Source organism: Pleurodeles waltl, chromosome 3_1, assembly GCF_031143425.1.
Source record: "Pleurodeles waltl isolate 20211129_DDA chromosome 3_1, aPleWal1.hap1.20221129, whole genome shotgun sequence".
NCBI lineage: Eukaryota > Metazoa > Chordata > Amphibia > Caudata > Salamandridae > Pleurodeles > Pleurodeles waltl.
The window spans coordinates 1,385,093,826-1,385,165,914 of record NC_090440.1 but is presented as its reverse complement, the minus strand read 5'-3'; positions in this window follow the sequence as shown (position 1 = coordinate 1,385,165,914).

Below are 72,089 nucleotides of genomic sequence, written 5' to 3'. Positions count from 1 at the left end.
TTCATAGTCAGTGATGCACCCTTCATAACCCTAACGTACATATTTGAGCCTTAAAATGGCAGCTGCCTGACCTACTCTACTGGACATCAGGCAGTGACCTAACTCTGCTGGCGGATGTCATCATGGTGGTAGGCAGACACAACGGTGGTGGACATTGCTATTGGTACACATTGCTGTCTTTGGGGGACCTGTGCCAATGACGATGTCTGCCAGTGGTGACGGTCTCTTATGTGGCGGATGTGACCACCATATCATACTTCATCCCTCACTTGACTTCTGACACTGCTGCCAGCAAGACCTCCATGACCTGAGCTGCTGTGTACTGCCTCTGGCGCAGCAATCATGCCACATCCTACAGGCGATAGGGCCCCTGCCTTCTCAGCTGACAAGCAGGATAAGCTTGTTGAAGAGTTCCTACCCCTGTATGAACAGCTCCATGGTGCACCAGAAAAGCAGGTAAGTGCAATACAAATGTTTGAAATTTTGAGTGTATGATGATGTTCAGGAAATTTGTTTGGATGATGGATTTTGATCATATGTATGGTTAGATGGACATGCACAGAGGAGTTAGATAGATTTTGAGCCCTGATACATAGTACAAAGTAGGGAGTGTGTGATGCATGTTCCATGATGCATGTACCATGACCCACCTACAAACTGTATAACTTGAAAATTGTAGGTGGTGTAAAAAATACTTGAACACATATAACATGTTTTAAGACATGCTTGTGGTCTGGTCATAGGTTTCTAGCTGGAACCTGGTGCTGGATAAGAATGTAGTGTGCCTGACACAAACTTCAAACATGGCCTGACTGCAGATTGCCATTCCACATAGAAGGGGATTTTGGAGGAAGTGTGTGTGTATGGCTACCTGCACTAACTTTTGTTTCACTCTTTTTGTTTTGGTATTGTGCATGTGGACATGACTTTCTCCTCTTGTCTGTGTCATCCATGCAGGTCAATGTCCATCAGAAGAAGGGGATTTGGCAGGCCATCACCAAGAAAGTGCAGACTCTGAGGGTCTACAGCCAGCGAAGCACCCACTGTAGGAAACGGTGGGAGCACCTGAGACGCTGGGCCCAGAAGACTAGAAGCTCAGCTGGGGAAGTCCTCCCAAGGAGGAAGGGGTGCACGTCGGACCTTGACCACCCTAATGGCCCACATATTGACAGTGTTCTACCCTGAGTTGGATGGGCGTTTGAGGGCAGCACAGCAGCCCCAAGGGGGGTAAGTATTGACTTAACACATTTTCATCCCACTGCCAGGTCAGTGTATGAAGTGATAGAACCTAAACTGGGACAATGTGGTAAGTGCAAAGGGTCAAAGGTCTCCAAGGAACACATGGATGTACAGTCCTCAACATTGGTACACAGGTGAGCACATTCCATTGTGTATAGGGACATATCACTCTCCTATGTTATTCCCTCTGTACAGAAGAATATGATGATGCGTGTGACTGTGTCATATGTGTACCGCTATTCAGCTTTTCATACCCTTAAAGATATGTACAGTGTGATGTTAATGTATTAAAGTGAATGTGATGACCCTACCCCTCTTTCTGTTTTTCAGCATCAGCATCGGCAGGTGAAGGAGATGGAGCACAGCCAAGTGGGAAAGCTGCTGGCAACGGGACCTCAAGTCATCATACCACCGACACAGAGGGACCCAGTGGCCTGGACGGTGAGGGGAGTGCCACGAGGGAGACATGATCAACCTCATCATTCTCGGAACCCTCCTCCAGTGGACACTTCCTGGAGGTGGTGGGCCATTCTGGGACCACCCAAGAACCATCTCTGTATGCCACCCCCCTTTCAATCACCGCCCTCCCTGTAGCTCCCCACCCAGTTGGCCGTGCCCGCTCACCCAAGAGGGTGGGTACCTCCTTTGCCACAGACAACTCTGCCTCAGATCCTGTTAGCCCTGCTGTCCTCAGTGAGGAGGCTATTGACCTCCTGAGGTCGAACTCTGTGAGTCAGTCAACCATTGTGAATGAAATCCAGGGACTGGCAACTGACATACAACAGAGTAATGTATTCCTGGAGGGCATTCATGGTGCACTGGCTGGCCTACAGAGATCTTTTCAGGCTGTGGCCTCCACATTGACGGCAGCCAGTCACCCTTTGTCTCCCGTCCCCCCCTACCTTCCTGTTCCCAATCCCAATTCCCCCTTCCCCGACCCAGCCAAAGCACACAAACAGACAGGCATGCATCCACCTCAACATCCAAGGGTAGCGCAGAGAAACCAAAGCACCTCAGGACACACCACCGGCATACACACAAGCAACATTCAGATGCACACACAGTAATAGTCACATCCTGCCCTGTCACCTCCACCACCCCTAACCTCACAGACAGCACACCAGACACACTGCAGACACCACACCAACATTCACAGATTCAGCCACTACATCTATTCTACCCACAGACAGCACCCCATGAGACCCTCAGAAATCCACCCCAATCACCACACCAGGAGACACCACAACCACTGACACTCCTACATGCAGCACATCCACCTTACCTGTAGCCACCACACCAACAGAAAGCCACGCACCCACCAGAGCATCCCCCACTACCTCCACCCCCCTCAGCCCAAAACACAATAACGCCCCCACTCACCCACCCAACAGACACCCACCACACACAAGCATACCTCACAAAAACCCACACCCAAGACATCCACACCAACATCTCATACAAACCGCTCCCTCTCCCTCCACACCTAAACCCTTTTGCTATGACCATCCCAGTGTGTGTAAAAAAGCTTTCCTTTCTGAGTTTACCCTTTTCCCCTGCTCCTCTCCCCTGTGAAACCCCTAAATGTGCTGTTTTCCTCCCGAAGGCCATGCCTCCCACCTCCAAGGTCTCCCCTACCCCCCTGCAAGTACCCATGGCCCTTGCCCCGCCAAGAAGTCTACCCCTCCTAAGAAGGCCCAAGCATAAATCTAAATGCCCCCCTCCCAAGCCAAATCCAAAAGTACCCCCTCCCACACCTAAACTCAAGCTCCCCCCTCTGCTACCATCCCCCCAAATCATCCCTGAGGTACCCGCCTGCCCCCTTGGTTCCCCTATCTGTGAAGGTTACATGACAGTCAGGAGTTACATTAGGGGCACCAAAATGTGCCTTTGGTACACAATCCATGGAGTATGGACTGGCCTATGGCCTTTGACTTTAATATAATTTCATGAAAAATACACTAAGACCAACCAGTTGTTGGTTTCCTGGTTACATCTTTGTCCTGCATTTCCTTTCCTAGGTTAGAGTTGTCCCTGGCTGACATTGGTTGTGTGCGAGTATTTGTGTGTGTGGTGCTTGTGCTTCCTGCATTGTGTGGGCAGTATGTGATGGTGTGTGTAGTGCTTTTGTCCCCCAGGGATAGGTTGTGTGTTGTGTGATGGGCAAGTGTATGTAGCAGACATTTTGTTGTCATGGTATTGTGTGGTGTTTGTGTTAACATGTGTTAATTGTTGTGGTGTGTGGCTTTGTGTGCTTTGACTGTGTGAGTGTGCTTGTATTGTGCATGTTATGATAGGTACGATGTGTTGTGTGATTTGTGATCAGTGTGTCAGTTGGTAAGTTGTATCATTGTGTAGTTGTGTTTGTCCATTCCCTGTTGGTTCTTCGTTGTATGGTATTTGTGATGTGTCCTTGGGTAGTGTCGATTGTGAGTGCTTACCAATGTGTTTATGATTCTGCTGTTGTGGTGTGGTGTGACGTTTAGTTGTGTTGTATGGTATTGTGTGAAACTGGGCCTGTGATGTGTTTCTGTGCTTAAGTGTGTGTTTTTGACGTGTCGTGTGTGTAAGGTGGCTGCAATGTGTGTGTTGTGTATGTGCGGTGTCTGTGTGGCTGTATCTGAGTGTGCATATCAGTGTACAGTTACGTGTGAGTGTAGCCCTCCCACCCCCATCCTTATGGTATGTTATATAAGTGTACAACATTTAGCAATATATAACTGTAACAGGTGAGTGTGTGTACTTACGGTTCCAGTCGTCGGCGAAGATTCTGTAGTCTTTCGGTGAGCAGGAGCAGCAGGATGATGTATAGTTGTGATTCCATGGCAGCTCCGTGCCAGTATGGCTTCCTGGAGATGAGTGTCTCCTTTTATATAGTTCGTTTCTGCCTGGGTTTCCGCGGTGGTGCGATTGCGGCAGAAATCTTCGCAGTGTGCAGCCTCATAATATGTTTGGCGAAAACATGGTCTCTGCCGGCCTGTTGGTGTCTTCAGTAGTCCGTGCCAGTCTGCCCGCAGTTGCAGTGCTGATGGTGCTTTGGCTGTATTCAGTAAGGAATACAGCCAAAGTCAGAATTTGGGGATCTTCTCTGCCAGCCTGTTGCTGGTTTAACCACCAACATGGCCATCATAGGATAGCCAAACTCGTAATGACCCCAAAATAATTTAAAAACAACAAAGAGATGACCATTTGGATATCAATGGCCTTACCATTTACTAAGCATTTTAAAGGAAAGAGAGAGCAACATGTAACACTAAAAACAGGCTTTCTGTTAAGTGCACACTAGAGGGCCTCAGCACACCACAAATGCTTACATAGGCCAGTTGGAATGGTGGAAAGTCAGTTACCTTGGTGGGTATATTTATTCTTGAGTGGTGTTGAGGATTTTCAAGCTTGTGTGAGTATATTTCAGCCAAAGCATGCCCCTGTAATTTTCAAAAAGCACCATGGCCCTTGGCTTATCTGGTTCTACAATTCCCAAGCAAAGTTAGCCTATTAAAGAAGACAGACTGTGCCTGCAGGTTTGCTGACACACATGAGAGGTCTAGAGGGGGCTGAAGCTCAAGGTGTCCAAGGTCTTAGTGGCAGATGTGTCTACAGCTGGTGGTTTAAGGCCTCTTCAACACATTCCTGAGTAAATGACGAATGCACAAGCTTGGCACATCAGTAGGATAGTTTATTTCAAATAAGTCTTTTTTCGTAGGGCTGAAGAAAACGGCCTAAAGTTCAAAAAAGTTTCTTCGCCAATCTCTGAGCTCTCAATTCTCTAATCGAACAAGACACACAGGTCCCTCACCACTTGATCACCCGCAGAAGGCACATCTGACAAGGCAGCTGGCAGAGTACCCCACTGCTAGGAAGATGGCTGTCATTTAGCATACTAAGTTGTAGAGGAACTAACGAGACCCTCATGGTAGGACTGACTCTGAGCTTGCTCTCTGCAAATTAATTTGGTTAATACATTCCGGGATGTGACAAGAGGCAAGAGCATCATTTATACCCATAAGGTTGTGAGAATCAATACTTCACAGGGTGTAAAATATGCATTTTGTTTCTATGTGTGATTTAATGAAGAAGTATAAGGGTGCTACAGAATTGCTCCTTAAACCACTTAGCGTGATGTGCTGTACGAAAATGTAATCAAATTTGCTCTCAAACTCATTTGTGATGTGCCTTGTGATGCTGTAATTAGCATAGAGCAAATAAATGATAATCTCCACTTCTAGTCACCTGAGGGCTTTCAGAACTTAGGGCCTCATTATGAGTTTGGTGGTCAGACCGATGGACCGCCATGGTGGTGGTCTTCGAATGGCACCAGGCTGATGGTCCCAAGACCACTGGATTACGATTTCCCCAGGGAGCTGGCGTGACTGGAGGGTTGAGGCAGAGAGCAGAGTATAATGTCGGCAAGAAGGGTGGACTGTGCCCATGCACCATGTCGTGTACAGGACTCTGTGCGCCCGAACCCCATATTGTTTGAGGAGCCCACAATGGCCCCTGCCTCACCATCCATGGGCCATGCTCCCTGTTAGCCCCTATTTTGGTCCCCTTACGTGCCTGACCACCACCCTTTCCATGAAGGTGGGATCGCCATTGAAATCTTGGCAGTCCTGCGGATCGTAATGAGCATGGTGGTCCCAGTGCTGGGATCACCAACATTGGCCGCTGCATTCAGGACCGCTGCAGTCTCTGCAGCACTGACTATGGCAGTGCAGGTGGTCTGCTGGCGGTCTTCTGGTGGTCTGACTGCCCAATTCGTAATCCAGTGGTCCAATCACCGAAGTTGTGCTACCACGGACCGCCAAACTGGTAATGAGTCCCTCAGACTTTCCTTTTGCACTTGTTTTGCATTGCAGGTACTTTCTACTTAAAATGTTTAATCTAGGTGGCCAATATATTCATCCTGGCATTGTTTAACTCTTCAGAGTACTTCTACTTGGAAGTATCTGCTACATGTCATGAATAAGCATCATTTGAGTTTATCTGACTGTAGCTTTCCCTCTTTCCACCCCCACTTTTAGCCACATTTTAAAGCATAACTAAGAAGCAAATAATAAAATATGCACACAATTTCTTTGAACATGTGTGTGAATGTAGGGGTCTGCTATGATAATTAATACACTGCATATATGTTACACAAACTATTTTACTCTCCAAAGCGTAAAGGAAACTTTTGAAAAATTACGGCCCTGTTCTTTCAGAAAAAATGAAATCATTATTTGTGTGTCTCCACATTTCGCTCAAGCTCAAGCTTCCTCATGTCTGCAGAGACATTTTAAGGTGTAGGCAAAGTGGGTTCTGGCCCAAAGCCCAGCCTTTCAGAGGGGCCCCTGCTAGAGCCAGCTCTGTTCTGCAGAGTCCTGCTGTGATGACCTTGTATAATTCTTAAACAGAGTGTTTTAAATACTGTTTTCCTTTAATTTATTTTTAATGTGAGTGATGTGTGAGCCTACTGCAGACATTTTGCAGAAAAATATGCTTATGTTTCATGGTAACGCCATGAAAATGTCTCTTTCAGATCCAAACAGGACCTTACATATGAGAACTGGGAGGGTGTCACAGAGACTATTTGAAATAATATTAGTGAACTGCTGCTGTGGTGCTATATGGAAAATACACACCATTAAGCAATAATATATTAGATGTAAACACATTTAGATTTTGAATGATTGTGTCTGTGCACTGTCAGTGACATGGCCAAAGAGGGCATGCAAGAGCTGAAATTGGATCATGAATTCAAAGCTGTTCTGAACCTGGGCCCCCAAAATACGTTTGGCCCAAGCCCCCAAAATCCTTAAGGTGCTTCTGCATGTCTGCCAGCCAAACAGTAAACAGTACCAAAAGAGAGCTTAAACAAGTCTTGATAAGGCCATGCTAAGGGTGACTTGTTAAATGTTTAGTTGGCAAGTGCATAATAATAAAATAAGACAAATGCACATAGCACTTGAAATTGTAGGTTTAGTTGCCAAATGTTTGCATTTACAAACATAACCACTTTCATTGCTGGCTTTCTTGTTGATACAGTAAAAATCAAAGAGCTACTCTGAAGGTTTTCACCATTTTATTGATTAAAATCTAATAACTTTCTCTTATTTTTCTTCTCCTGGCTTGTCACTCCTCTCTTTATATGTGTGAACTTCCCTGGCTAGAGAATTACCTGAGACCCGGATGAGTAAGAGGAATGGGAGAGGTGATACAGGAGGTGAACAGGCATAAAGAAAACCATGTAGCAAAAAGCAGGGGGTCATGTGTGCAAAATATTTTTGAGATCACAAATGTCTCCATTCGTATAATTGGGATGTTTGCAACTGCAAAAAAACTTTGCTTTATGTACAAACAACAAGTTGTGATTCTACAGGATCACAACTTAGGTTCACAATTCAGTTTTTAGATACCGTGTGTTTAGAACATCTCTTCCAAACACTGAATCTTAGTGGTATGTATTAAACACAGCCTCAAAAAGTGGGTTCCTGCAGATGCCACATGTATGCTGGCATTAGCTAGTAGGTGGGAATGATTCCTAGGCACACCAATCATTGGCCCCATGGTAGTGCTGGGAGTAATTTTAAATACACCAGAGTAATCAGAGTCATTTCCATAATTCCCTTTTACTCGTGTGACGTCAAATTACAGAAAATTTATGATTATGATCACTTGCATAATTAAGAATAATTTGGCAGGTAAATGGCCCGCAGGAGCACAAGAAAAACTAACCCTGCAAACATGAGCAGCTGCTGCTGTTCCTATTCTGTTGCATTTAGTTCTATTTTCTTAGCATAAAATTAATTATGTGATCCATTTATTTATTTCTAATCTCGCTTAATTTAACTGTAATTCCATGTTATTTCACTAAAACAAATTCACCTCTAGGCAACAGTCAAAATAGCTTTTGGATGCTATTCACTGTAAGGACATGTTAACATCAAAGTTCTAAATGTTTGACCTTTAAATGCCATGCACAGTGCCTTTTGGGCTATATGACACCGATGGGGTGACTTAATAATACTTAAGAGGGAGGTTTTCACCTTGCAAGAATAGTTTATTTTAAGAGGTCACAATGCATGCTTTTCACTGGTACAGTCAGACTACTGTAGTAGGCCTGAAGCCTTGTTTACACTGCAACTATAGTGGATGGCACAATAGGTGCTGCAGTGTACTAGTGATGTTTAACTTTCAGGATAAGGGTACATTATGTACCATATATAAAGGATTTATAGGCAGGTTAAATATACCAATTAGGAGAATGCAAATTTGTCCATGTTGGAAGGGAGAGCTCATGAACTTAGCAACTGGTTAATAGGAGTAAAGTGCACAGAGTTCTAAAGTCAGCCCAAAAAAGGTGAAATATCTGTACTGGCCATGCAAAAAAGCCAGATTTCCAACACCCAGGTTACCTGTTTGGTATGAAAGACAATAGTATAGTGATAGAGTTCCTGACTCAAAACCCTGGTTACCTGTTCACTGCATAAGAGTACAGTGTTTGTAACAAAGCTCCGCATTGGTTACCTGCTCAGTATTGTGCCGAATAATTTAATAATACATTTTTTCAGATAACACATGAGCCCAAAAGGCCATTGTTACCAGATCACTACAGAAGAGTACAGTGTTTGGGCCAGCACTTCTCATTGTGTACTGGAACACCTGATTACCTACTTGGTATAGAGGAGAATAGTCTTTTGATAAAGTTCTTCACTCTGTACACAACCTCCAAGCCTCTTGTTACCTGCTGTTAGACCTTGCATCCTTAGGGTGGTCTGACCCAGACTTTTACCTCCTGTTTTTGCTGTATCTTTTTGTTTGCCTTAGAACTCTGAGCACTTTACCACTGCTAACCATTGCTCAAGTGCACATGCTTCTACCCTAGACATGGTAACATTGGTGTATTCCCAAGTGGCATATTTAATTTACTTTATAAGTCCCTGGTAAAGTGGTATATCATATAGCCAGGGCATGTATATCTAATGCTGCTAGTGGACCTGCAGCACTGATTGTGCCACACACTTAAGTGGCCCTGAAAACATGTCTCTGGTCTGCCAATGCAGGGCCTGTGTATGCAGTTTCACTGCCACGTCAATTTGGCATTTAAAACCTCTTGTCAAGCCTTAAACTCCCCTTTTATTACATATGTCACCCTTAATGTAGGCCCTAGGTAGCCCATAGGGCATGGTGCCATGTATGTAAACGGCAGGACATGTCCTGGTAGTGAAAAACTCCCAAAGCCGTTTCTCACTACTGTGAGGCCTATTCCTCTCATCGGGAAGCATTGGGAATTCCTTAATATACTTTTAAGTTGTAATTCCTGATCAGAAAGGAGTGGATGCATCATGTTTCATATCATTGGAATGGTAATGATAAATCCTCTTTACTGGTGAAGTCGGATTTAATATTACTATTTTAGAAATACCACTTTAAGAAAGTTGGCATTTCTCTGCTCTCACTACTCTGTGAGTCTAACAGCCTGTCTCCAATACATGTCTGGACTGGGCTGGATGACAGCTACATTTGTGCATTCCCTATATATAGTTACAACACAGGACACTCAACTACATCTTCATTCTTCTGCATACTGATGGGTTTTCCTGGGCAGGAAGGATGGGAGTGGTTCACACTTAGGCTTCAAAATGGTAGTGAACAGTCCCCACACAAAGGGCTGATTATACCCAACTCACAGTCTGGACCCAGGGCTGAGATGAAAGGAGGGACTGTGCACTTCCTAAGCCCCAGAAGTGGGCTTTGCAGCTGATGCCTGCAAAAACTGATGCACCTCATTCATTTCAATGGAACCTAATGGTGATGCAGTGACCAGACAACTTGGAAAAGATCGGAGCATTGTGCCCTCAACGTCAAAGCTTTGCTCCATCAAAGGTACTTTTTCAATGGACCATGTGTAGGTTTTGTAGCTGGCCTGCCCTCCATCGTGGTCAGCCTGAACTTTGGATTTTCACCGTTCCCTGGGGACCTCAAGTAACCTTTTGATCTCTAGTGACTTCAAAGTACTATTTTACATTTAATATTTAAAAATTCATATCTCGACTTCCACTGATTTCATTTTTGTTGTTTTGGCTTTGTTTTACTTTATTCCTCTAACCCTGTATGGAGTCTTTTTTGTGATGTTTTCATTGTGCCAAGCTAACATAGTGTGAGCACTGGTTAATTGAACATGTGTACCTGACTTACCCTGACTGGGGGCCTGATTACAAGTTTGGCGGTCAGACTGCCAGACTGCCAAATTGGCAGCCCTAAAAAGACCGCAGCACCGGTGGTCCCCAGACTGCCGTATTACGAGTTCGACGGGCAGGACCCCCATCCACCAAGAAAAAAAAGCAGACCACCAGCGGTGCTGCGGCTTGGATATAGGCAATTTGATTTTCAGTGCCACAGCCAACCATTGAGCATATTACAAGCACACAGTCACTGTGGCATTCCCCTCACAGCAGTAGGCCAATGAAGGTCGACCGCCACGTTTCGCATTTAGAATAGTAACAGACAAGTGCACATTGGATTAATTAAAAAAAAAACACAGCTGACGCACATTAGTCAATTGGATACACCCGCAAAGGACCCCCTTCACACACATCATCTATTTTTTCCCCCATGTTCACTTGTCTTGTTTAGTTAGTTACTGTCACCCGCTTTAATTTCCAGTCATGTCATGAGCCAAACACCCGTGTTTTTCAAAGGATGAGTTGAAAGTCATCATGGATGAAATCATTAGAGTAGGGCCACAATTGTTTGGAGCTCAAGTACAGCACACTGCTCTGAGTAGGAAAATGGAAATGTGCGACAGGCTAGTCGACTGAGTGAATGCTGTAGGACATTAGGAAGCAGTGGAATGACCTCAGGGGCTAGGTTTGTTCCCTGGTCTCCAGGCACCAGTTGCAGGCCAAGAAGACTGGTGATGGCTGTCCCAGTGCCTCATTACAACTCTTTCCCTGGGAGGAGAAGGTATTGGCCATCCTGCATCCTGATGCCTTGACAGGATACGTGGGGGAGTGGAGTCTGGTAAGTTACAACACAAAAACAGTCACAAAAATTCAATGTAATGCATCCCCACAGCTCAGCTTTTGCCACTATCTTGTTAATGTACCTCACCAACATTCAATACCCAGATTATCTGAGATTTAACACTGTCAATCTGTATAATTGGATCCAACATCACAGCTGCCAAGGACCATCACATGCCATATGTCCAAAGGGTACCTGCAAATCTCACAATAACAAACACATATTCCAGAATTCATGGTGTGTCATAAAATCTTATCCTACGCTCAAACCTAATGCAGCCTGAATACAGATATGTAATACCAAAAATTTGTCAAGTGTTTGGGAGTAGAGGGAGTGACCTGACTGCAACTCCCAGGAGGCCCTGTGTCTGTAACTCTAACCACTAGCCAAATGGTCACATGTCCAAATCCTCCTGTTTGTGAACTCCCAAACGAAGTGTATTCACCTGGGAGGATACCATGGCCCATATTTATACTTTTTTAGCGCCGCATTTGCGCAGCTTTTTAACGCAAAAATGGCACAAACTTACAAAATACAATTGTATTTTGTAAGTTTGAGTGGTTTTTGCGTCAAAAAGTGGTGCAAATACGGCGCAAAAAAAGTATAAATATGGACCCATGTGTATAGTGTGTGTAGTAAAGAGAGTGGTCTGAATGCAAAGCACAATAGGCACTCTTCCAGTAACTTCAACCACCAGCCCAGGGGTCACTTGTCCAAATACCCTTGTTTGTGAACTCTCAAATGAAGTGTACTCACCGGGGGTATGCAGTTTGTCAAGTGTTGGGAAGTAGAGAGAGTGACCTGACTGTAACTCCAAGCAGGCCCTGTTTCAGAAAGTCCAACCACCAGCACAGTGCTCACTTGTCCAAATACCCTTTTTTGTGAACTCTCAATGGAAGTATACTCATCTGGGGGGATACCATTTGCATAGTGTGTGTTGCAGAGAGTGACCTGACTGTAACTCCCAGGAGGCCCTGTTTCTGTAACTTCAAGTACCAGCCCAGTGGTCACTTGCTGAAATCCCCCTATTTGTGAACTCCCAAATGAAGTGTACTCAACTGGAGGATAGTGTGTGTAGTAGAGAGAGTGCTCTGAATGCAAAGCACAATAGGCCCTGTTCCCGTAACTCCAACCACCAGCACAGTGGTCACTTGTCCAAATACCCTTGTTTGTGAGCTCTCAATTGAAGTGTACGCACCTGGAGGGATACCATTTGTCAAGTGTTGGGGAGTGGAGAGAGTGACCTGACTGCAACTCCCAGCAGGCCGTGTTTCAGTAACTCCAAAAAACAGCAGAGTGGTCACTTGTCCAAATACCCTTGTTTGTGAACTCTCAATTGAGGTGTACTCACATGGGGGGACACCATTTCCATAGTGTGTGTGGTACAGCGAGTGACCTGACTGCAACTCTCAGCAGACCTTGTTTCAGGAACTCCAACCACCAGCCCAGTAGTTACTTGTCCAAATACCCCATTTGTGAACTCTCAAATGAAGTGTACTCACCTGGAGAGATACCATTTGTTAAGTGTTAGGGAGTAGAGAGAGTGACCTGACCGCAACTCCCAACAGGCAGTGTTTCAGTAACTCCAACAACCAGCACTGCAGTCACTTGTTTAAATACCCTTGTTTGTGAACTCTCAATTGAAGTGTACTCACCTGGGAAGATACCATTTGTATAGTGTGTACAGTAGAGAGAGTGACCTGACTCAGCTCCCAGCAGGCCCTGTTTCGGTACCTCCAAGCATCAGCCCAGTGGTCACTTGTCCAAATGCCCCTGTTTGTGATCTCCCAAATGAAGTGTTCTCAACTGGAAGGATACCATTTGTATAGTGTATGTAGTAGAGATAGTGATCTGAATGCAAAGCACAATAGACTCTGTTCCAGTAACTCCAACCACCAGCCCAGTGTTCACTTGTCCAAATACCCCTGTTTGCAAACTCTCAATTGAAGTGTACTCCCCTGGGAGTGATCAAGATTCAGATCATGCTCAAATCAGAGATGTGTGTCTGTCTACCTAGCTCCATCTTGACTTGCTAAGCCAAGACAAAACTATTAAGAATAGGACTGACATCTAAGGCCACATGTCCGTACGTTTTGCGACTCGCAAATCGGTCACAGTGCTACTTGCGACCGTGCAAAATGTGAAATGGTATGTACAAATACCATTTTGGAGTCCCAAATAGCGATGCGACCAATTACCGAATCGCAAACATTTGCGACTGGATTTTGCGACTCACAAATAAGAAATTGCAGTTTGCGACTCGCAAACCAAATGTACAAGTCAGTCGCAAATTGCGATAAGTCGCAAATAGGCCATTTTGCACACCCAGATTTGCACTGATTCCAAACAGGTGGCAAGCAAAACCAAAGTATAAAAGCAGACCCGGAAGGCATCTGGGATTTTCAAAATGGCTGCACTCTACGTGATTGCATGGAGGAGGTGAGTCCAGGCTGCCCAGCAGAGGAACAGGAAGCGGAGACAGGAGAGGATATACAGAACCAGGCAGACAATATTTCAACAGACTGAGGAGGACATATATGAGAAATATAGACTGAGCAGCACAGTCATCTTAGAGAACTGCTGAAACCTCAGCTAGAAAGCCAAACCCTGCGCAGCTGCTCCATCCCCACACATGTGCAAGTGCTGTACTCACTGCTCCTCTTGGCCTCGGGTCGCTACCAGGGGATGATTGCTGTTGCTAGTACGGTGTCCCAAAGTGCCCTGTCATGATTCTTTTGACGGTTCTTAGATGCCATACTCGCACACATGTCCAGATACATTTACCTTCCCAGGAATACGGAGGAAATACACAACACCAAATTGGACTTATACAGAATTGCAAACTTTCCCAATGTAATAGGGTATGTGGACAGGACACATATACCCATATGTCCTGCAAATCTGGAATATGTGTTCCGCAATAGGAAATGTACTCACTCACTCAACATCCAGGTGGTATGTGATGCCCATAATGTCATAACCGATATAGTGGCAACATTTCCAGGGAGCACACATGATGTGTACATTTTCAGGCACAGTTGGATACACCAAAGCCTAGAACGTGGGGAGTTTGATGATGGATATTTGTTAGGTACTGTGTAGTACCCACCAATGTCATAAATACGCCTCTCTGCATAACCATGTGAAGTCATGTTCATATCTGCTGTTTTGTTACACAGATGACAGTGCATATGCTCTGAGGCCATGGATACTCACCCCATACCTAACACTTGCTAATCAGAATGAGAAGCGCTACAACATTGGACATTGGCGCACCAGAACCGTCATTGAAAGGACCTTGGGCATGTTGAAGTCACATTTTAAATGCCTGCACAAAAGTGGAGGTGCACTCCAGTATACCCCAGAGACTGCATGCAAGATTGTGGCGACATGTGCCATCCTACACAACATAGCTATAAGACGTGGGCTACATCTCATGCCAGATGACACAGGTTCTGAGGATGAGGAGCAGGAGCCTCCACTACAACTGCCTGGGGATGGTAGCATCGCAATGGAGGGAAAACGGAGACAGGATCACATAGCAACTCATTACTTTGGCAAGTAAGTGCCAACCGTAACAGCACTCACAAATGTAAGACACACATAGTCAGGTTGTGCAAAATAAAAATATCCTTTAATGTCAGGAGTGCATTATGTAAATGGTGGCGTATACCAAGCAGTAAGCAGGTATTTTGTAACAAAACCTAACACACTCCACTCATGTGCCTTAGGATAAACCTAGTGACAAAACATCTCACCCTCCTACAGGTACGACCTCCAAGGCCTGTGCCTGGTTGGTCCACAGATGTCTGGCAGGCACTGCTACTACGTAGAAAGCGGGCATCTGAGGCAGAAATGCTGCTCACACTTGATAAGTCCTCACTGTACTGAGGGGTGTCACCAGTGCCTCTTGCTGCCTGGGAGGTATGAATAAGGTCCACAGCGGCAGTAATGCGGCCTAGTCCCCTTGCCACAACTCCAGCAAAATGTCCTAGTTCAACCTGAAGCGTGACAGTGCTTCTTGACAGGCATGTGGTTGTGGCAGCTAGGCGGCCAATGAACTGACTGAGCCGGTCCAACAGTGCAGCTGTGCTGGGCACATTGCGCCTTACATGGGGTATATCTGCCACCATTTCCCTACATAGGTCAGTGATGGCAGTGGTGAGATTGACCATGTTGGTGTACATAGTGGATAATTGTGTTTCAACATTCCCAAATCCCTGTGTGAGAGTCTGTTGTATTTGTTGTAGATTCTGGATCATCAACCGCATGTGTTTGTTTTGCAGGCGGTGACTGCTGAGTAGGGATGCCTCCAGTCCCAGGAATAGTTGCATACTGGCATCCTCCTCACCTGCATCATATGTCAGACTATGCCTTCTACGCCCACACCCTGCTGATTTCAGTGGCTGGCTCTCACCCATCTGTGGCCCGGGAGTCAGGTTTACTGCCTCATTGTCCACATCTGTGTTCTCTGTTGTTTCACATGCATAGGGAACAATTGGTGTTGTGTTGCACTCCCCTGTGGAAATGCTGACTGGCTCGTCTGCTGCCATGGTGGCATCGTCACCGCCCTCCACACTAGGGTCATCAGTGGATACCTGAGAGAGACTCGTGGGACACAGGGGATACACTGTCAGTGCCTCTCAGATGTGTGGCTTATCAAAATAAGAAATCCTCAAAATTTGGACTACTGTACTACTTTACCCATAATGCACTGAACTTGAGGTGGGCATATAGGCATGGAACTATTTGGATGATGCATGCCTTGCGAACTGTGGTTGTGTGCATGGTGCCTTGAAAACTGTGAATAAGTGAGATGTGCTACTTACATTTGGAGGTTTCAGGTGTTGAACTGCCCAGGTCCCCAATTCCAACAACAGCCTCTGGCTCCAGTGTGCTCTCAATTGCTGTGGGTGGTGGTACTGTGGATGGTCCCCCACCTGTTCCATGTGCCTCCTTCATCCGCTCTGCAACCCTTTCCTTGGTTCTTGACCTGAGGTCATACCATCTTTTGCTCACTTCCTCGATGGAGAGGTGACTGACTCAAATGACATTGATCTTACTTTGTATGTTCAGACAGATTTTCTTTTTTTGTGAATCAGGGGCATTCATTGCTGCCTTCCCAAGCAGGACCTCAGGGTGTAGGAAGCACTCCTCAGTGAGGACCTCCAACTTTTTGTCTACAATTTGAGCTTTCTCTTCCCCCCTGCAGTGTTTGCCTCCTTTGTTTGGCTTGCCATGGCTGCAGTTGCTCCTCTCAGCTGGGTGACCCTCTGCTGTATGTCCTGGCTAGACTCCTCCCCCTTCCATGGGAGGCACTTCCTGGTTCAGAGGTCATCATCCAGCACCAGGAAGTGTAATTTCACTGTTCCTTTGCACCTGTTCGCTAATTGCGACTCAGTCGCAATTTGCAATTACGGGTCGCAAATTCCGATTTGGTCACATCGCAATTTTTTTGTTGTTGTACATGTGGCCCCTAGTGTGTACAAGTATTCCTAAGGCCTAAAGCTGCATCACGAGATTGGTATCAGCAGCAGACACATTGACACAGCACTGTGTACATGATGACTCCAATAACACATACAACAAAGTCCTGGATTTGCCTACATCCGACTCAACTAGGCCTCCAAGTGGTCCAAGCCATACCTTGCCACTCCTCCATGTTTGCTGCGCTGGTGGTAAGATGTCATTTTCAGGCTATCTTCCAAAGTGCAACTGATCTGCACATTTCATCAGCTGCTTGAGTCAAATTGGGTTAGCATGCTTCTCACATGTCATGCCAAATCACTCAATACTATGGTTACTTGACACAATTGGAATACCTTCAAGTTAACTTTGTTCAAGATCTCTGCTTACTGTAACAGAAAACCTTTGGAGGTAGATATCACAATTCAACCAGTAACAATGTACACTTTTAATCAACAGGGGGATCTGCTGCTGGGCACATAGATGTAATGGAACAAACTACCACTACTCCCCTGGATGAAGCCATCAGTGACAGCAACCCTCCTGGACTTCTGGATGTGGAGGACGGTTTTGGCTCATCTGGGCAACCAGGTCAGACGGAAACAGTGAGTCTCACTGAGGACACAACTTTTCCTCCCAGTCCTGTTTCATCAACATTACAGGAAGCCATTTGCCCCCCACCTTCCATCCAAACACTGTGCAAGCTGTCTTGGCAAAAGTCTCATACACCCAAACAATGTGACCTACATTACCTGGAACAATCCATGTCAACTTTGTATGTCAGAACAACATCACATACCTGTTAATGTCACAAATCTGAAATGCCCACATGAAGATGTCATGTTGAAGGTACCTGTACAAAGAACAAAACAAGATGTATATGCTTGAAACCATACATATGACACAACTCACATAGCAAGCATCTGGAAAACAAAGTACATTGCAATAATTCTGATACAAACAAAGCAACATCATCAAGATGGGGATGTGTCAAAAGCTATCTTATCAATCAGCCTTTGGCTGATTTTTTTCAGAGTATCAGTTCCCTAGCTGTTTTGAAAACACTAAACTCCACACATTCTCACAACTACACTTTATTGTACAGTCACAGTCATTGCATGACATATACTCATAAGAAGTAGATTTGGATAAGATCTTCTTGCAAGTCAGCTCCTCCCTCTTCGCCACTGTCATCTTCAGCTGCCATTTCAGGATTCTGACCCGGTGGCACTGCAGGCTCCCCATCCTCTGGGATGTACAAGATATTCCTCCGCAGGGCAATATTGTGGAGCATGCAGCAAGCCACAGTGATCTGTCACACTTTCCTGGGTGAGCATAGAAGGGCTCCAACAGTCCTGTCCAGACACTGGAATCTGGCCTTCAGGAGCCCAAAGGTCTGCTACACTGCCCTCCGTGTTCTTACATGGGCCTTATTGAAGCAGACTTCTCCTGGCATAGTTGGATTCCTCAGCGGCGTCAATAACCAAGGATGGGTTGGATATACTGAGTCTTCTGTTAAGGTATTGGACATAAGTGCAACAATGAGTCGCTTACTTCATAATTGTAGCAACTGATATTACTCACACACAATAAGGACAGACATCACTTACTATCCAGCCCGGCTCTCCCTGGTTGCAGTTGTGACATCAGCTGGGGTATGGTGCTGTTCCACATTATAAAGGAATCATGGGCTGATCCAGGAAAATGGGCACACACATTTGAGATGTAGAGATCAGCCAAACAGACAACTTGCACGTTGATGGAATGGAAGTTTTTTCTGTTGCAATAGACTTGTTCAGTGGCCTGTGGTGGCACCAAGCCAACATGTGTGCCATCACTTGCCCCACCACATGTGGGAGGTAGGCAAAACCATAATAGTCAGCCTTCACATTGGCCAAATCCTCACGTCGTGGGAACCTGACATAGCTGTCAATGTGTTTCAACATTGCTAATAAGACATTTTTCAACATAAGACTGAACATAGATTAAGAATATCACCAGATAAGATCACTGTATGTTGGAAGAACCTTGTGGCCAGGAAGTGCAATACTGACATAACTTGTACAATGGGTGGTATGTAGTATGGATTACTGTTATCTGGCATCAGATCTGGCTCCAACTGATGGCATAAATCAACTATTGTTTGTGTATTCAGATGGTAGAGCTGGATGCAGTGGCGTACCTCCATGGTCTGAAGGTATGGCAATGGTCAGTAGACGGGAGGTTGTCGAATCCTCCCTCTCCCAGGGTACCTATGTGTGAAAAGACATGATTTGGAGCATTAGTCACTGTGTCCACAGCAACATACATGATGTATGCCAAAAATATCATGTTATAAAGCATTTCTGACTAGATAGACAAGACACCCAGTACGCATCACAGCTGACAACTGCACAAGGGCCAAATGTGACTCCCATGGTTGTGAACACGTGTCCACAACATGGATTCGGGCGACACCCAACTATCCGCTACACAATTGCCCCTCAAAATGTAACTGTATTTTACGACCACCAAAAATGCAGTCTGCGGTGGTGGCAAGTGCACAGCTGTCATACGCCATCTGTGCCCTGCACCACACTAAACTGATGGTTGTGTAGTCGGTCCTACACAGCAAGACAGATTTAGGATGTTTGTGATGATATTCAACTTATATTGTTTTTGTGGTGCATATAGCAGGGCCACATAATCTTTCAAGCCGCCAAAATGGTGGATGCCTGACCCACTCCACTGGACATCAGGTACCGCCAGCGGCCGGCGGTGAAAGTCGTCCACGCGGTAGGCTGTTCTAACTGCGGCAGACACAGCCATAGGTTAACTTTGTTGCCTGTGGCGGTCACAGCCCAATGGCTGTGTCCATCGCGGTGATGACTCCGTATGTGCCAAACGTGTACGCTGTGCTGTGCAACATCAATCACTTGACTCCATGACACTGCTACCAGCAACACCTCCACCACTTCAACTGCTGTACATCGCCTCTGGGAGCAATCGTATCATGTCCAGCAGGTGAAAGGGCTCCTGCCTTCTCTCCAGAGGAGCTGGAAAGCCTTGTGAGTGAGGTCCTTCCCCTGTATGATCAGCTCTATGGCTCACCAGAGGAACAGGTAAACACATTATAGGCACAATTGACTCTGTTCAGCACCATCCTTTCCATCCTGGCAGGCTTCAATATGCCCCTGTGTGCCAGTTAGACTTCTTGTATACCTGTTGTTACAGGCTGTGTGGCATCAATGGGATGTACGTGGTGTAGGTATTGGTGACCAGTACTACATGTTGTGTTCATTCACATTGTGTTGTGTGATGTTTTTTGGGGTGCTAGATCCTCCTTGTGTTGGATGCACATAACCAGACAAGGAGACGTTACTGCCATCCAATGACATTTCTTTGTTTATGATGGTTGTAAATGTTAGACAACATGTATGTGCATGAGCTGTGTATGCATCTTGTCTAAGTCATTTGAGGATCTTGTAAGCAATGCATATTTTTCACAGATCTTTCACTCCACATCTGGCCATGCCAAACTGTTGACTGGAAAGCCTATCATGACTCACTGTACCCTTCAGGTTGCCACACAAGCCACAATGCTGATGGCCACATGATGTACCATTATGCATGGCAGCGATGGAAATGTGAGTATCATGTAGATTCTGTATGCTCAGCCTGCAGAGACCAGGGCCTCTCAGATGTATCTCCCAGTATGGGACATAGTCCAGGCTGTTCCAGAATCACTGTGGCTATGCAACTGCTGCACTGTGCTCACTCCCTGTAGAACTACAGATCCTGCCAAGTGCCCAATATGAGGCTCTAATGGCAAAACCCACTCTGACTGCCTGAGTCCATTGACTAAATTAGGAATGGGTACTGAGATAAATCACTGAACTAATCCATATGTGCATTTTGCTTCATTGTCAATGTGTGTCTTTGACTCTTGACAGCTCCCTTACTCCCACAGCTATGTTGTCACCTTCACAGAAGTCATATTTGTCCTGTAAATGTTTATTGCACAAATGACAGACCCACAGTGAAGACAGTGTGTAGATTCCTGGGAGGCCATAACATGTGACTTGGTAGCCTGGTTAAGTAGCAGAAATTGTACAATACATACATTTGTATATTGGATACTATCTTTGTAGGTTAGAAACATATGTTCTAGGGAATGTTCTGTGGTACAGTTACATACCACAGAAACCCACTCTGAGGTGGCACAAGTCTCTGCATTTGGTAGGCCACCTGTCCACACATGCACAGGGAAGACACTTTCCATACCCACCATGCCAGCCCTTTCATTGTCACTCAAGTATAAGGGTGAAGTCTGTACTGTTGTAGTTGCCTGTAGGAACTGTATGCAGCGAGTCAATCTTGCAGAGTGTAAATGTGTTTGTCTGTCAGGCCTAAGGAGTTTACCCTTCAGAAGCCACATTGGTGTGTAGTGTTTCATTGTGGCTCACATCACAGTACATGTTGCTGGAACTTAGTCATTGTAGGCCATGAGCAGGGTAGTGGCTTAGTCTGCATATGAATTCAAAAGTGTGTAGTCATGTCCATGTACTTATTGTCACATGTGCTTTACACCTCTGGTATGTTGACAAAGTGCCAATTTGTGCTTGGTGTTTCTGACATGTGTCTGACAGAACCATTTGGGAAAAGACATGTGCTTGTATTCGCTTGATTTGGCTCTTGCATTCATACAGGTGGAAGACAATCAGAAGAAGGAGATTTGGGTGTGGACCTTGGGGGTCTATAGAATGCAGAGCACCAACTGTTGCAAGAGGTGGGAGGACATGAGATACTGGGCCTGAAAGATCGTAGAGGTTCAGCTGTGGTTGTCCTCCCAACGTGGGCTGGGTGCACGTCAGAGCACGACCCCCCTAACAGCCCGCATTCTGGCAGTGGCATACCCCGACCTTGGTGGACATTTGAAGGGAGCACAGCAGCTACAAGGGGGGTGAGTACAGAGCATATTCTTACCTGTCACACAGCCTAGTTGATGTGGTAGGTTCTGACATCTCCCCCTGACGATTGGGGATTGGCTATGTGTAGCACACAAGATGAGTAACTGTTTGTGTAGATATGTAATGTGGTGCATACTGATGTGCCTTGCCTATTAGCCCAGGGACATATGAGGCAACTGAGTACAATCCACGAAAAGTTGCTCGACAGTGATAACCCATGGCTGTGTACATTGATCAATCAAGTAATGTTTGTTGTTGTAATGGGTGTAAATTCTGTGCAGCAGACCGCTACTTCTTAGTGTTACAGGCCAAAGAAAAAGAAGTGATGGATCACTGTCCTCAGCCATGTGTCTGGTCAAGTGAGTGATTTGGCATCTGCCCCCCAGAAGTCACATATCTTCCGTGTCTGTCTTGTGAAGGTGGCCATCATACATGTGACAGAGCATACTTTGTTCTTTGGGTGCAGCTACAGATCAAAACGTTCCCTTGGTAAATTGGGAATGTCCATTGACATCATTTATGCACCATCACTGCTGCCAACATTCCTTGTGCTGACATGTTATCATGTGTCAATTTGTTGACAAAATGTGTACACTGCTGTGTCAAGCATCGTCTACCTGTGTTCATGGGATGATTTCTGTATTCCCTCACATATATGTGTATGCCAACCTGTGTTTGGAATTGGACATATTCAATAAGGCTACATTTCAGGTGGTGCCACAAACAGGAGTGTGTCACCACTGATTATTGTCTCACACATACCCTCACCCATCATTACATGTCATTTGGCATGTACAACTGCAGGAGCAATGACGGATATCACAGGTAGGACTATAGTTTTTGCACACAATGTGTATTTCCATTACTTTGATGTGGCATCATGTGGAAAATTGCACTGCCCACGAGTAATGGGGAAGGTTTGTTACCTGACTGTTACAATGCATCACTGAGTGATTTGCATTTATGTTGGAATCACATGTGGTTGGGTACAACCATTTATCCACAGACATCGGGGTTTGCAGGACCAAAATAGAGACAGGGATGTAGCATCCGATTGGGCAACCTGTTGAGGGCCTTCAACAAGTACTTGCGAGTCTCTGGACCTCTTCAACATACAAAGGACTAATGACTTCTACTGATGCAATCAGATTATGTCATTGTAAAGAATGCCAGAGAGTAGTGGTAATTTCCCTGGGGCTAGCTGACTCATTATGTTGTGGATTTTAGAGATTTATCTACCTGACAATTTGCACATGTTGTTGACAATGTACATTTCCATGCCAAATGTGTAGTATATCTGAGCAACATTAGTACTACCTTCATGACTTCATTAGGACAAATTATACATGGTGAAGTGTGCATTGCTGTTATGTTTCCAGTGTGAAATGAGTATTTCCATGTGACCTTCTTCAGGCCCCTGTACTGCTATCAACAACATAGCAGGATTTTGAAGCATAATTTCTCATTGTTGTGTTATTTTGTATGTGACAAAGGAATGTCTGCATGAACTTGTGTCGGATCTGTGGGAATTAACTTGCCATTGACCTACTATTGTATGACAACAGGTAGCTGAGGAGTGGTCCATGAGGCAAAACATCGAAGTTGATGTGGTCTCATACTTGTTCAATGGGTACTGGGATTGCACAACTTCACCCATGCAATTGTAGTTGTTTGAGATCCTGATTTTCCTGTGTGCAACTGTTGACAGTTCATGCACATGGCATTAAACATGTAAGAGCCACTTTGATGTAGTTTGTTGCTGGGGCCTACTTGACGTCATGGTAATGTTTGCTAATCACAGCTGTTGTTTAAGTGAGATCAGGAACATGTGGTGACCCTTTTCCTCTTTGTGTTTGCAGCATCATCCCAGGCAAGTGAAGGAGACAGGGTGCAACCAAGTGCGGACGCATCTGGCCACTGTACATCCAGTAATGACACCACCAACACTGAGGGACCCAGTGGCCCGAAGGGTGAGGGGAGTGCCACAGAGGACACAGGATCATCCTCATCATCATTGGACTCCCTAGTGGTGGTGGACGCATCAGGACCTGCTCCTGTTCGACCCTTCCCCGCCACCCCAGTTCTATTGCCACCCTCCCTGTTGCTCCCCACCCAGTTGTCCATGCCTACTCACCCAAGAGGGTGGGTGTCTCCTTTGCCCTAGGAACCTCAGCCCCAACCCCTGTCACCTCTGCTACAGTGCTGCCAGGCTATTGACCTCCTGAGGAGTGTCTCTGTGGGGCAGACTGCCATTGTGAATGCCACCCAGCGGATGGTAAGCCAACTTCAGCAGACAAATGCTTTCCTGGAAGGCATTCATAGTGACATATCTGGCCTACAGAGATCTTTTTAGGCTTTGGCCTCCTCATTGACGGCAGCCATCCACCCCCCGCAACTCCCCCACCACTTCCCTCTTCCCAATCCAAATACCCTATTCCCCTACCATCCCAAGCGCATAGACACATCTGCACACACCCACCTCAACACACACAAGCAGCACACATCAACTCAAACATCACAAGACACACCGGCATGCAGGCACTCAACATACACCCACAGACACCACATCAGCCACTATTTCAACAGATACCCCCACCACCCTCATTTACCCACACACCATCTGCCATACCCACAGAGACCACCACAACACCCAGTGACACATCCACTACACCCACCATACACCCAGACAACAGCTCACAACCCACTGACATGCACACCTCAGGCAGCATATCCCCAGACACCAGCACACCACCCACTGACACATCAACCATACCTGCAGACATCCTGATCAGTATAGGGAAAGGTGCGTAAGACATTGTGACGCGAAGGGTTAATTAGCTTGAACAGTGTAGATGATCGTGATGCCTGCTGATTCACGATTTTCGCTTTCAAGCTTGTTTTTTTTTACATTCCGTAGATAAACTTATTCGCAGCTGCATGTGTGAGAAACAGGTTGTGAAGGAGATTCTGTCTCAACCTTGAGAACGAGACCACAGTAAAAGATGGAATGAAAACAATGGCCAGGGAATGGCAAGGCAGCCAAGAGACATGTGCTGATAACATAGCTAGAAAATACTGGAAGGGGATAGAATCCAAGCTTCAGGTTACTTAAACACTGAAAGGCGGGTGAGGGAATTGAAGCTAGCAGCTGGAGTAGTGAAAACTGTCATCTTCAGACCCAGAGCTGCCTCCCTGTTGTGCTGTTCAGAGACCGTGATGCTCGAGGGAGAGAGAGGTCCAAGCGGGCGGTAGAGGGCTTCCCAGCATTTCGTGGGCTAAGTTAAGTTCCACCCAGGGATGAAAGGCCTTTGTTTCTCTGCTCTATTATTATGGTAGATTATTATGCTTGCACTGTGTTTATAATCTGAAGTATTCAGCTCGTTTATATTTTGCTTTCTAAACATCGTGGTGTGATCCAGCTACAGTAATTGCAACATGCATTTTGGTGTGCAGTTAAGCAAAGCTAATCTGAAGAATTCAGCTCGCTTATATTTTGCTTACTGAACATTGTAGTGTGAGCCTGCTGCAGTAATTGAAACATGCATTTTGGTGTGCAGTAAATCAAAGCTTATCTGAAGTATTCAACTTGTTTATATTTTACTTCCTGAACATCGTAGTGTAACACATTTTGGTATACAGTTATTCCAAGCTTATATCTGTCAATGAACTCTTTGCTCATATGTATACATAGATGTTCTTTGTAGTGTACTTATATATAAATAGATGCTTTTCATTGCTATTCTTATTCCACTATTGGTAATGTGCTAAATGCCTACATTTACCAGAAATTCTAGTAAAGCTAAATTGTATTCATAATTGGCGTGTGGTTCTTCATTGAGCGTCCTTATTGACTTATACCGAACAGGTGTCAACCAGTCACCTGGATAAGACACACCCCAACACACAGACACCTCCAACACATCCACCATACCCACAGACACCACCCCAAACCCCACAGACACATCCACAGCATCCACCATACCCACAGACACCACACCAGCAGACATACACACACATCCCCCTCTCCCACATTACCCAGCACATCCACCTCCCAGCCCCCAAAACATGCAAAGACCCAAACTTACACATACAACAGACACAGCCCAAATACAAGCATACCTCTCACACACACACACACACACACCCAGGGCATCTACACTTACCAACAACCCCACCACTCCCTCAACCTCCAAATCCCCAACCCCTTCTGATGACCCTACCTGTTTTCCCAAAGAGAGTTTCCTTTTCGACCTTGACCTTTCTCCTCTTACCTCCAAACTACCTCCCAAACCCAAGAGGCCCCCTCTCACATCCCAAACTATCTCTTCCACATCTAAGTCTTCCCCTTTCACACATGCCCCCCTCTGCAATCACCCATACCCCTCCCCCAAGAAGAAGCCCATCCCTCCAAAGAGAAAGACCCGACTTCCAAACCCAAACCCACCCGTCCAAAATCCAACCCCACCCCACGCAAGGATGATCCCTGAGGTGCCTGTCTGTTCACTTGATGCCCCTTTATGTGGACGTTCCCTAGCAGTGATTGGAGTCATGGTTGGGCTCAGTAAAGTGCATTAACTCATGTAGACTGGTCAATGGCCTTTGCTCCTCAGCATTTGAATTCAATAAACCCATGTTGTTGTTTTGTTGGGTACACGTTTGTCCTGCAATTACTTTTCTACCTTTATGTTGTTCGTGGGTAAATTGTGTTGTATCCCTACAGTTGTGTGTGTTTCACACTGATTGCTAATCCATTTGCTGTTGTTTGCAATACCTGATTCTGTGGGCAGTTCTGGTGTCACCCAATCAAGGGTAGATGTTCACTCTATGGATATTTGTTTATTGATCCAATTGAGGTGACATTGCATTGTGTTATGTTTGCTACGATACGAATTTCACCTTGTTTTATCCAATGTCAGCATGTATGGTTTTAGAATTGTCCCCCTGATGTGGACTGTGCATTTATCTCATGTGGGGGAGCTAGAGTTTTGTTTGCCCACACATGAAAGGTGTTCAATAGTGATAGCTTCCTTTGCATTTGGCTCACCATGTGTCCATTGTGGTGTGTGTAGCTTGCAGCTACTTCATCTAGATGTATGGCTATGCTGCTGCTGTTGTATGTGCTTTATTGACTTGCACTTACACATTATGCAGATAGGCATGCCACTTGACTCAAATTGTGTTTGTCCCTGAGATACATGTAAGGCCAGTTCCTGTGCAAATGATGTTTTAGGGACACATGCAAAGTGAAATGTGTCCCACAGCAGTATCCTTCCATGAGTGCTCCTGATGCCGCCATCCCTATTGTGTAGGTATTGTTTGCATTGTAAACTTTGGACATTTGTTTCACAAACTATTGTGCATCCCATTGACCTTCCATTGTGTTGCAATGTGGGTGATGTGTGGGTCCATAACAGGGATGTTTCATGGAAGGGGTATTTGTATTCCATGTCACATCCACACATATGTGTCTTCAATCTAAGGTATGTGAGGAATGTGAGGGTGTCAGTTGAAATGGTAGATGTGATGTTGCTGTGGTGCTGCTGTTGTATGACACAATGTTTTGGACACTTCACTGTCCCTGTGATTGAAATGGGCAGAATTGTATTTTTGTGGAGTGTGGTGGTGCAGTGTCAGTAACCTGCACAAAGGAGTTGTTTGATAGCTGTGAATGTGTCATTTGTTTTGAATGACTGCGAGTGTGGATACAATGACGCGTACTTGGTGCCCCTAGCGTGAGCCCCATACGATGGGGATGACGGCATGGTGATCTGTTGTTGAGCTTCATGAGGTAAGTGTGTGTTCTTACCGTTGGTTACATCCATGGCAGTGTGAATTTTGGTCTCCATTGATGAGCAGCAGTAGTAGTAGGATGTGTGTGATGGGCTCCATGGTGGCACAGGACATGTAATGCTACCTGTAGGTGAGTTACTTCCTTTATGCTCTCCATTTCAGCCAGCTAGGATGTGATGGTTGTACTGCCATGGTCACGTTGTTGGTGTGCAACATCATAATGCGTCCAGCAGAAACACTGGCTAAGTCAGCCTATTTGGCCTGCATCACCACTGCAGCAGTCTTCGCTGCCTGGCGGTGCTGGTGGGACCGCGTGGTCTTTCCTCTATGGGAGCAGCAGCTTAGTAATACGGTTGTAATACGGTCAGACTGCCGCCGCCGCCATGGTGAGACACAGCCCTCCAAACTAGTAATGAGGCCCTAGGATTGCAGTCCCTACTTGGACAGGGCACATACCTCTGCCAACTGGAGAGACAATTTCTAACACCTGTTCACTATAGAGAGGTATTGTGTCTGTGTGTAAAGTGACTCACTGTGTAATGGAAAGCCTCGTTGTCTGCTCACGAGAGAGGATTACAATCTAGTTATAAAGGTCCTCACTCTGTACATGAGCCCCCAAGCTCCTTGTTACCTAGTTACTACTGAAGAGTACAATTTTAGTGATAGTGTTTTTAATAAAGCTACAGTGTTCTTAATAAAGCTCCTCTCTTTGTGTGCAGGTCATGGTTACCTGTTCAGTATAGAGGAATCATGGTTACCTGTTCAAGTCATGGTTACCTGTTCAGTATAGAGGAGTAGTCTTGTGATAAAGCTCCTCTCTCTGTTCTCGAGCCGCTTGTTACCTGCTCACAACAGAAGACTACAGTGTTCGCGGTGAAGCTGCTCTCTGTGTACTGGAGCCCATGGTCACCTGCTCAATAGAAAGGAGTATAGTCGAGCGATAAAACGCCACTCTATGCACGGGCCACTTGGTACCTACTCACTACAAAAATGTGTAGTGCTCGTGACAAAGCTCCTCAGTGTGCCCTGGAGGCCCTGGCTATCTGCTGAAAGTAAGCCGGTGGACCCCTGGTCAGTATAGTGCAGTAGCGTTCGGTGATAAAATTCCTCACACGTGCCCTGTTACCGCTTAAGTAATGGAACGCACTGTGCGTGATAAGGCTCCTCACTCTTTGCACGTGCCCCGTTACCTGCTTGTTACAATAGAGTACAGTGTACGTGATAAAACTCCTCACTCTGAACCTGATCCCCTCGTTATCTGCTCACTGTGGGTTGTGGGCGTTCAGGTGGCTTGCTACCTGCATCGTTCTCTGGAATGCAGGAGGAGGGCTGAGAAAGGGTTTGGCAGTCCATGTTAAACGTTTATTTTCCATTCAGGGTTTTAATTTAGCCTCCTTGTTTTTTAAACTAAAAATGCCAAGAGGCGGCAGTTGAAAAAGAGGTCAGTCACGAGAAACGTAAAATCTCCACTGTACATAATGTTCATAACAATCACACGGATTGTAGCTCCCTACATATCCAGCTAACAAAAGGCACATTCTGAAATCACAGACCCCTCTGACTCCTAAGGCAGAGGGAGGGTTTGGCACGATAGATTAAATGTTTGGCGTGCCTGGCGGCTGCCACACCCCTGACACTGGCAAAGCTCTTTTCAGATGCTGTACAAATTCAGCCGATGGAACAGAAAGAATGGGATCCTGGTCTAATATGGTCCCAGAAAGAAACTCAGAATGCACAAGGACCGCGTCAGTCATTCTGATCAGATATACATGGCTAATTAAGGATACATGGCTCGTGGTCATGCTCCTTGACTGCGCATCATGCGCAAGAGGTGTCAGAATTAGCTCAAAACGTTTTCGCTGTTATAGAGATACAAACCCAACATCCATGGACTGGTTTAAAATTAGTTCTCAAAGATCCCAGAGTGCTTTTTAACGGGTATCACCAAGACTAAACATATAGTCAAGCCACCCAAATCAGGGCCATTCCGAGTGAGTAGAGATAAATTCCAGTACTCTTAAGAAACGCATCGTCAACGTGTTAGTCGAAGTCATGATTTCCACCATGCAGATCATGGGAACCACTGCTGTGAAATGATTCCAAACGTGTATTATCTGGTGCAAGTAATACCCTATCACCAGGACTGAAGTTTGAAGAGGAGCTATGCTTTTTCCACTCCTAGAACATTTGTATTTTTCAGGAATAAATTCTCAAAGAGGTACTTTTTTTCTGAAAAACAAGAAATCAACAGGTCCTTTTCACAACGGTAAATTTAAAGGTAAATTTACACTTGCAGACACACTACAAGCATATTTACTCCTACTTCTGTGGGTAACTTAACTACTTTTGGCTGCTCATCATTTACAAGTGTAAAGTTACTAAAACGTGCAAACTTACATAACTTCCCCCCTGAATTCAGGGGGTGGAGCCTAGTTTACAAGTGTAGAGTTCCTATCTGCAACTTCTCACATGTAGATGGAGGTCGCTGCTACTTGGGCAGAGATCTTTCTATAGTGTGGTATAGATAAAAGTGTAGTATACTTAAAAAGTAAGCATGTTTTCAGGTTAACTATTATTGTAAGTTGATTCACAGTATTTCTTTAAATGTAGAACAGCATTTTAAAAATAATGCTACAGCATTGTGAAATGAATTGGTAATTAAATATTTAATTAAATATTGAACTATTTTAAATATATGGAATAGAATTAACGTTATTTTTCATGAGATTTAAATAAAATTGATTTGCAACTAAAGTATAAAATGCATATGTATATACTATGTTAATTTTAACATTTTTAAAAAAGCTTATTCACATATTTTATGATAAACTCATAATTATTATAGATGTATAATATTTTAACATTACATTATATTTATTTTTCTTTTTGAAAGTTAAAATAAGTAAAATAAGACAAATATTCCCGTAGGTGTTTATTTTACGTCCAAGTCTCCATTATTTTCTTCAAGAGGTGTTTCAGTACCAGTGGTTGGCTAAGTGTAGCTGGACATACTCCAGCTCTGAGCTGGAGTACATTTACTTGTGTTTTGGGTCTTTTTTGGCTGAGGTAACTACAGAAGTGCAGATTGTGAATAGTAAAGTTCTTACAGCTTTGTGCATGGGTGCATGTCCCTCCTTAAAATCACCTTAATCCTCCCCAAATCCCTCCTAATTTCTCTCGTAATCCCTCCCATTTAGTAGTATTTCTGATTTTCCAGCCACTCCTCCCCTGTTTCTCCCACATTTACTACTAAAATCTACACCTATGTGTGCGGAGATCTCCACGCACAAAAGATAGGTGAGGCAGAAGCATAGACCTCTGCATATAGGTAAGTGAAGAGCATTTTCTAGTACATTTAGTAGTGCTGTAATAGTGTTTCTAATCATACTGCAAAATGCAGTTAGTTAATAGGCCCCAATGACTCTGACTCGCAGATTTGTCCCTTCATATGAGTGCCATTGTTTCTTTTGTCTGCCAATTCATGGAAAGTGTGCATCAGCAGGACCTCGCTACGTAGGACAGCCCTTCTGATGCTTGAAAGGAGACAACTTGTGGTGGATGGGACTCTGCCTTCAATGACCAGTTGAAAGCCATACATTTTGTGGGTGGAAGAGCTGCCAGTTTACAGCAGTTGTCATACCCCACCAAAATCTTTGGCAATCCACAAGTCATTTGACGATGTTCACTGTTATCCTTCTGAGGACAAAACAGTTATGTCTATGGGAGGCTGAATTCAGACTGAGTCATTTGGGCGAACACTCTTTGACTTTCTATTTGAGTGTTATTGAGCTTTCTGGTTACTTTGATGCAAGATTGAAAATCTTATTCTTTACATTCAGCCTGAGCCCCAGGAAAAAGTTACAGTCTTGCTCAAGTGTGAATGTTTGATTTGTGGGTACAAGTATAAGTAATGCCTAGGTCAATTGTGACTAAGGACCTGATTTAGAACTTGGTGGACATGTTGCTGTGTCACAACATTGACCAATATCCTGTCCACAGAAATCTAAATCCCATAGAACATACTGGGATTTAGATTTCGGGGGACAGGTTTTCTGTCAACGTTGTGACGGAGTAACCTGTCCACAAAGTTCTAAATCAGGCTCTAAGTCTTTGAAAGGTATTGGTCTCCATCAAGAACCCAGCTAGTGCAAGATTTATTTATTGATCTGTCTAAGGTAGCAGTTAATGCTATTTGCACTAGACTCTGAAAACTGCCGAAAAAGTTGCCTCTGAAACGAGTCACCCTACCTGGCTCAAGCTCTTCATTCCAAAGTTTCTGTCAAGAAGCTCAATCAAAGATTCATGAAAAAGAGCTATAATTTAAACCACCTTGCAGCCAGGACAAATACAACGCATAACTTGGAAAAACAAATAGTGCTGTCATCTAATTTATCGCATTTGTTTTTCTAGATTAAGCCTCGGCTCTGGTATCAACCTTATGTGTTGTTGTAGAAGCCTTCCCTAGAATGCTGTCCTCAGGGGAAATCCCAAACACTTTTCCCAAAAACTCACGCAGAGGCAATACAGGTAACAGTTGACAGACATTAGAAAGGGAAAAGGAGGAGCAAAGTACACAGGCTGGACTGGCCTGTAGATGAATACATCTTGTCATAAACATTCCTGCACCCTTCCAAGTCAGTGTAACCAGAGCCATAGTACCCACTTATTCCATCTGGCATTTCCCCTCAAGCCAGTTTTGAAGGCAGAGGGCCACTGCTCTTGCCTTTGACAAGTTCACTGAGACAGAGAGATAGTGAGAGAGAGAAAGAGAATTCAGAAAGGAAGTGAGCGGGGCTGACAACAATTTTTTCTAGGGCAACGTTTGGCTCCCTGTGTGGCCCTGAGTGTAGCTCTTGCTACAAAGTGAAACCAGCAATTCCAGAGGACTGAGAGAAGAAGACATACACTGTTTACATTTATGGCTGCTGAAGCAGTTGTTGACTCTCTAATTAACAAACCAAAAGGGTTGTTAGGTGGGAACATGACTATCTGAGTGTCTCACAGACATAGTGCAAGGCTATTAATAAAACTGCACACAACAACATTTGGAAGATATCAACATCATGGGTTTATTGACAATATAGTTTCATTGTATAAAGAAAAAGTAACTATTAATTTGAGTACAGTATATATAAAAGCAGAATTACATACGTTGTCTTTTAAGGAAAAACTAAAAGTGCACTGTTGAGCAGATCAATAAATGTCAAAGGAAAGGTGTGAGATAGAACAAAGAATCTCTAGTTGAAGGTTCTGAAGTTAAATGTCTGCTAGCAAAAGGTCTGGCTAATCTCCAAGTAGCACATTATTTTATAATGCTCCAGGAACAGAAGGGAAATGCATTTCGTAACATGATATTACGTGAAGGGTAGGAACGGAGATATTTAAATTATTACAGCCTATCAATCTAATAGTTTGTTAGCTCATTGGAACCTCCTCTTTGTGCTGTATCTCAATGGACTTTGCATTGAAGCCCTGCAGCTCATCTGAACCACTGCTTCACGACACATACCCTGTGTAGGATTGTGCTGCTCTCTTCAACTCGGATTTATGGTACTCTGTTCAGCGGGCCTATCTTGGTCCGTGCACTCAGCCCATGACCCATTGCGGTCGGCATGAACTTGTAACTTTATCTCAGTGTGGCTCAACCAGAAAACCCAGCTGGTGCTTTGTGTTTCTAGGAACAGAGTTCTCTTAAATTTTAAACTTGCACATTTCCAGTTCTAGAAATTGGTATTTTGTCATTTTGGTCTCATATAATTAATGTAATTTTACTTTATTTTTCATAGTTGGTATGGGATTTGTATTGTGTTGCATTTTCACTTTATTATTTTTGAAGTGCTGCATAAATACTTTTCACATTGCCTCCTTGTTAAGCCTGTCTGCTTTGTGCCAAGCTACCAGAGGGTTGAGCACATGTTAATCAGGGGTTTGCTTATGGATCACTCTTAGACCTGGCATACTTGGCGTGGTTTCCCTTGAACTTTTTGCCCTCTGACTTCTAGTTTTTCTGACTTCATTTTTCTGGCTTTAGGATTCCGAGCACTTTACCACTGCTGACCAGTGCTAAGGAGAAGATGATCTGTACTCTAAACCTGGTTACATTGGCTTCTCCACAATTGCCCTAACTAATTTACTTGTAAGTCCCTAGTAAAGTGCACTATATGTGCCCCGGGGACTGCACATTTAAGGTTACTAATGGGCCTGCAGCACTGATTATGCCACTCACTTCAGAAGCCTTTCAAACATGTCTCAGGGCTGCAACTGCAGAGTCTGTGTGCAGTTGTAAACTGCCCTGCGACCCGACAAGTCCACCCACTTGCCAGGCCCAAACCTTCATTTTTATTACATATAAGTCAACCATAAGGTAGGCCCTGGTTAGCCCCAAGGTCAGGGTGCAGTATATTAAAAAGTTGAACATGTACTTTTAAGTTCAACATGTCCAGGTAGTGAAAGTGATTGCTGGAAGAATGTAGTTTCAATTGCAGTTTAGCCACAGATTGGAAATAAAGATTAGGTCATTGTTACTTTGGAACTCAATGATTCTATATAACTTCATTAACCTGTATTGCTCAATATCAGCCCAGCACCTTTGAGGGAATCAATATATATTTTCAAGGCACATAGCTAAGCAAGCATTGAATAAGGTCTCCATGCAGGAGAGGAATTCTTAGATGAGCTCAAATGAACGTATTACCCAAGGACCAGACCCTGTATTTTGGGCTGAAGAATTACATTGAGTGAAAGGTCCACCTATGTACACACATATGCACCTCAGGCTTGCATGCACAGCCATGCCAAAGCATGTGGGTACATGCACAAACACACTAAACAATTCAACAGTATTAGAAGGCCCAGTACATATGGGTAGGGCTAGCTCACATAATAGCAGGGGGCTGAGCCAGAGCATCACATTCATCTGCCGGCACACGACTGCACCTCAAAACATTTCAGTTCTCAGAGGCAAATGTGGAGAGTCACATGGAGATTACACAGCCATGAGCAATAGCATATTAGTACAATTTAATGAATATTATAAGATTGTTCACCTGTCTAGATAGGTGGCACTGGCAAGTCAGTTACTCAAAGCTATACCTCAATCTACTTCAATGATGGAAGCCTATCCTAGTACTGTGGTCGTGGACACAAATGGAAAGCAGCACCGAGGTATAAAGGCATTGGACAGAAGTCATCCTGAGAAAGTGAAGCATTCTGAATTCAACATGCTAGCCAACTCATGAAATTCATTGCTGGCCATATGCGTTTATCAGTGTGATCAGAGGTTGGGTCAGTTCTCTCCACATAATAGGTGCTACCTCACTATTCTTTGCCTATGACTATGGCCCTTATTATTATGACATTGGTGGTAAATCCCACTTACAGCCACACTGACTGCCGCCAACTTACCGCGGCGGCGACAGATATCCGTCCACCATATTATGCCACACACACCAATCTGTCACTATTCAGCCACATACACAATTCCGCCAGTCCAAAGGTCAGTGATAAAGTGGTGGTAACAAAACCCACACTGTTATGCCAACAGAACAACGCCCATCATATTATGCCCCACAAATCACCACGCAGATATTCAATGGCGGTAAACCTTCGGCAGTACATACCGTTGCGCTCAAAATTCACACACTCAAACAAAACAACACCACATTGGACAATTCAAACAACACACACCTGACACCCATACACACACCACACCCACACTACTATAAAACACACACCCACATTACCCACAACCGTTTACCACTGCAAACCATTGGCACAAGACAGACACCATGACCACAGACAAAACCAGAGCCACACACTACCTACGCCTTTCACCACCCACACGCCCCACCACATCACCCGCCACACCCTCAGCTACACAACTCACACAATACTCATGGCCCCACAAAGACACCCCGGATTCACAGAGGAGGGGCTAAGGGTCATGGTGGAGGAAAACTCAGGGTAGAGCCACAGCTATTTGGAGCACAGGTGCAAGAGATATCTATAGATAGGAAGATGGAGCTATGGTGGAGAATTGCGGACAGGGTCAACGCCGTGGGACAGCACCGAAGAACCAGGGATGACTTCAGGAAGAGGTGGAACGACCTGCGGGGGAAGGTATGTTCCATTGCAGCAAGACGCCAACTTGCTGTACAGAGAACTGACGGTGGCACCCACCTCCTCCCCCACAACTAGCAACATGGGAGGAGCAAATCTTGGCAATCATTCAATCATACATCCTGAGGGCCCTGGCCGGAGTAGGAGGAGGACTGAACTCTGGTACATCAACTCTATACTACTACTACCCCTCTACCTGCATGCAATCACATATCCCACCCTCACCCTCATCCACACTCCCATCACATCACCACGTCCCACACCCACACCCCCACCATCACATCTCACTCATCCCAATGCCAAGCCTTGCATGCCATACCAATGCATGGGCACCTCTCACAGCCCTGCATGGACACCTAGCACTAAAGCATGCACACTAGAGAGAATTAGCTATCCCACCACATACCAATGGACACAAGTGAAAACTGCCAAGGCAAATACAACCAAAGAGGGCAAGCCACAGATGCACAATATGTCAGACACAGAAAGAAAAACATTTACATCCCCACAGGTACCCCAGCCAATGTCAGTGGAGAGGAGGTGCCAGCAATATGAAGTCCCCCCACAGAAGAGGCAAACAGTGATGACAGCAACTCTGGACTTCAGGATCTGGATGACCAACCTGGCCCATCAGGGACCTCTGGACAGCCGGTTACCCAGGCCAAGTCACACACCACCACAGAGCCTCCCCCATCAGGAAACACCACCACAGCACCCACCCAGTGCACCCATACCTCTGTCCCCTGGGTATGTCAATCAGCAGTGTGTCTACCTCTACAGGGAACCAAGGGCACACCTCATACTCAAGACAATCAGGGACCTGGTGTCAGTGGCAGTGGGCACACGGTTCAGGGGACAGAGGCACAAGACAATAGGAAAACTGGGTGGAGTGCTGTGCACCAGGGTGAGGACAGGCCCAGGGAACCGAATCTCCGGGAGGCACTCTCCCAGATTCTGGGAGCATCTCAACATTTCCAGGACAGGATGGGCCAGATCTTGGACAATGTGCAGAAGAACAGGCACTGCAGGAGGGACAGTACCAGGGGATCAGGTAGGACTTGCAGACCATCAACACCACCCTGGTCTCCATAGCAGGGGTTCTGGCAGACATGGCCAATATTATGAGGGAGGCAGTCTCACAACAGAGGGCCCTGGCCACTAGCCAGATATCTTAACTGCCTTCCACCTCCACTGCAGCTAGTGGACAGGAGGCCCCACCACAGGACAAACAGGCCCTCACACCCCTCCCCCGCAGAAGGAGAACTACCCCGCAAACGTTCCTTCAATCCAGACTGAAGCCAGAGACACTTGCCAAGACCCCCGCCAGGAAATGAGACTCTCCTGATTGTCACTCTTGTGTCGCACACAATCACCCTGTCCACCTTGAACTGCCATTGCTCCCCTTCCTATGTCCCCTTGAACAATGCATTTGTGCTACAAATATACTGGAACAATACCCTGGACTTTTCTCCATCATCACCACGTCACATTGCAGTTGCCCCTCTTTTTCTTAGCACTTCAATAAACACACTTGGAAAAAATAGACATATGGAGTATGTCAAATTTTTCTAATATGTGTTAATTTAACCATGTTCAAACAATGAAATTCAACTGTACAGTTAATGAGCATATGTTTATGACCTGCAGCTGGCTGCAGTGATCACACCAGGAACTATTGTGAGGCACCAACATCTGTAAAATGAATTGCCAAAGGTTTCAGTAAGTGGGCATAGAAGTGGGAAATAACATCATGCCAGTGCCACCGAAATTAAAAATAATCACAATGAAATGTGAAGTAATACAGACTTACCTGTGTGTCATTGGAAGTACTGTCTGATGACTGCTGTTCTGTTGTCCTCATCCTCATCCTCTGCCTCCTCATCATCACTGTCCATATGGTCCACTGTTGCCACACGTGCATCTCCAGCCTCCTTCTCCTGCAGAAAAGGCACATGGCGTCTCGATGCAAGGTTATGCAACATGCAGCATGCCACTATTATCTGGCAGACCTTCTTGGGTAGGTAGCACAGGGAACCACATGTTAGATGGAGGCACCGGAACCTGGCCCTCAGGAGGCCAAAGGTCTGTTCTATAATCCTTCTGGTTCGCCCATGTGCCTCATTGTAATGTTCTTCTGCCCTTGTCCTGGCATTCCTCACAGGGGTGAGCAGCCAAGATAGGTTGAGGTAACCAGAGTCACCTGCAAATATTGAGGGACAACATTTTGCCACACACCATCCCATATGGCCCACAGAATACCCATACACTAATATATACTGGGTGGGGACCAGGGCTCACCTATTAGCCACACCCTGTGCCTCTGTAGTTGGCCCATCACATTTGGAATGCTGCTATTCCTCAGGACAAATGCCTCATGCACCGACCCAGGATACTTAGCATTGATGTGGGAGATGTACTGGTCCGCCAAACACACCATCTAGACATTTGTAGAGTGGAAACTCTTACGATTTCTGTACACCTGTTCATTTTGACGGGCAGGGGGGACAGATGCAATATGTGTTCCATCAATCGCCCCTATTATGTTGGGGATATGCCCCATTGCATAGAACTCGGCCTTCCCTGTGGCCAAATCTTCCACCTGGGGAAATACAATGTAGCTGCACATGTATTTAATCAGGGCAGACAACACTCTTGTCAGCACCATTTAGAACACTGTCTGTGACATTCCTGCTGCCAAGCCCACTGTCACTTGGAAATAACCAGTTTCCAGGAAATGGAGCACAGATAAAGCTTGCACAAGAGTGGGGATCCCAGTGGGGTGACAGATGGCAGATATCAGTTCAGGCTCCAATTGGGCACACAGCTCTGTGATTGTGGCACTGTCAAGTCTAAAGGTGAGTATTATGTGCCTGTCCTCCAATATTGCCAAGTCCACCATCATTCTGTATACGGTGTTATGTCTCCATCTTCTATTCATCCGCAGCGATAGCAATCTATGGGGCAAAAAAATGAGCAGCCGGTCACAAACTGAACAATTGGGCTACAACAGAACATTGCATGCTGTTAATTTGTAATGTGTCAGTGTGAATTGTCCTGTATGTCCAAATTTAAACTGTGATGCAGCAATTATCCAGGGCTTGCCCCCCTCCCCTGAAATGGCATCCGCCTGTCCTGTGTGGAGGGGCAGGTGGAAGTGAGGTAATTCCGCTGACGTTGTGCGCCGTTGCGGGAGGCGGTTGGGAACCACCGTGCAACCCTCATTGGGTAACATTGGGCCCCTATGGGATACAGTGGGCAATGGTGATCTACGCCAGTGGTGACAGTATGCACCGCCGCGGACGTGACCGCCATTTTCTATCTGATTCCTCACTTGCTACCTAATCTTGAACAGGAGAGGACCTGCACTGCATGTGCTGCTATGACCTGTGACTGCAACCTATCATGGCCCGTGCTCACTTCGGCGGAGTTGGAGAGACTGGTGGATGGGGTCCTACCCCAGTACAGACTTGTGTATGTGCCTCCAGACTTACAGGTAAGTACACTGTGGGCACGATGCATGTGGCATGAATGCATGGAGTGGTGTGTGTGAAGGTGTTGCGTAATGGGGGTGGGTGGATGTCCTCTGGGTGGTGTATTGGTTGTGTGCTTGGCCCTGTGTGTGCAAATGATGATGTGAAGGGGTATGGTGGGCCTTAAGTGTAACAGGCAGGACTGTCTGACTAATACTATTTTCCTGTGTGTACTTCCTCTGCAGGTCAATGCCCATCAAAAGAAGGCTATATGGAGTGCTATTACCAAGGATGTGCGGACCCTGGGAGTCTATGGCAGGCAGCGCACCCACTGTCGGAAACGGTGGGAGGACCTGAGACGCTAGACACAGAAGACGGTGGAGGTCAAGCTGGGGCTGGCCTCCCAACGAGGAAGGGGTGTCTGTCGAACCCTGACTCCCCTGATGGCCTGCATACTCACAGTGGCCTATCTAGAGCTGGATGGGCACCAGAGGGCATCACAGCAGCCACAAGGGGGTGAGTACAGTGGCCATCATTACTACTAACGCCTGGTGGGGTGGTATCCGGGTGGTGGATGTGTGTCAGTGGGTGCCCCTAGGCGAGGCCTTACATTGCAGCGTAGGTCCCCTGGTGGATAAGGTTTTGAAGGGATAGTCCTGCTACCTAGTTCATAGGCTCCACTACTGGTCAGGGCTGGGTAGGTCCAAGGTGTGCTGTATTTGCCGGTGTGTGCCTCTCCCCATGCCTTGGTAACTAGTAAGATCACTGGTAGTGGAATGCCTAATGTGTAGGCCTGTACCCTGTGTGTAAGGGTGCTGTGTACGCCAACATTGGTGTTGTTCCAGCCATTCACCAATAGTATCCTTTGTCTCTTCCCCCCACAGGACCCAGGAGGCAGAGTCCACCGACACTGAGGGCACCAGTGGGACGGAGGGGGAGGGGAGCACCACGGCAGGGACTATAGGGGACAGTTCTGACAGAAATACCTCCTCCAATGGAAGCTTCCTGGCGTGGGGGACACCTCTGTTACTACCACAGCTATAGTTACAGCCGCCACCCCCGTACCAGCACCACCCTCCCAGCCCCTCATTGAGGTTCCCGTGCCCACTCACCCAGGAGGGTGGGCATCTTCTTAGCCCCAGGCACCTCAGGCCCTGCCCCAGTGAGCCCTGCTGCCCTGAGTGAGGAAGCTATTGACCTCCTAAGGTCCATCTCTGTAGGGCAGTCAACCATTGTGAATGCCATCTAGGGGCCGGCAGCCCAGATGCAAAACACTAATGCATTCCTGGAAGGCATTCACACTGGCTTGGTGCCCCAACAGAGATCAATCAAGGTTCTGACCTCCTCTCTGATGGCAGCCATTGTCTCTGTTTCCTTCCTCCAATTTCCTCTTTCCAATCCCATTCTCATCAACCCCAACCTATCCCAAGCACACAGGCAGACGAGCATGCACACAAGACAACACACAAGAGTGGTTCAGGCAAACACAAGCACCACACTTCATCCCACAGGCACTCACACAAACACTATGCAGATGCAGACATACCAACATCCACTATTTCCACTGTGTCCCCCCTCCTTCTCCCCAGCTGCTGCAAGGAACACTAAGAAGCCTTCCCCAGATGTTGGTAAGAACTTAAAGGAGCCTGCCCCAGCTGCTGCCAGGAAGACTAAGGAGCCTTCACCACCAGGCAGGAAGAGCAAGGGGCCTGGGGCTGGAACTGTGATGGAGCCCCCACCACCAACCACCATTGAGCAGCCGTCTGAGACTGCATGAGATGGGCAGGAGCATCCCCCCACCAGCAGCAGCACCACCACCACTGAGCAGCCGCCTGAGGCTGCAGGGGATGGGCAGGAGCCTCCCCCCACCAGCAGCACCACCACCACTGAGCAGCCGTCACCGCCGGCGGACGGTATGTAATCCTGCCTCCAAGGGCTGCTGTGCGGCCTGCCCCCTGCAAATCCAGTGGGTATGACAACCACCTGAGGTACTGTGACCTTGCACTCACCAGGATCAAGAGCACAGGGCACGATGCTCCCTCCAGAACCAGTGGGTAAGACACCCACCAACCCCAGCCTTCCCAGGATCAAGAGCACAGGGCACGATGCCTCCTCCAGAACCAGCGGGCAACTCACCCACTTTAGAGACTGTGGCCTTGCACTCCCCAGGACCAAACACAGGGCATGTTGCCCCCTCCAGAGCACGTGGACAAGTCACCCACTTGAGAGACTGTGACCTTGCACTCCCCAAGACCAAGCACAGGGCATATTGCCTCCTCCAGAGCATGTGGGCAAGTCACCCACTTGAGAGACTGTGGCCTTGCACTCCCCAGGACCAAGCACAGGGCATGTTGCCCCCTCCAGAGCCAGTGGTCTTGTTCCATCTGCCGGCTGAGGAGCCCCCTGTCTTCCATCCCCCTGAGGTGCCTGTATATTTCTAAACTGATGCCCCTGCAGTGTTCTACCTCTGTTGAGGCAGGTGCCATGTGTGGCCTGCGAATTTGGCCTGTGGCCATGTGGACAACGTACATCCCTTTTTATGTACATTGTATATATCTATTATTTTACCTCACTTATTTATCTTGATATGTTGCCCTCATTACATTGACTTTTTCTAAAACTTTTTGTCCTTGCATTATTCATCCGAGGTATGGGGTTAAAATGTTTCAGTAATGTAGCTGATTGTTTGTATGGTGTTGGGGGTGTTATGCTTGTGTGTGTCACTGTCATTCCCCCCCCCTCCCTTGTGTGCTAGGCTGCTGTACTCACTGTTGTCGTCTTCGCCTTCATTGGTGTTTGTGGTTGAGCAGCACATAGAAGACCATGGGGAAGACATGCAGCTCGGGCTCCATGGTGGCGTGGTTGTTCCCTGTGTCTCCAATGGTGAGTCCTTTTCCTTCTGAGCTCAGTTTCCGCCAGGCTTTTGATGTCGTTGGTATTGCCCCAGAAAAGGTGGTGGTTTCCAGGGTCTTAATATGGTGGGAGGAACGTTGACTTCTGCCTGGCTGTATAGGCAGCTACCACTGTGGTGGCTGTTGTTTCCGCCCTGGCAGCCAGTGTGGTACATTGGCTGTCTATCAGAGATAACACCGCCATGGTCATAATTTGGCAGTAATTACCGCCGGCCTGTTGGCGGTATTTCTGCCACTTTTACACCAACCACCAGGGTCGTAATGAGGGTCTATGTGAGTCATGGGGCCTCATTCAAGTTGGCTGATAATTATTACATCAGAAAATTATCCGATAACGTGTTATTCGGAATGCATACGAGGGGATCATTGTCCCTTAGTATACATTTTTGTAGAATAACATGTAGATTTCAGTGCTTCACATACAAAAATGATCATCTCCCCTTGTTAAATTATGACGGTTCGACCTTCGGATATTTAATGAAAAGTGCAAACTTTATTGTGCCTGGTAATTACAGGAGTGCAATTAACATAACAATAACCTGTAACTATGATCCCTATGTTAAAGGGATTGCAAATTAATGAGCAATTTGTAATCAGATCTATAGTTTTCTCCTTCTTGACCACAAGACAACATGACGAAAACACAGGGCCTCATTTATGAGGGCCTAGGCGCACACTGCGTCACTGGAGCGTCATTTTTTTTACTAGTCCATATTTACAAGTCCACACAAAGCTACCTTGCGTGGCTTTTCATGGCCATGTAAATGTGGGCCACTTTTTACGTATAACCCTACATGAAAGGCACATTCCGTGGTTGTTGCTTGGGGTGTTCCTACGCAACACACATGGAACCCAAAGGAATCTGATGCATTTCCAGATTTCTAAGTGTGGGAGTGCATAAGATTCCTATGCCACCTCAGGGGTGATGTATGAGTGACGCAACGGGTAGAAATATTTTTATTTCCTCCTGATTTTTCCTCTTTATCTGTGTGCTGCATCTACAGCACACAAAGAAAGAGGATCACACCTCTTGTGATTGTTTTTGTGCAGGAAAGTGTCCCTTCCTGCACAAAAACAATCATCCCCTCAATGCAGGCACCCTCGCACAATGGTACAAGGGTGCCTGTGTTGGCAGGTGGCAGCTATTTGGGTGCCAGCACAGGGGGAGAGGACAGATAAGCGCTGTGTCTTGTATATACAATGCATTTCTGTCTTTTCCCAGTGGCCAGAGTAGTGCAGCGCCCCACGGACCTCGTAAATGAGGCCCACAGATTGCATGGAGCATGGTAGAAAGCGTATTCTAATTCACTGGCAAGGAGTCTTCACAAAATATGGTGCTTCTTTACTCTTAAAGGGTTCTTTCTCGAAACACCATATTCTCTAAATTCTACTGGTCAATTAAACACGCGCACAGTTAGCCGTAACCACATATAGATTCATTAGACTGCAGAAACATAAAATATATGCTTCTTTCATGTTGACCTTTACCCCAATGCTTGTTTTCAAGAGAAACTAAGGACTACTTTACGGGATAACTGGATTTAAAAGGGTGAAGAAATGGTTGCCAGAGATTACCGGTTCTGTCTAAAAGCTCCCCGGCTAAATATTGACCTCATTAATTAAAATTTAGGGAATAGCATAGGGACCCAGGAATGCCCGGTTCTTTACTGCATGCAATTTCCGATCTTGGCGACCTTACAACAGACATCATCCACCTACTCTGAACAGCTGGAATATATCTTCAGACACGCATGTGGGTTTACCACTGTAGGAATGCACCAAGTAAAATTGGTCCCAATGTTTGCACACCTGATAATATTAGTTCGGGTATACCAGGCAACTTTGAATCAGTCAGGCACTGTCCTTCCTGGTGCTACCGCTGCATCTTATTCAAAATGAGGGCCTATGTGCCAAGGCCTACATACATCCAAATGATGTTGATGGGATACATGGGGCAATATATGTAGGTGCGGCCTTATTTCTGTCAAGTATGACTGCACTCAGAATACCCATCAAAGGACATAATTTGGCATAACGGTCCGGCAAGGGAAAGAGTCTACTAGTTCATGCTTTACTGCTCAGAACGAGGGAAAATGTATATCACCACATTATCCCCATTCCTATCTTTAGATGTTTGAATGAAAAAGTAATAGTACATATTCTAAAAATCAAGGCAAGGGTTATTACATGGTCTCTATTACCTATCGATAGTATCGTGGACATCATAATAAGGTCCCTATTACCTTAGTATTTTCGGCTTTCAGTGTGTATTAGAGTAGGAGCAGTTTGATATTGGGTGTTATCAGGGTTCATAACCACGTTCTTAGCATCGAATATGACGTCAGTGGGTATACATGATTGACAGTGCATGTTCTTGGGGCTAGGAATAGAACAGAATTCACAGAGCTATCCAAAGGTAAGAAGGAATGTTTCCTTAATGACGCCTTGCCCGGTCTAGATGTGAAATATATCAGGTTGTGTATGTATTATGCATTCCACGTTTTCGGTGGGCCGTGCCCCTGCAGTGACCCCGATACCCAGGTGTCCAGTCACACCCAGACAAGCACGTGCGTATAACCGCCCACACTCTTGGCACATTTTTCCAGTTCGTGGAATGCTAACACTGTCAGAAACACCTCTAATTCTTTCATCACTGGTCCTATGTGATTCGGAAGGCATCCAATAATTGGCAATAACTTTGTAGCTACCGAGGATAAAATTACAGCTTTTTTCTTTTTAGCTGTATTTTATGTCTATGAATATTGTGATATCCTGTTTTTTATAAATTGCTTTCGTCGATCTCTAGTGGCTTGTCTTGCATAACTTTGAACTAGTGCCTTCATATCTATCTTCGAGTGATGGTTTGCACGTTATATAAGATTAAAGAAACAAATAAATAAATACATAATGAAACAGTCACATTTCTAGGGTAGGACAGTCATTTCTACTCACTGGAAAAGCATCTTTCATTATTAAGTGTTGATTCCACACGTCACTTTTGCATTCATTTGAAGCATTAGAAAATACAAGTCCAGTGCCATGGGCAGCACCACGTGCACCATCATTGGTTATGCACTGGGCAGGTAGAAACCACCAAGTACAAAAAATGTCCCTGCTTATGTAAGACGTGAAGGGTTTGCGGCTATGCTAGAGAGAGGCCTCTCAAAAATGCAGTGTTGGTTTCAAACTTCTTAATCTCGCTAAATCTTTCTCAAAAGGCAGACCCTGCTTCCTGCCTGCATCCATGAAACTCTCTTCGCAAATTCCCAAAGGACTCTTTTTCAGTATTCACTAACTATGCCAGTAAGTGTGTGTTAGTCCTGGAAACTACTGGTGTGGTTTCGGTGTATTTTTTTGCTTCTGACACCTTGTTTTTGGATCCTGTGCTGTAATTCGTATTTGCTGGTTTACATACTGTGGACACTTTACCCCTGTTAACCAGTGCTAAAGTGCAAGTGCTCTCTGTCTAAAAGATACTGGTAACTGAGTTTCCATAATTGGCATATTCGATTAGCTGGTAAGACCCTAGTGAAGGGCACTATGTGTGCCCAGGGCCTGTAAATTACATGCTATTAGTGGGCCTGCACCCAAATGAGTAGCCCTATAAACGTGTCTTAGACCTGCCACTGCAGTGTCTGTGTGTGAAGTATTGCACTGCCAATTTGACCTGGCAAGTGTATCCACCTGCCAGGCCCAAACCTTCACTTTTACTACATGTACCCCCTAACATAGGCCCTGGGTAGCCCTTTGGGCAGGGTGCAGTGTATTTAAAAGGTAGTGTATTTAAAAGGTAGGACATGTACTGGTGTGTTTTACAGTTTTCACTATTGCAAGGCATATCTCTTCCATAGGTTAGCATGGGGACTGCCTTTAAATATCTTTTAAGTGTAGTTTCCCATTGGGAGCAGATGGAGATTTGGAGTTCGGTGTCTCTAAACTCACAATCTAAAAATAAATCCTTTGGTAGAGGTGGTTTTTAGAGTGTCTATTTGAAAACGCCACTTTTGGAAAATTAGCATTTTCTTGCTTAATTATTCTGTGCCTCTGCCTGCCTGTGGAATCCACGTCTGGGTCAGACTGACAGTTGGGGCTGTTTTGTGAATTCCCTCTAGACAGTGACACAAAGAGAGATGAGGAGTGTCGTGCATATCCCGATGAGTCTCCTGGGCTACAGTGGGGAGGGAGGAACTGACACCTACACCTGAAAGTCTTTGCATGCCCTCACACAATGCAGACTGCAACCCCCTGGAGTAGGTCTGGGGCAAGGCCTGAGAAAGGAAGGGTCTTGTGAACAACAGAGTCTTTCCTTGGGAGTTTGCCAACTTCAAGGCAGGAATGAGTATATGTAGTGGAACCAAAACCCCAGACTTTTATATTACTTTTGGATCAAGAGGAACCTTTGCCAAGGAGAAGAGCATGATGCTTGAGGAGGTCCTGCCACTCTGTCTGTTGCTTTGCTGTGATGGACTGCTGCTGCTGCTTCTGCCATAAGAGGAAAAGGACTGGACTTTGCTTTCTGAAATCCTGCTTGTGAAGTTTCTCCAAGGTCTCGAACTGAGCTTGCCTCCTGTTTAGAAGTCTCTGGGACATCAAAGACTTCACCTGCCAGCACCTGGGTACTCCTGCTGAGGACCCTGACTTGCCAAGTGGTGCCAATCCAGTTTCTGGGCCCTTGGAAGTGAGTTCTGGTGAGAAACAAGAAGATCCAGGCACACCAGCACTGGACGACTCCAGAACCGGCGCCACTTCATGATTCCATGCCGCTACCTGCAACCCAAAGCCATGGTCTCTGCTGGAGTGCGACAACCCGGTCTGACACCGCAGGCCTGCCGCTGCTGCAGTCTCACTGAAGTCCCGTGACTCCATAAGTTGTGAGTGCCGTCTGTGACACCTGACTCTGCTGGGGCACCTGTAGCCCCGTGGCATGACCGTGACCCCTTGAGGTCGCCCAACGCATTTTCACCCGCTGGATTTATTGACCTCGCTAGATCATCAGGAACTGATGCCGGTGCATCACCTTCCCTGCTCTGCAATAGGGAAGTGACGCCACACCGGATTCAACAACACCTCATCTCCTGACTCTGTGCACCAGCTTATTTCCTCATTTGCCAAAGGTACTCTACCTGGGGGTCAATGCATGTCTGTGACTGTCACGGGCCTCCTAGCGATTGGCATCAAATTGCTTGGAACCACTCCGTCAAAGAGGTCTCCGTAGTCCCAGTTGGAGCTATTGTGTTTCTGAGTGCTATGTTGAACTTTAATCTTTGAAAATTTGTATCTGTGCTTGTATATGTTGGATTTTTCTAGTTTTGGTCTTCTTTTATTCAGATAAATATTGGCTATTGTTCCAAACTGGTGTTAAGTGCTTTTGTGGTGTTTTCACTGTGTTACTGTGTGTGTTTTGTACAAATACTTTACATATTGCCTCTGAGATAAGCCTGACTGCCTGTGCTAAGCTACCCAGGGGGTTAGCAGGGGTTATCTGAGCTGTGTATCTCCCTTACCCTGACTTGAGAGTCTTAAGAAACATGCCAAGGCAGCTGGTGTCATCTCTGGAACTCACCTGGTTTACTGGGAGAATGATCTCCTGTATAGTGAGCCTGAGGTTTTTGAGCCTGGGCAGCCAGTATGCTGGTGGTACCCTAGTGTTTCAGAGCCTTCGTACTTGGTCTGGCTCATGATGTGCCACTGGCAGGTCATTTGGGTCAAGGCAAGACCTTTGTCAGGCAGGCTTGTCATCCACTTTTGCTGGCCTCAAATGAGAAAGAAATCAAATGTATTCTGCAGGACTTGTCAGACCTGCCAGGCGAGTAGCAAATCTGGGAAGAGGTGCAGACTCCTCTTCAACCCTTTCTGTCTGAGCACCCCTTTTGAGCGAATGGGCATTGACATTGTGGGGCCTCTACATCCCAAGACAGCCCTCTTTCAGGAACTTGCCCAAGAGAATATGGATGCTAGCCAGGAAGAAATGAAACACTGGTACAACCAGAATACCACTGTGGTTGAGTTTCAGCCTGGCCAGAAGGTGTGGGTGATGGTGCCTGTTTAGCCCCTTGCTCTCCAAGACCTTTGGTCTGGGACAATTGAGAAGAAGGAGCGCAAAAGTGATGTCTTGGTGGACATGCAGACTCCTAGAAACCCTTTGAGAGTTACATGTGGACTGCCTCAGATGCCACTTTGAGAGATCTGAGTTGACCATGCTCTTGGTTACAGATTATGGGGTAGAAGAGGACAGTGAACCTCTCCCCAACCTCTTGTCTGGCAAATAGCAGGATGGGCCAGTCGAGGGTATAAATATCTCCCTTTCCCTGACCCTAGATCAGCAGAGGGACTGTCTCCCGCTGCTGGAACAGGTTGACTCTCTCTTCTCACTTACTCCTGTGGTCACCCTCTAGTGCACCCATTACAGTGATACTGGGGACAGTCTGTCTGTTAAGTACAAGACCTACAGGCTAGCTAAGAAAATGAGAAAGGGCATCAAGGAGGAAGTCTCCAAGATGCTGGAGTTAGGCGTGATTGAGCACTCCCACAGCCACTGGACCAGCCCTGTGGTTCTGGTCCCCAAGGCTGATCCACCTGGTCTCACACCTGAACTGAGGTTCTGTGTTAACTTCTGGGGGCCTAAATGCCATCACCAGGACTGACACACACCCAATCCCCAGAGCTGATGAGCTCATTGACTAGTTGGGAGCTGCCAAGTTCCTCAGCACATTTGATCTGATGTCTGGGTACTGGCAGATTGCCTTAACCGAGGGGGCAAAAGAGAGATATGCATTCTCAACACCAGAGGGACACTACCAGTTTTGTGCCATGCCTTTTGGTTTGAAGAACACCCCTGCCACATTCCAGAGGCTGGTCAACCAGGTCCTAGCTGGATTGGAGAACTTCAATGCCACTTACCTAGATGGCATTGCTGTCTTCAGCTCCTGCTGGGAGGACCACCTGCACCACCTCCAAGAAGTGTTGAAAGCCCTTCAAGAGTGCAGGCCTCTTTATTAAGGTCAGTATGTGCCAAACAGGGCAGGAGTCTGTGGTGTACTTAGGACACCAGATAGGGGGCAGCCAGGTGGCACCCATACAGGCAAAAAGTGACACGATTCTGGCTTGGGCGTCCCCCAAGACCCAGACTGACTAGGACTCACTGGATATTACGGGAGATTTGTCAAGGGGTATGGCACCATTGTTGCTCCCTTGACAGAGCCGACTTCCAAGAAGCAGCCCCATCAGGTGATCTAGACAAAGGTGTGCCAGGCTGCTTTTGACACCTTGAAGGAGGCCATGTGCACAGCACCCGTGCTCAAGGCTCCTGATTTTTCGAAAGAGTTTGTGGTGCAGACAGATGCATCAGAGCATGGTGTGGGAGCTATGCTCTCACAGCTGAATGGCAAGGGCCTAGATCAACTTGTAACCTTCATCAGTAGGAGGTTATTTCCCAGTGAAGAGAAGTGGAGCGCAATAGAAAGGGAAGCTTTTGCTGTGGTCTCTGCACTGAAGAAGCTAGGACCCTACTTGTTTGGGACTCGCTTCTGTGTTCAGACAGACCACAGACCCCTCAGATGGCTAATGCAGATGAGGAATGAGAATCCTAAACTGTTGAGGTGGTCCATCTCCCTACAGGGAATAGACTTTATGGTGGAATACTTCCCTGGATCAGAGTACACCAATGCTGATGGTCTTTCCAGGTTTTTCAGCCTTAGTGGAGAGAACTCCCAGGGGGTTTGTTAGTTCTCCCCACTTTCAGCTGGAGGGGACAAGTATTATAGCTGACAACTGTTGGCGTGGTTTTCCTGTACTTTTTTGCTTCTGAACCCCTGTTTTTGCATCCTGTGCTGTGGTTTGTTTTTTGCTGGTTTTTATAACTGGGCACTTTACCTATGCTAACTAGTGCTAAAGTGCAAGTGCTCTCTGTCTAAACGATATTGATAATTGAGTTCCATAACTGGCTCATTTGTTTTACTGGTAAGTCGCTAATAAAGGCCACTATGTGTGCCCAGGGCCTGTAAATCAAATGCTAGTAGTGGGCCTGCAGCAGTGATTGTGCCACCCACATGAGTAGCGCTATCAACATGCCTCAGACCTGTCTCAGAGTATGATGACCCCACCTGACAATGCAGGCCAGCCGCAGCCTTGCTGAAGTCCTGCCACTCCGTGAGTCCCAAGTGCCATGTCAATGACCTCCGTGACACCCGACTCTGCCGCAGCACCTGTAGCCCAAGGCATGACCGTAATCCAATGAGGTCGTCCAATGCGCCATCGACCCTGACAGATTGCCAGAAACTGACGCCTCACACTAATGCCGCATCACCTCCCTTGCCCTGCAGTAAGGACCCAACACCGCACCGGATCCAGCGAAGCCTCACCACACTGGCTCCATGCACCGGCTTGTTTCCTCATTTGCCAAAGGTACTGTACCCGGAAGTCCGTGCGACTCCGTGACCGGCACTGCCTTTCTCGGGAGTGGCGTCAGAATGTTGGGAACAACTCCGCCAATGACATTGCAATAGCCCTAGTTGGAGCTATTGTGTTTCTAAGCTCTAAATTGAAGTTTAATCTTTGAAAATGTGTATCTTTGCTTGTTTATGCTGGATTTTTGTTGCTTTGGTCTTGTTTTACTCAGATCAATATTGGCTATTTTTCTAAACTGGTGTGCTTTTGTGGTGTTTTCACTGTGCTACAGTGTGTGTTTGTACAAATACTTTACACATTTCCTGTGAGATACGCCTGACTGCCTGTGCCAAGCTACCAAGGAGGTGAGCAGAGGATGTATGAGCTGTGTATCTCCCTTACCCTGAGTAGAGTGAGGGTCCCTGTTTGGACAGAGTGCAAAGTGACTGCCATCCAGAGACCCCATTTCTAAAAGTGTGTCTCAAAAGAACTGCTTTGTCTGTTTCTAAAAAGGTGTGAGAACTCACACAAAGGTGTGGTCTCAAATGTATGGTACTATGCTTCCTTGCCAATGATGGAGAATCTCAATGATAATATGCTGATATGAAATACACAATTGTATAGAAGGGTCTGCATGAGCATCTGTAACTTTTTCATTTGTGCAGATAGGCGAAAAAGGTGCAAAAAAGCATGTGCTGAGGCCCACTGCTCCCCCCCCACACTGGAGCACTTTGGTACTCTGGTCCACATGTTTTTATTGTTTTTAGCATCTACTAATTGACATAGTATGACTGCAAAACAGAACAGTTAACCCATCACATTAGTAATCAAGGTAACATTTAAAGACCAGACATATTAGAGAACTCACAATATTCCCAATGCCATGGTCCTTTCATGTTCATTAGTCATTAAGTCACAAAAAAGGATCCCATAAGCGTATGCAAAACATAGGAGAATAGATCATTATTCACACTTACAGAGGTTAGACTGCTCAAACCTGAAAGAGGGATTTTGTCAAGAGGCCAATGTCTCTGCATATGTCTTAAGGCAACTCTCTTCCACGGACAAAGTTGCCCACTTCTACACATGGATCCTCGTTAACTGCTCCAGGCAGACCACATCATGCACTAAAGTAAGGATAGTGGGTTATAGGTAAAAAATAGCCTATCTTAAGCATTTTCAACCCTGATATTAAAATTCACAGATCATTCCCCACACACCCAATCAAAACCCTTTAGTGTTACACTCCTTCTGCGTTGTCAGCTACAGGCCCCCTCCTGCAAAACTGCTTCATTATTCCAGTAGGCCAGCCTCCTGGTCTATTCCATGATGGCCAGTGAGGTGAGCAATCTCTGTAACTACGTTTCATCAATGACTACACTAAAGGCTTTCTTCCTCAGATTGAAGCACCACATTAACTGCAACCCCACTCTCCTCACATCGTGAATACACACAACAACGACCTCATCCTGGCACCTACCTAAATAATGTCATGATGCATGATGTCTTTAACTCCATTGATTACTCACTGGATCCCCTTGGTTCATTACCCTATGCAATCCGACTGCGTCCTTTTGTTATGTTTGTGACTCTGCACAATGTTTTGATAGGAATTATATCAATATTTAAATTACCTATAGATTTTGTTGTGGAATGGATGGTACACAAAGCTTCATATCTGTAGTGTTGGAGGGTTGATACAACTTCTCTTGTTCACAACGTGATGTGCTGTTGACAGTGGGAATGTTCTTTGGTCGGATGTGAAATGCATGTATCTATAGTCATGTAGATTTGTTCAATAAGGTCTAAGCATGATCCTGAAAGATGCTCCCAGTCTGTTTGAAGCAATGCTTGCAACTCTGTTTCTTATTAACTAAAAAAGAACAGAATCATCATGACTTCTATCTGCTAAAAATTTTGAAAGTTTTACTTTATCTGCTGCCCAACACATTTGAAGCAACTTCTAGTGGGTAGCCTGCTCTCCATTTTACAAAAGCATTAGGATATAATTAATTGGTAATACATCGGATGGGATAGCCCTTAAATTTGTGATGGAGTACACTTCCACCACACTCTAAACCAGGCCCAAAAATGTGAGGCTTCAATACTCATCAAATCAGACAATCCTAAGAGAGCCTATACATTCTTGAGTGTAAGTATCTAAACATCGTCTTGTTGCATATAAGGGTCTAAAAATGGCATGGGACAAAGACCATCTCATGAGCTAGTATTAATAACTGTCAACTAGAACTGTCTTATTATATGGCAGCTAACATATAACAACTTGCTTTTAATACAGTGCTTCATAACACATTTGCAATCCCTTTGAAGACAAAGGCAGCAGAGCGTTGTGTGGCCAAGAATTGTTTTTCTGAAACACTGTGGTGAGTTAAAAGAAGTTATCCTGCGCCACAGTTTTTCCAGTATGAATCCTTTCTGCTCCTTTATCTACTAATTACATCAGAAACGACAGAACATCCCCTTTGGTAGTGATTGAGTTAATTTGCTGGCAATTTTTTTCAGCATGATCAAAATACAAACAAGTCCTTGGTTCAGTTGACCACATTTTTCACTTGGTTTACCCATAGTCATATTGTGCTTTTTGTCCTCTACCTTATATCTGGATACTATTCAGGTCTTGCCAGTGTGATTTAGCTCACCGACAGAGATTCCCACAACTTATGGCAAGATGTCGATGGAATTTTTCATAGCAATATGTTTTATGGTTTCTACTGGTTCTGGAAAAGTTATTTTAGTGCACTCCTGAATTTCTGCAGAGGTTGAAAAACTTCCATTAAACCCATACATTTTGAACAGATAGTGCCTAATCTTTTATGGAGGAACCAATTCTTGCCTCTGTTCAGCAAGCCAAATTTTAGTCTCCACTAGAACTACAGCGTCCCTTTAACCTTTGTTTTTTTCAGTGAATTTCTAAGGTTTTATAATGTTAGGTAATATTAAATGTCGAATATAAACAAAGAAGGGCTAATATGTCGGGAGTGTTTAGAGAAAAGTTGGTCCTGTGTATGGTACTCCCATCATAATACCAAAGAACCAAAAGTACACAGTTCCGCGGGAGCAGATGTAGGTTATCCACCCGGTGGCCACACGAGCGGGTTGACTATACAAGCCTGGACCACTGATGCTTGTCGCTATCCCGATGGGGCCCATCCTTTAATACAAGGAGGGTTTTTGTGGTACGAAGAAATCCCGTATTGGGTTATGACATGTGGATTAGGTATGTTTTTTGGTCCTGACGAATCGCACCGATCTTAACAGACATTTTTAGCGAGAAACATGTTGACCCCGATGATAGAAGTATAGTTAGTTCTGTACTCTAACTCTCCACATTCCCCTAATTCAGGGATTGACATTTTTGTTGTTTCTGAGGGTGGACTAGACATTACTTCTAATCCTTACCCACACTCTGTTTTTAATCATGACAGGGGTATGGGTTGATTAAATACAATATTTCCAGACCTCTAGCCATTTTTATTTTCACATACCCATATACCAATTCCACATACTAGCACTCAGCTACTGGCATTCTTTACACTCAAAAGATGTCCGGCAAAGAGCCCCCACAAGGGGCCCGTCAGACATTGCAGTGCCGTCCTGACGAGGAGCAAAAGCCCAATGATGAAGCATGTCACCATTTGGTGAGTGAGGGCTCTTGTTCTAATAAGAGCAGACTCATAGACTCTATTACTTACTGTTTACATTTGTACTAGTCTATTGGCTGGAACTGTGTACTTTTGTTTTTTATAGGTAATAATAAATGACCTTATGTTAACCTCTTAAGTGCGGGCGTCGGCCACTGGCCGACGCCCACACACCCTCCCTGGTGCGGGTCAGGACCAGTGGCCGACACCAGGAAGGGCATTAATAAATCCTCGGGTGCGTCGCACCCGAGGATTTTTTTTTTTTTTTTTACCCCCCCCGGGAGACACAGAAGCTACTGTGTCTCCCCCCGCCCCCCACCCGCCCTGACGTTGCAAAGGTGTTTTCCCCATGAAAGCAGGAAGCAGCCTTGCGGCCGCTTCCTGCTTTCATGGGGAAAACGGCCTTTTACACGTTCGGGAAGGCCTCGTAAGAAAGGGGAGAGTCTCCCCTTTCTTACGAGGCCTTCCTGAAAGTGTTTCCTGGCCCCCGGCACAGCTGCGATCGGGGGCCAGAAACAGTTTCAGAAGGCCTCGTAAGAAAGGGGAGAGCCTCCCCTTTCTTACGAGGCCTTCTGAAACGGTTTCCTGGCCCCCGATCGCAGCACAGCTGACACCAGGGATTTCACTTTTGGGGGGCGGCCCCCCCCCCGGAAAACGGGCCGCACCCCCCGGCATAATTTTCTTTAAAAAAAAAAAAGGTAGGTGCCCCCTGGGGATTTAAAAAAAAAAAAATGAAATGACAGGGGGTCGCCCGTGGGCAGGGTGACCCCCTGTGGGGGCAATTTTTTTTTTAGATGTTGTAGGGTTTCCCTGGGGGCCATTTTGGCCCCCAAGGAAACCATACAACAACAAAAAAAAAATATATGTATATATCTATATATATATATATCTATGTAGATATATCTATGTAGATAGATATATCTAGGTACATGGATATATCTATAGATATATCTATGTATATATATATATATATATATATATATATATATATATATATATATAGGTAGATCTGTATCAAAGAGATTTATAAAGCGCGCTACTCACCTGTGAGGGTCTCAAGGCGCTGGGGGGGGGGGACGGGGGAAGGGAAAGGGGCTAGGAGGTTCACTGTTCAAAAAGCCAGGTTTTGAGGCCCTTCCTGAAAAGAAGTAGGTTTTGGGTCTTGCGAATGTGGGTTGTGAGTGCGTTCCATGTTTTGGGTGCAATGTAGGAGAAGGATCTGCCCCCGGTGGTGGTGTGTTTGATGCGGGGGACAGAGGCGAGAGAGAGGTCAGCTGAACGGACGTTTCGTGTGGGGGTGTGGAAGGTGACTCTCGTTGAGGTAGGCAGGGCCTGTGTTGTGGAGTGATTTGTGTGTGAGGATGAGGATCTTGAAGGTGATCCTTTTGTCAATGGGGAGCCAGTGGAGGGATTTGAGGTGTGGAGAGATGTGTTCGTGTCGGTGGAGGTCGAGGATGAGTCGTGCTGCTGAGTTCTGGATGCGTGTAGTTTGCACTTGAGTTTTAGAGTGGTGCCGGCGTAGAGGGCGTTTCTGTAATCAAGCCTGCTGCTGATGAGTGCGTGAGTGACAGTTTTTCTGGTCTCTGTGGGGATCCATTTGAATGTTTTTCAGTATACGGAGTTTGTTGAAGCATGAGGAGGTAAGAGCGTTGATTTGTTGGGTCATAGAGAGGGAGGAGTCTAGGATGATGCTGAGGTTGCGTGCGTAGTTGGCGGGGGTGGGTGCAGGGCCTAGCGTGGTGGGCCACCATGGGGGGTCCCAGTTTTTTTTGGTGAGGGCCAAAGAGGATTATTTCGGTTTTGCTTGAGTTGAGTTTCAGGTGGTTGGCTGTCATATATACATCACTTTTGTCAATATGTGTGTGGTTTCCCTGGTGGGAAAAGGGTCCGACTTGTCTAGTGGCAGTTTTAGTGCCATAAAGAAGCGCAGAAGGTTTATATGCCTACTGCAAAGAGCACATCTGTATTTTATGTAAATAGCTGAATACATTAGTAAAGTCTATGGAGAGATGAAGGGCACTTTTGCTGGGTGGTAATGAGGGAATCCGAGGAGGAGGGAGTGGGAGCACCAATAATGATTGTTGGACTGGGCGCAGGAGGTGCTAAAGACTGTGACGAATGGTATGTGACAAGGTGTTTTTTGAGTGTCTTGAAAGTACGTGCTGATTGAGGGAAGAAGCGCAGGTAAGGTGGCCTCTACTGTTGCACGTATCTCACACACACCATCGATTTTGTGACTGTCTACGTAGGCTAGTGTTTTAGAGCAACAGTTTAGCCAATAGCAGAGATGGCATCTTGATGGATGACTGCTGCCTGCACTCGGGTTATAGAGGACCGCTCTGACATAGGATCAGAGACTGAGACATCAGATACTGAGACAGCATCTGAGGGATAGGACAATGGCGCAGACTCTGGGAGTGATTTTTCAGTCAGAGGAGTCCCATTCGAAAACTCCTCTTCCAGTACATTATGAGGGAGGTGATGAGGACAGTCCTGCTGTCCCTTTGCAAGCTGTTCGTGCAACTGGGTAATAGTGGGTTAGGCCAACCCAGAGAGCAGGTGAATGCGGCGGCAAGCAGAGAGAGAGTGCTCTCTTGGGAGCTCACCAATTTAGTTCAGCCCCAAATTCCACCACCCAAATCATATTGTGGAGACATCAAAATTGTCTATGGCAAAACAAACTGGTTTTGTAAGGCAGGCACCTGTGTTTTTGGTCCTGGATTCGGCGGCCATATAGAGAAACACACTAAACCCAAACATTTCTGGAAACTAGACATTGGGGGGAGTCCACAGAGGTGTGACTTGTGTGGATTCCCCAAAGTTTTCTTACCCAGAATACCCTGCAAAGCTGAAATGTTGAAAAAAAACTCTATTTTTCTCGCATTTCTGTCACACAAACTACAGGAATATGCTGGGATCCACAACATTCCTACCACCCAGTGACTCCTCACCTGGCCTGATAAAAACACTACCCCACTTGAGTGCCTACACCTAGTGCCTGTGTCAGGAATGGATCACCCCAGGGTCAACAGCTGCCTCACGTAAGGACCAACATTGACCGTTGTGTGATCTATTCCTGTCGCAGGCACCAGGCCTAACCACACAAGTGAGGTATCATATTTATCGGGAGACTTGGGGGAACGCTGGGTGGAAGGAAATTTGTGGCTCCTCTCAGATTCCAGAACTTTCTGTCACCGAAATGTGAGGAAAACGTGGTATTTTAGCCACATTTTGAGGTTTGCAAAGGATTCTGGGTAACAGAACCTGGTCCGAGCCCCACAAGTCACCTCATCTTGGATTCCCCTGGGTTTCTAGTTTAAAAAAATGTGCTGGTTTGCTAGGTTTCCCCAGGTGCCGGCTGAGCTAGAGGCCAAAATCCACAGGTACGCACTGTTTTCTATGAAAAAATGTGATGTGTCCACGTTCTGTTTTGGGGCATTTCCTGTCGCGGGCGCTAGGCCTACCCACACAAGTGAGGTATCGTTTTTATCGGGAGACTTAGGGGAACGCCGGGTGGAAGGAAATTTGTGGCTCCTCTCAGATTCCAGAACTTTCTGTCACCGAAATGTGAGGAAAACTTGTTTTTTTAGCCACTTTTTGAGGTTTGCAAAGGATTCTGGGTAACAGAACCTGGTCCGAGCCCCGCGAGTCACCCCTCCTTGGATTGCCCTAGGTCTCTAGTTTTCAGAAATGCACAGGTTTGGTAGGTTTCCCTAGGTGCCGGCTGAGCTAGAGGCCAAAATCAACAGGTAGGAACTTCTCAAAAAACACCTCTGTTTTCTTCCAAAAATTTGGATGTGTCCACGTTGCGCTTTGGGGCGTTTCCTGTCGCGGGCGCTAGGCCTACCCACACAAGTGAGGTTTAATTTTTATCGGGAGACTTGGGGGAACGCCGGGTGGAAGAAAATTTGTGGCTCCTCTCAGATTCCAGAACTTTCTGTCACCAAAATGTGAGGAAAACTTGTTTTTTTAGCCACTTTTTGAGGTTTGCAAAGGATTCTGGGTAACAGAACCTGTTCCGAGACCCGCGAGTCACCCCTCATTGGATTGCCCTAGGTCTCTAGTTTTCAGAAATGCACAGGTTTGGTAGGTTTCCCTAGGTGTCGGCTGAGCTAGAGGCCAAAATCTACAGGTAGGCACTTCTCAAAAAACACCTCTGTTTTCTTCCAAAAATTTGGATGTGTCCACGTTGCGCTTTGGGGCGTTTCCTGTCGCGGGCGCTAGGCCTACCCACACAAGTGAGGTATAATTTTTATCGGGAGACTTGGGGGAACGCCGGGTGGAAGGAAATTTGTGGCTCCTCTCAGATTCCAGAACTTTCTGTCACCGAAATGTGAGGAAAACTTGTTTTTTTAGCCACTTTTTGAGGTTTGCAAAGGATTCTGGGTAACAGAACCTGGTCCGAGCCCCGCGAGTCACCCCTCCTTGGATTGCCCTAGGTCTCTAGTTTTCAGAAATGCACAGGTTTGGTAGGTTTCCCTAGGTGCCGGCTGAGCTAGAGGCCAAAATCTACAGGTAGGCACTTCTCAAAAAACACCTCTGTTTTCCTTCACAAATTTGGATGTGTCCACGTTGCGCTTTGGGGCGTTTCCTGTCGCGGGCGCTAGGCCTACCCACACAAGTGAGGTATCATTTTTATCGGGAGACTTGGGGGAACGCCAGGTGGAAGGAAATTTGTGGCTCCTCTCAGATTCCAGAACTTTCTGTCACCGAAATGTGAGGAAAACTTGTTTTTTTAGCCACTTTTTGAGGTTTGCAAAGGATTCTGGGTAACAGAACCTGGTCCGAGCCCCGCAAGTCACCCCTCCTTGGATTCCCCTAGGTCTCTAGTTTTCAGAAATGCACAGGTTTGGTAGGTTTCCCTATGTGCCGGCTGAGCTAGAGGCCAAAACCTACAGGTTGGCACTTTGGAAAAAACAGCTGTGTTTTCTATAAAAAAAATAGGATGTGTCCATGTTGTGTTTTGGGGCATTTCCTGTCGCGGGCACTAGGCCTACCCACACAAGTGAGGTATCATTTTTATCGGGAGACTTGGGGGAACACAGAATAGCAAAACAAGTGTTATTGCCCCTTATCTTTCTCTACATTTTTTCCTTCCAAATATAAGAGAGTGTGTAAAAAAGACGTCTATTTGAGAAATGCCCTGCAATTCACATGCTAGTATGGGCACCTCGAAATTCAGCGATGTGCAAATAACCACTGCTCCTCAAAACCTTATCTTGATCCCATTTTGGAAATGCAAAGGTTTTCTTGATACCTCTTTTTCACTCTTCATATTTCAGCAAATGAATTGCTGTATACCCAGTATAGAATGAAAACCAACTGCAGGGTGCAGCTCATTTATTGGCTCTGGGTACCTAGGGTTCTTGATGAACCTACAAGGCCTTTATATCCCCGCAACCAGAAGAGTCCAGCAGACAAAACGGTATATTGCTTTCAGAAATCTGACATCGCAGGAAAAAGTTACAGAGTAAAACATAAAGAAAAATGGCTGTTGTTTTCAGCTCAATTTCAATATTTTTTTATTTCAGCTGTTATTTTCTGTAGGAAAACCTTGTAGGATCTACATAAATGACCCCTTGCTGAATTCAGAATTTTATCTAGTTTTTAGAAATGTTTTGCATTCCGGGATCCAGCATTGGTTTCACACCCATTCCTGTCACTAACTGGAAGGAGGCTGAAAGCACCAAATATAGTAGAAATGGGGTATGTCCCAGTAAAATGCCAAATTTGTGTTGAAAAATTTGGTTTTCTGATTCAAGTCTGCCCGTTCCTGAAAGGTGGGAACATAGTGATTTCAGCACCAGAAACCCTTTGTTGATGGCATTTTCAGGGAAAAAACCACAAGCCTTCTTCGGCAGCCCTTTTTTCCCATTTTTTTGGAAAAAACTAAATTTTCACTGTATTTTGGCTATTTTCTTGGTCTCCTCCAGGGGAAACTACCAACTCTGGGTACCATTAGAATCCCTAGGATGTTGGAAAAAAAGGACGCAAATTTGGCGTGGTTAGCTTATGTGGACAAAAAGTTATGAAGCCCTAAGCGCGAACTACCCCAAATAGCCAAAAAAGGGCTCAGCACTGGGGGGGGAAAGGCCCAGCAGCTAAGGGGTTAATCCAACCCTGAGGGTTGGCAGCAGGGCCTGGCCTGTGGCCAGGCATTGGGGCCAACCTCCTGTAGGCATTCAACCCCATACCACAAACATCCTCCGACCATGTGCAGCGGTGGTTGGCTACAGGCCCTGCTGCCAACCCCATAGGCATCCAACCCTGCACCACGCAGTGCCTTCGACCAAACAGATGGCCCTTCAAGGTAATTTTTCATACTCAAAGTAGCTAAAAGGGAGGCATATGTGCTCTGTTCTCAACAGAAATTGACAAGAAAAAAAAACACTTGTCACAGTCACTACAGAACATAATGCACTCTGAAAGAACAACAATGCATTCAAGTCCATCAAGGATTTCAGATACTTTTTCAATGTGGAACAGCACACAAAACACACTTGCTTTGCCTTAGCCAAGAGCAAGAAGTTAGGATGATTTGTACTTTCCAGAAGCAGAGCTTCAACTTGGGGACCTGCTTTGTTTATATTTGTAAGTACTTCTCTTTGCAATTTAATTTCTATAAAATGAACATCAGACCCAGAATGTATCCTGAACTTCATAAATTATACAAGAAAAGGCCACAGTTTGTGCAAATTGTCTACCCAACTGGAGTACTGTCCACTGGCTAATTAATAAGTGATATCTCGTTGGCCAAATGTATAGTGCATCTCTTACACTACAGGTCTGTAAAAGGCCATGAGGTAACGTCTCCAGAGGTCTTGTGTGTCTTTAATTTTGCAATGTGATTGTTCCTGTGCTTCTTCATACAGAAATCTGCAATAACATGAATCCTTGTGTAGAGAAGGCAACAAGACTACAAAGAGTTGAATATCAACCAAAAAAGGTACTTTCTCTCAATTATATTTAGTAAGTGCTTCATTTTTTGGTGGAGACATATTTCTATTTCTATGCGTCAAGAAAACATCTACAAAATTTGTGGGAATTGTGCTGAGAGGGCCTCTTGGTAAGCTGTCCATTATTCTGTAAAAAGGTGGGAAGAAGTTGCATACCACTAATGTATATGTGGCGGGGCCAAATGTGTGGGGATTCTAGGTCATTTTGCATTTTTGTCGTGATTAAAGGGACAGATATGAGCTCTGTTCTCAGCAGGAGTTGTCAAGAAAAACTCGTCAGAGCTTGAAAGAGCAACTATGCAAACACATACATCAAATATTTCTCACAACATTTCAAGGTGGCACTGCAGAAAAACACTCTTGCTTTGCCTCTGCAAAGTGTCAAAAGTCTCCTTGGGACTAGTGGGTGGAGCCACAAGGCTCACACGGTCCCTGCATTGCTCCCACATGCAGGGAGCAGCTAAAAATGTTGCTCCCAGCGTGCTGTAGCAATAATTTAATCTGTTTTCCTGCCCATTGAAAAAATATGAAAATCCTGCTCCCAACAAGGGAGTGCAGTTTCCCTGCTACCGCCCACTGGGAATGAATTTACAGTTCGCTCTTGCCTGATGGGGGATGTGAAAACTCCTGTCTTCTGAGGATGGGTATCTCTGGAGAAAGGAAGCCAGCACTGGGTGGTGGCAGTCCCCAGAGTCATTATTGGCTCCACGAGGGAGTCCGTGCTGCCCCCCTCTTTTCTACTTCAGAGTCAGCCCTGGGGAGGTGGTGGTCTCCGGGTCTGAAAATGATCTGGGAGGGGAACCGTGTGGCCCCCTCTCCCAATTTATTTTGGACTCCTGGCCATGGGAGGTGGTGGTTCCCGGCACCCTGAAGGGCGAAGGAGATGGGGTCCATGCAACCACTCTTCAACTTGCTGTTAAATCCCTGGGGATGAGGATACTTTTGGGGCTCTTTGAAGTCTAAGGAGACGGTTTGTGCATCCCCCTATTAAAGCCCCAGGGAGGTGGCGGTCCCTGGGGACTCTGAAGTATAGGGAGAGGTTGCGGGTCCGCTCTCCTCCTAAAATGTTACAAAGGTGCATGCTTCCAGGACGTTGTCCACCCCTTGACTGAATGAAAAACAAGCATGGTTTCCTGCAAATATGTGGATCCACATGGCAAAATTGAAATAAAAAAAGTTTTTGGACCCCGACATGGTCCCAGGGGAACCCGAGCACCAGAGCTAGGGAGTCAGGCTATTTCTACCCTGCCCCCTTTTCTTTATTTCAAGTTTATTTTTGGGACTCAGTTGAGTTCAGTCATAAAACGGCTTCCAACACTTCCTGTTTGAAGTGTTGACAGCCAATCAGATATCATCTTAGGGACTGTTGGATCTACATCCCTAGATATCTATTTTTAAATTAAAATTTCTCCAAAACTAACAAATGGATTTATACCAAATAACAAAAAGGGTGCTTTCTGGACCAAGAGGTATCCCAGGCCACCAAGTCAGAATGTTGTGACCCATGGGGGGGGCTGAAGGCCACCGCGGTCACAGTCATCTCCCCCTCCTGTGGGAGCAGGCTCTGCTGTCACAGAGAGGGAGCTGCTAAAGATGCTGCTCCCTCTCTGTGAGAGTAATAGCTTCCTCTGTTTCCCTGCCTCCGTCTCTGCAGGCAGGGAAACGGTGGAATTATGGTCTTGCAGCAAGTGAGAGCTGTTTGACAACTCCACTCACACATCCACCCAACAACTTACACTCACTGGATCATGTCATCAGTGATGTCATTTGAGATGTCATCAGTGATGTCACTGACTAAGTCATGAGTGATGTAATATGTGAGTTTATAAGCAGTGCATTATGGGGGCACAAGTTGTTGTTAGCTAAGGTAACTATAACTGCTGAATTTCTCTGGTTTTGTACTTGTGAAATTTGAGTATACGTCCTTGTAAGTTTTGTTTTTCTCAATGAATTTCTTTTCTTTGTAACGTGAAGTAATTTTCATTACTATAAGTTAATCCAACCATCGTTGTGCATGGCCAAAGGCCTGTGGGCAGACCCTGTGGCCAACCCCCTAATCCCACGCTGTGCACATCCTTTAGACGTGTGCAGCGGAAGTTGGGTGTGAGAATAGTTGTGAGAGGGTGTATCTGGCGATGAGAGTGGCTGTGGGAGTCTCTTTCTGTGTGTGCAAGTCCATGCATCAGTGTCCTAGTGGATCTGTGAGTGGGTACCTGAGAGTTTCAATGGGTCTGTGAGTGGGTGCATCAGGGTTTCAGTGGGTGTGAGAGTCTGAGCTTGTCTGTGAGTGGGTGCTTGAGTATCTGAGTGCATCTGTGAGTGGGTGCATGAGGGTCTGAGTAGGGCTGTGAGTGGGTGCATGTGGGTCTGAGTGGGTCTGTGAGTGGATACTTGAGTGTCTGAGTGAGTCTGTGAGTGGGTGCGCAATACTTTGAGTGGGTGTGTGAGTGTGAGAAGGAGGTTGAAAGAGCGAAATTGAGAAAAAGAAAAAGGGAGAGAGAGTGATATAGAGTTTTTTAGGCTTTAATGAATGCTATACTTTGAATTAGGTATTTCTGAATAAATTGAAAAAAAAATTGTTTGTCAATTAAAAAGAGTGACATCACCTTTCAGTATGAACCTTAAACTTTTGAAGTTTAAAAGAAATGAAAGAGGAAAAATTACAAGGGCCACACCTGGAATAAAACCATCAACTCTCAGTACGAGAGCTTGCAACCTTAACCTTTAGGCCATAGGTGACCCCTTACTGTGATGCATATTTGCGTGAAGGGAAACAGATGAAAACTCTGCTTTCTGCCAGCAGGAGTTGTATGACAGCTCCTGCTGTCAGAAAGGAGACTTTGCATTTGCTTGATGGGTCAGCTCGTACAAAGCCACGGAACCCCCCGCACAAAATTAAATCTTCACCCTGGGGAAGTGGTGGTCCCCGAGACTGCGGAGAGCTGTGTGCTCCCCTGCACACATTTAAATTTTCTCCCGGGGAGGTGGCAGTCCCTGGGGCTGCAGGGGGGGTTGGGCAGCCCCCCGCACACCATATTAGTTTAGCCTCAGAGAGGTGGCAGACCCTGGGGCTTTCACAAGACCAGGAGGGGGGTCCGTGCGCCCCCTCCTTATTTTTCACATGCCACCAGGACTTGGCCCACTCAGGGGCTTGGTGAAAGAGGCGGGAAACTGCCATTTAAAAAAAAAAAGTTGCAAAAATCCATGGATTGGCAGATTTTTCCAATGCTTAAAAAAATGTTTTTAAGCCCTGGTGGGGTCCTTTGGGAACCTAGCACCATAGCAAAGAGGTCAGGATATCTCTATTTTAAGAACTGTGACTGATCTGCTGATCTGCCATGTCTCCAGCTGAAAATTACAAAAATAAAAATGCTTTTTTGCTCTGGGGGTGTCTGGGATCCCAGCACTATTACTAATGAGTAAGGGAGTCCATACATTTCCCCCTCTCCTTTTGTTTAACCTTTTTTTCTGGGACTCAAGCGAGGCTGAGTCCCAAAATGGCTGCCAACACATCCTAGTTGAAGCGTTGGCAGCCAATCAGATCTCAGCACAAGATCAGGAAGGTTCGCTGATCCTTCACGTCCCTATATATACAAATGTGTTTTTTTCTTTAATATCTTAAAAACTACTGACAACATTAACACCAAGTAACAAAAGGGCACTTTCTGGACTAAGAGATACCTTTCTGCCAAATTTGGTGTAATTATGTCCAGTCATTCGGGCACTATTCCTGTTCAAAATCCCTATGGGAATTAAAATAGGAAATACAACTTTTTTGACCCCCCCTTTTTCTCAGCCCCTGCTTGACAGATCTCCCTGATACTTTCCAGACAGCAGCTGGTGTGAGCATTGAATTTTTTGGGAGATTCATCAACTAGCACTAAACATATAGGCAAGTAAAAAATGCTTTTTCTATAGGACTAGGTCCTAACTATAACTACCTATTGGCGACCCCCAGTATTATTTATATACATACATATAAATATATATAAATACATATACATAGATACATAACAGAGATCATAAAAGCATACAGATAAAAAATAGTTTACACAATCACAATAATGAGCAATTGAGCTTCAAATATTGTAATTTAAAAAAAAGTATCATGATAAACAGATAAAGCTCATATATATATATAACCAGTTTTTTCCTAAGTTGAATTACACACATAAAAAGTTGGATTACCTGCAGCAAATCGATAGAGAAAACAATGATGCAGTTCTGCATTGTTTAATATGTAATCACCTCAAATAGGCAATATAAAACGTCCCTGGGGATCTTTTAAAAAGTACAAAAGAACATAATGGTCAAGGGGCACATGCATTCAAGTGTGCTCCAACCACAGCAAAGAACTCTTCACTACCCTGAAAGAGTTTGCCAAATCATCAGCACTAGAGAACACCATACACCTCACTCAAGACCGATGCGACTCCCTCACTGCCTACTTTCATGATAAAATCAATACTATATACAAGAACTTAACACCCCGGCCCACTGCAGAAGACACCATCAGCCTCCTTACCCTCCCGGATACCTCTGCCAAACACGGAATCTACAAGTGGATTCAGCTCACCATCCACAATACCACTGACATCATGAAAAGCATCCACTCAGGATCACCCACAGATCCATGCCCACATCACACGCTCAACCTTGGCATCAACAGCATCGGTAACAGACTCACAGACATCCTCAACTCATCCATCAAGTTAGCCACCTACCCAGATGACTGGAAAATGTGAGAATCAAACCATTCCTCAAGGTGCCCCCTGCCAACCCCAACGACCCCAAAAACTACAAACTAATATCCCTTCTCCCTTTTCCAGCTAAAGTTCTAGAGAAAGCTATTAACCAACACCTCATGTCTTACATAGAAGACAACAACCTGCTGGATTCTTCAAAGTCTGGATCCCCCCTAATCACCCCCTAAACCCCTGATTGAGGCGACGGATGATATCAGAACCCTTTTAGACCAACAACAATCGGCTGACCTTCTCCTCCCCGACCTCTCAGCCTTCAACACAGTCTTCCACCACACTCTGCTCAAAAGACTACACCAGATTGGCATCCTAGGAGATGCCCTGAAATATATTGCTTCCTTTCTCTCAGATCGAACACAGACAATCCTCCGCCCTCTAAACACCTCCAACCCAAGCCCATCATCTACGGAGTACTCCAAGGATCTTCCCTCAGCCGCACTCCATTCAATGCCTACGGGACCCCCAAGCAAGATTCGTAAGAAACCACAGATTGAACATCACCTCCTATGCAGATGACAAGCACCACATCATCTCGCAATCAGAAAGCCACTCCAAGTCTAAGACCAACTTTCTACTTTTATGAGCAGTATAGCTGACTGGATGAGGGAGAACTGCCTCAAACTTAACACTGATAAAAGCTAAGTATTGATACTTAGAAACGCCACCTCACCTTGTGACAACTCCGAGTGGCTTTCGGACTTAGCCCCGCCACCGCAACAGAACACACCCGCAACCTAGTGATCATCATTGACAACAAACTTAACATGAAAAACCAGGTCAACGCAGTTTCCTCAGCGTGCTACTGCACCCTCTGCTTCCTATGCAAGATGTTCAAGAGGCTCCCCACCAACACCAAGCACACCGTCACCCAAGCCCTCGTCACCAGTCGTCTGGACTATTGTAACGGCCTTTACGCCGGCCTCACAACTCACCTCACAAAGAAACTCCAAATCATTCAGAAAACTACAGTAATGCTAATACTTGACCTCCCAATGTGTACGTACATATCCCTACACTTCCAGAACTTCTACTGGCTCCCCATACACAAATGTTGCCAATTTAAACTGCTGAGCCTCACCTACAAAGCCCCACACAACTTAGGACCTGCTTGCCTTAACCACCACGTGAACTTTCACCACCCCACCAGACGCCTTCAATCCACTGCCATGTTCTACGCCCGCACACCACGCATCCAGAAGAGCAACTATGGTTGATGCACCTTCTTCTACCTGGCAGCTAAAACTTGGAACGATCTTCCCCTTCACCTGAAGTCCTCCCCCTCCATCCTAGAGTTCAGAAAACAGCTCAAGACCTGGCTATTCGACTGAGTCCTCCAACTGAATCCCATGCAGTTGACACAGCACCTGGATACCCTCATAGGTTATAAGCGCGACCACCAAATCCACTGATCATTTGATTGTTTGACTAGATAAATTGTCACAGGAGCATTTGATCAAAACATTAGACAAGTAGTTAGTGTTTGGAAATGTGACCAGACAATAAAAGAAATCTAAAGCACGTCAAAACGAACCTGTGATGACAATTATATATTTATATACATACACGTCTCTGAAGAGCTCATATTGAGAGCAAACCACATGTCAGAGGTTCTTTATATTCATTCCAGGTTGGCTTCGACAGTATTTTACAAAAGGCTTTGTTAGTTTTCAGCTCAGCATGAATGGCACTGCACTAACCCTATGCTAAAAAAACAGAAATTTGAAGTGAGCAGATTCAGAATGTCACTGCTTTTATAGAGTGCTATATATTGGAGATGTTCTCCACCTAAACCTGGAAACATAGTTACTTGCTTCCTTTTTTGTGTAATTTATGCAGCTCTCTAAGCCTAAAAGGATATTGTTTTGACTTATACTGGATGCTCTCTTGTGTCTGGACTCTGGACAAAGCTATATCTCTCTGAAGAGCTCTTAATGAGAGGGAAACACTTGTCAGGAGTTGCTTTAATTAATTCCAAGTTGACTTGGATGGTATTTTACCAATCCAAATCTGGGCCTGGAGTGATAAAAGCCTTTTATCATTATATATATATATATATATATATATATATATATATATATACACATATATATTCAATGAAAAAAACAAAGGTTAAAATAATGTTATAGTTAGCTTAAATGTTCAGTAACAACATAACATTTTAAACTGTAAACGCCACAGAAATTCACTGATTTTGTGCTCTAATTTCACTGTAAATTTTACAGTGGTATTATCAATGATATCATAGTAGATGTCATGAGTGATGCAATATGTGGGGTAATTAGTAGATGGTGGTTGGCTAGAGGGCCTGCAGCCAATCCCTCGATGTGCACGGCCATTTGGCCATGGGTGGAGGGGGTTGACTCCAGGTTCTAGCCTGTGGCCATCTCCATCAAAAGCAGCCCACCCCATACTGCACAGGACTTTCGGCCGTCCACAACCGGGATGTTGATACTTTGCAACACAGTCTAGGATTACACTTTGGGCCCAGGGAACCACATCTCCTGGGGTCAAATACAATTGAACAGGTGAAGGATGCATGCAGCCCCGTCCCTGAGCTTTCATGGGCCCTGGGGACCCTGTCCCCCAGGGCCCTATATATTTTAAAGGAGAGGGGCCAGAATGGTCCCCTCCCCATGCCTTACCAGGCCCTGGGGACCCCATCCCCAACAGCCTTTATTAAACAGGAGGGAGCTACATGGCCCCCTCCCCGGGCCTCATCAGGTCCTGGCGATCCCACGAACTAGGACCATGTTATTTTGAAAGGGAGTGGGGGACACATGGGAACTTTTTGTTAAAAAAGAGGGGGTTCATGTGGCACCCCTTCCAGAGACTCTTCAGGCCCTGGAGACCTCAAGCCTCAGGGCAGCTTTTTCTAAGGTTATACGACGGAACACCGACTTCCAAAACAACTAGTGCCTTAACAACAAGGTCGGAACACCGACCTCGTTGTTACTACTAATGCCTTTACCACGAATGCCTTAACAACGATATTTCGTTGTAAAGGCATTCATGATAAAAGCATTAGTAATAGGCACCATTGATCCTACATCCCTCACCACAACCCCCCAACTCCACCCCAAAACCTAAAACCCCCCACCCCCTCCCCAAAACCAAAAACGCCCCACCCCCAATCCCACCCCAAAACCTAAAACCCCCGACCCCCCACCACCTCCCCAAAACCAAAAATGCACCACCCCCCCAACCCCGCCCCAAAACCTAAAACCCCCTACCCCCAACCCCCTCCCCAAAATCAAAAACACCCCAACCCTGCCCCAAAACCTAAAACCCGGACCCCCCACCCCTCCTCAAAACCAAAAACTCCCCACCCCCCCAACCCCACCCCAAAACCTAAAAACCCTGACCCCCCACCCCCTCCCCAAAACCAAAAATGCCCCATCCCCCAACCCCCCCAAAACCTAAAACCCCGACCCCCCACCCCTCCCCAAAACCAAAAACGCCCCAACCCCGCCCCAAAACCTAAAACCCCGACCCCCCCTCCCCAAAACCAAAAACGCCCTACCCCCCCAACCCCACCCCAAAACCTAAAAACCCCGACCCCCCACCCCCTCCCCAAAACCAAAAACGCCCCACCCCCCCAACCCCACCCCAAAACCTAAAACCCCCTGACCCCCCACCCCTCCCCTAAACCAAAAACTCCCCACCCACCCAACCCCACCCCAAACCTAAAACCCCCTGGCCCCCCACCCCCTCCCCAAAAACAAAAATGCCCCACCACCCCAACCCCGCCCCAAAACCTAAAACCCCCTGACCCCCCAACCCCTCCCCAAAACCAAAAACGCCCCACCCCCGCCCCAAAACCTAAAACCTCCTGACCCCTCACCCCCTCCCCAAAACCAAAAACGCCCCACCCCCCCAACCCCACCCCAAAACCTAAAAACCCCTAATATATATATATATATATATATATATATATATATATATATAGATAGATAGATAGAGAGAGAGCTATGCTACTTGAAACCATTAAAAATAAGCTACCTCTGTAGTCACATTGTAAGATACTAAAAATCGACCCTTGTCATTACCTGTAAAGTAATAACTGGGTGGTCCTTCCCTTCATTTGAAAAACAGCATACCACTCCAAGGTAAAACAGCAAGCGCAGCCAGGTCGTGCTTCATGGAGAGGGTGGAGGGTGGTATAAGAAAGCAGATTACATTTTTGGAAGGTCACCGCCCATCTCAAAGTGTAATAACACTTCTTGTCTGCGTGAACCGTCAAAGTCACTAAATTAACCCAAACTCAACTTCCTGGAAGCAGATACATGCTTAACGTTTGCATTCAAATTAATTGTAATTTAAAATCCTCTTTAATGGTAAAGTTGGATTTTAAATCACAATTCACCAAATGGCACTTTTAGAAAGTTGGAATATTCTTGTCCTTGCCATTTGAGCCTTCTGTCAGTGGCCGGGGCAAATGGCTCTGCTGTTGAGGTTTATGTATTCCTTTCAGGCAGTAGCACAAAGATGGCTTAGGTGTGAACAGGATGGGGCATCCTGGCTGGATGACAGGGGAGAGCTAGGACCACTTGCACTTCAAAGGATTCTGCCACACAGTTCAGAGAAGCTGTGGGCTGCAATGCAAGGCCCTGCATAGGAGATGTGTTGCGCAATGGTGTTTCCAATTAAGCTGCTGACGGGGCTTGAATGTGTGGTCCTGTGCCTTACTGGGGATGCCGCCAGCAAAAGCGTATAATGAGAAACCCTGGTTCGGGGACGTGTTGTGCAGTGCTGGTTCCACAGAGCTGCAAGGAGATGCATTGGGCTGTGTCAGTTCCACCTAAGAAAGCACAGCTAGTTTGGCAGAGCAGATTCAGACCCACTTCCAAGGGCTCAGGAATGGGGTAACTTACCTTGGGCGGGAGGCTCACATCAGGCAGAGTTCATGTGCTGGGCTCAAAGTGGTTAGTGTCAGGCCTACTCTTTCCTTTGTCATTGCAGACTTTTTGGAGCCTTTACAAGAGAAGGGAGGAGCCCTATGTGGAGGTAGTATAGGGAATTTACTCACTTCAAAGGCTGGCACCAAGAGTAAATACTGGCCCTTCAGAACCACTCATCAGAACACACTTGCACCTGTAGACATCACAGAAGACAGACTGCCCTACTACCTGAGGACTGCAACACTGCTTTACAACTGCCTTTTTTCTCTAAGAAGGAAGACTGGTCATGCTTACCTTCATCCTAGGCTAACCTGAGTGAGTCCAAGGGTCAGTTAGCTGAACTCCTGTTTGAACAACATGGATATAACAGGTTTCAGTGGCCTCCCTGCAACTGCCCAGCTGACCTGCTGCAACTGGACCTGCAAGTGGACTTGCCAGATCCCTGCTTGCCTTTTCTGGCGTGAGTTCCTGATCCCCAAGACATGCCTCCAGGGTGCTGGATCTTTGGCTGGCATCAGTTGAAATTCCCCCAAGAAAGAGGATGAAATCCTGAAGATTGGGCTCTTTGCGATGCAAATGGGCCTGATTATGCAGAGACTCTGCCACCCACGATGACCAACAACGTGAAGCTTCAGTGAACCCAACTGTGCGTCCTACAACAACTGTCTGTTGCAACTGACTACACAAGATCTGCACTTCGTATTACAGCAACGACAGTGAGCAGCAACAGGCAAAAGAAATCTCCAGCCATAACTATCTGTGATGCCAGACTGGCTCTTCGCAATATAGTGATGACAGACTGCACTGCTTAGTCTTCTCTTTGACCTACAGTGATGATCATCAATGCCGCTCTCCCTGTTATTCGGGTTCTCTTCCACTGTGAATGGAACCGTTTGCTCTGGACTTTGAGAAGGTAACGTTTTCAGTGGGATATACCTACTCAGTGTATCAAGCCAGCGCTTAATCACGGATGGCCGAATCATTTTACTTTCTCCCGGTATGGCACAACCAGATGATTGCGAGTGGTAGTTTGTGCTTTTAGGTGCTACATTTATCTAAAATTGTGAAACTGAATATCTTAGGTTCCACATATTAGATTTGTTTTTTTCTTTTGTTGTGTTTTCACTTCATTAATGTCTGTGTGCTACATAAATACTTTACACATTAAGCCTGACTCCATTGTGCCAAGCTACCAGAGGGTTAAGCACAGGTTAATTTATTGACTTTAGTGATTGACCCTTACAAGGATCTGGGTTGTTGTCTGAGTGGTGGTTTCACTCTCCCTCAACCCAATTTCCTACAGGAGCTCAGATGTTTTTTTAGAGGAGCTGGGAGCCTTGAGCACGACAAACATGAAATTCAATTGAATGCCACAGGACAGCTGGTTGAATACTTTTCCCATGATTAACTGTGGGGCTATGGAGAGCAGGAGGAAAGATTTTCTAAAGTTTCCAACCTTTATTCTGGTGCCCAAACAAC